The sequence below is a fragment of the Crotalus tigris genome, unplaced genomic scaffold, assembly GCF_016545835.1.
Source record: "Crotalus tigris isolate CLP2741 ecotype Arizona unplaced genomic scaffold, ASM1654583v1 scf7180000018343.506757, whole genome shotgun sequence".
Lineage (NCBI taxonomy): Eukaryota > Metazoa > Chordata > Lepidosauria > Squamata > Viperidae > Crotalus > Crotalus tigris.
Genome location: NW_024096954.1, coordinates 450343 through 506757, shown reverse-complemented (window position 1 = coordinate 506757; position 56415 = coordinate 450343). Strand labels below are relative to the sequence as shown.

General features: G+C 41.1%; 2 protein-coding genes across 2 annotated transcripts; one reads left to right on the top strand and one right to left on the bottom strand.

Moving 5' to 3' along the window:
• The first annotated feature begins 19548 nt into the window (after window positions 1-19548).
• Window positions 19549-23314, top strand: TREX2 (three prime repair exonuclease 2). The gene is made up of 2 exons (XM_039350661.1): window positions 19549-19697; window positions 22634-23314. The coding sequence occupies exon 2, from the start codon at window positions 22636-22638 to the stop codon at window positions 23305-23307; it is 672 nt and encodes a 223-aa protein (XP_039206595.1). The 5' UTR covers window positions 19549-19697; window positions 22634-22635; the 3' UTR covers window positions 23308-23314.
• A 5946-nt stretch (window positions 23315-29260) lies between these two features.
• Window positions 29261-55656, bottom strand: LOC120311310 (synaptophysin). The gene is made up of 7 exons (XM_039350660.1): window positions 55554-55656; window positions 50752-50817; window positions 42539-42663; window positions 41490-41685; window positions 39977-40168; window positions 36076-36376; window positions 29261-30900 (listed from the first exon to the last, which is right to left on the bottom strand). The coding sequence occupies exons 1-6, from the start codon at window positions 55569-55571 to the stop codon at window positions 36080-36082; spliced, it is 894 nt and encodes a 297-aa protein (XP_039206594.1). The 5' UTR covers window positions 55572-55656; the 3' UTR covers window positions 29261-30900; window positions 36076-36079.
• Window positions 55657-56415: the final 759 nt, after the last annotated feature.

Here is a 56415-nt window from a genome sequence, read left to right as displayed (position 1 = left end):
AAGAGCTAGTATTTTCAACCCCTTACAGTACTACAAACTGGCCATGTCTGTCAATAGTTGGGCAATGTTGGATTAAGCCAGGCAAGACAGTGGTGGGCGGATCTAATTCAGTGCTAGGCAGTTTACTAACATAGCATTACTAAAGCCTCTAGGAGGGACACATAATTTCCCAAAGTACATTTGCTGAGTGTGGGAAAAGAGGATTATGTTCTTCCGATTTCTCTTGATGAAAAAATAAAACCAAAGAAACCCATTTGGCGACTCCCTCTGAATCAGGATAAAGATATTATCCCATTACACATAACTTACTATGAATGCACCCTTAGGATTACTGTCAGCAACAAATATTTTATCATGTGTACTTATTTTAATCAGATTTTATTTAATGCCAGTCTGCATTTTTGTGCATCATTTTCTTCTATACTTATGTGTAGAGATTTATTTTATTTATTTGAATTTATTATTGCCCAAATTCAATACTTTCAAATTTTGGATAATTCTTAAGGCAACTAATAATTTCAATCTAGTACATAAACATACAGGCCTTGATAAATCTTTAAAAAGCAACAAGCTTTTTGCATTTTTGCAAGATTACAACTTTGACAAAAGAACTGGGGGGAAGGGTGTCAGGCAAAAAAATTGTAAGCCACTCCTTAAGTTTTTCACCATATTATTTGCCTGAGCATAATACAGAAAGATTTCTTTTCAGTAACAAAACAGGCCATTTAAACAAATTCCCCTCACCATCTTCATAACTTAATCAGTTCAGGAATCCAAATGGAATCCATGCATTCTAGATATGTATTACAAGGGATTGTGTCTGATTAGAATCCACATGTTGTACAATGTTATTCTGGACCTTTATCCAATTCAAATTCTCCTAAAACCCAACATAACAAAAAAAAAAGACAAAAAGCAAAACTTCAAGTTATTATTAGATTTGTCTGAAATTCTGTCTTCAAGATTCAGGATCTACCTCTATAAAGAAGATAAAATGTTTTTATTTAAATGGAAAAACATTCAGAGCTGGAGCCTGAATTAGTATCAGACACAGTTTGTAAATTTGTTTTGTCTCAGATGCCTGAGTGTGCCTTGGCTTTCCCTTGAATTCCTCCCCCCCACCCCCACCCCATATGAATTTGGCACATGTTTATTCCTTAACAATGAAACTTATTATTACAGTTGCATGCTTCCTATGCCTAAGATTAAGTAATGTTTAAAAAAAACAATTTAGGCAAGCAAATGATCACAGGGAAACATTGTGCTAATTAGGAGTTTCAGTATGTAATAACCAACAATAGAAATCCTGTATCCTTTTTAAATCCAGAGAACAGTTAAATAGGGAGGAGGGAGAGTTGACCAAGAGAGTCACTTTGGTCTAGTGCAGAGGTAGGCAACCTTGGCTCTTTTATGACTCGTGGACTTCAACTCTCAGAATTCCTGAGCCAGCTGGCTCAGGAATTCTGAGAGTTGAAGTCCACGAGTCATAAAAGAGCCACAGTTGCCTACCTCTGGTCTAGTGGTTAAGACACCAGTCTAGTCCCACTTTAAGTATGAAACCCAGCTGGATGACTTTGGGCCAGTTACTCTCTCTCAGCCAAACTCGTCTCACAAGGTTGCTGTTGTAGGGGAAAAAGAGCACTAGATATGCTCAGAGCTTTGAGTTATTTATAAAAGAGGGGTGGGTGGGTGAGGGCTTTACCAATCCGCGGCTTGCATGCCTGAATATTAAGCTGCACCCTGGATTATGCTATCTTTCCAACTATAAACGTCTGCATTCAACCAAAGTCTAGATTGCGTTGAATGGAGGAAAGCAGATTCACGGAGAAAGAAGGAAAGTCAGCCAGCGGGTAACTGAGCTCTGGAGTTAAGTTTAGAAAAGTAACCCCGCCCAAAGCATACTTCAGGGTCAGCTAAGGAACCCGAAAACCCATATATCCCATCAGCCACCACCTGCAGTCCTTTTGCAAGAAAAACAGTTCGGCCGCGCTCCAGGCCCTCCAACACCCCCATCCTCTGACAGGACAGCAAATGCCGAGGGCGCGAGGGCCGGGCGGGCGGGCGGGCGGAGGAACCGAAGCCTGACAGCTGCCAACTTTCAAACGCCTGGGCTGCTCCGGGCTCGGCTCGGGCTCGGCCTCGGCTCTGCCTTGCTCAGAGGGGCGGGAGAGACGTCTAAAAGGGCCAAACGGGCAGAAGGTCACCCTGTCGCCCGGCTCCTCTAGTCCCCTCGACTCTTCGTAGGGGGGCCTCACTCTCTACCAAACGAGAGACGTGCAGTCGCTGCCCGGGCAGGCTCGACGCGGGCGATGCCTTCCATGCCCGGATCCTATACGGCCCAGCCTCTTTTCATAACACGCTTCTCTCTACTCCTAGCAACGATATATCCAGTTGCCCAGGAAAAAAAAAAAAAAAAGACGGAGCCCACCCATCTCCACCCTCTCTAGTCCAACTTTAGGAAACTAGAAAGCGGGGGGGGGGGGGAGGGGCGAAGCTGGCTTTGCAACCGAAATAAAGGGTGGGGCCGCGCAGAAGTTCTCCTCACGGCCGGGCTGCGAGGGAAAGGGGTAGGCAAGCCTCCCCTCCGCAGGGAAGAGGGCAGGGTGGTGGCAAAGAGGGTAGCGGGGGCTCTTTCCTACCTGTTATTCCGGGCGCCCTGGGCTGGCCCCCGTAAGGGAAGTGAGTCAGACTGCGGGGCGGGAGGACCCGACAGGCTGTGGATCTCAGCGCCGCACACGGCCTCTTCCTCCTCCGTAGCTGCCGGGCGGGTTCGGGGCGGGCTTCCTTTTCTGGCTGGCTCTCCTTACCGGCCTTTGCGTTTCAGATCTTTTCACTTCTTGGCACTGGTAGCGCAAAAGAACGACGCGCGTTTGCCGCCTCCCAGGCTCAGGAAACAAGGAGGCAGACGTTTACAGGCGGGGCCGAATCCATCTGGTACTAATAATTAACACCGCCAGATATCAACATCTGCCTATCCCAGATCCTTGGGAAGGACTCCCTGAGTTGATGAAAACGCCAAATCCAGTCTACATACCGACTGTGACCAACCATAATAACAGAAGTAGAACGTCTGTGGTAAAAGAAAGCAAGGACAGCACCAATTGTAATAGAATATTCTTTTATTGGCCAAGTGTGATTGGACACACAAGTAATTTGTCTCCGGTGCATAAACTCTGAGTGTGCATACAAACAACAAAGTGATAATCATAAGAGACCAATAGGAGAAGGTAATCCGAAAGATGAGAAGGAATAGTAATACAGCCGTACTACATGGGTAAATATCCTTAGGCATAAGTCAGTGCTGTGGGAATTAGGTGTTTAGCAGAGGGATGGCATGGGGGGGGGACTATCTTTGTGTCTCGTTGTTTTGGCATGCAACGCCCTGCAGTGGCGTCCTGAGGGGAAACAGTTTGTTCAGGATGTGAGGGCTGTGTAGCTATTTCTCAGCTCTCTTTCTGGCTCGTGCAGTATACAGGTCCTCACTGGAAGGCATGCTTATTACAATTGTTTTTTCTGCAGTGCTAATTATCCGTTGGAGTCTGTACCAGTCCTGTTTGATTGCTGCACCAAATCAGACAGTTATAGAAGTACAAATGACAGACTCAAAAATTCCTCTGTAGAACTGTATCAACGGCTCCTGGGCCAGTCTGAACTTTCTGAGTTGACACAGGAAGAACATTCTTTTAATGATGGGTTCTAATATTAGATGTCCATTTCAATAGACAATAATAGGTGCCTTGGATGCAATTCCAAAACATCTGGAGCACCAGTTGTATGCCATCAGCATTGACAAAATCACCAACAGTCAATTGCAAAATGCAACTTTACTTGGAACACCTTACATCCTACTACAGTACTTTTGATATTATTAAACATCAACATCTGCATATCCCAGGTCCTTGGGAAGGACTCAATAGGTGGACAAATCAACTGTTAACATCTGGTTGACTGTGGCACCAACCATAATAACATAACTGACCTGACAATAACTGGATGTAGCCAAATAATACAGAGTGATTAAAGGAACAATTGAGGTATTTATTTGTGTGTGGTTTTTATTAATTGTGTTTTTATTATTGTTGTTAGCCACCCAGAATTACAGATAGACCTTACAACCATTTGTTTAGCAACTTTTCTAAGTTACCACACTGATAAAAAAAAGTTTTACATCTGGTTCTCTCATTTACAACCATCACAATATCCCCCCAGTCAAGTAAACAAAATTCAGGTCCTTGACAATTGGCATGTACTTAACAATGATTGTGGTGTCCTGCCATCATTGTAAATGCATGTCATGCGAATTGCCGTTTGCAATCTTCCTGTCTGGCTTCTGACAACCAAAGGCAATGGGGGAAGCCAGATTCATTTAATAACCACATGATTCACTTAACAACTGCAGTGATTTGATTAACCATGACAAAAAAAGGTTGTAAAATCAGACACAACTCACTCAACAATAACCTTGCTTAACAATGGAAATTTTGCTCCAAATTGTGATTGTAAGTTGAGGACTACCTGTATATGCCACAAGATGGGTGTCAATAGAAATCTTACACACAAACAAATGTTAACAGTATGATTCAGTGTCCATTTTCTGGAAATATGAAATTACAGACAAATGACAGTGAAAGCTTTCTGGGATTTTAAACTTACTATGGATGCTTAATACATAGCACACCAGACATTACTATGGCTGGACATGACCATATTGAGTTTATTGAGGATGGTTTTTCCAAGAGACGGTAACTTTGAAAACAGGGTTAGGGTTAGGGTTATAAAATACCAAGATTTGCAATTAGGATTGGTTCCAAATCTGAACAGAATTGGGGCAAATTGACCCTCTCCTTGCTCAAACGGCTCTGCCTGCTGAATATATTTGTGTAAAGTGGCACTGCTTCCAGAAGGTGGGTGGGTGGGGCTGAGACTACACTTTTTAGACTTCCTCATAACTGCAACTCAAGATCGGGAATTGTGCAAAAAATGTAAAATGACTGATGCTGCCAAAAGCGCTGAACTGGTATGTCAAGGAGAACTAGGTACTTGCTCTGAGACCGTCCTCTGTCCCGGTTTGCCTTTTGCTTTTGCCTTTAATCTCTTGGCCTCTTCCTCTTCTTTGAACATTATTTGTGAAATTGTTATTTAGGCGGTTGATGTCAGTTCAAGAAAAAATGCCACCAGATATATTCTAGCAATTTTCTGTTAATATTTAACATTCTTACTTCAGCTGGGGAAAAATAGTTAAGTCGTTGCCAAGTTTGCAATTTTTCAGCCATTTGACCATCCCATCAGTGTTCCAGTGAAGATGGATACCATACTTTGAGTGTGATGATTAAATGCAATGATTTTGAATATCTAAATGATTGCTGGTTCGGCCCAGTTATTTCTTTTACTCACTTTCCTCCTGCAAGATTAAATGGGGAGAGTATTCCCATTCCTCTTCTAATCCTAAATGGTGGCTTGCCATTGCCACCATTGAAGAGGGGCAAGGTTTAGGAAAGCTGATTTATTTATTAAAATGTATATGCGATCCATTTCACCATCCAAAATGATTCTGTTTTAATATAATGAGCCAACCTAGTCAATGGTTCAACAATGCTTCAATTAAATACTCTAACGGTTACAGTATTTACAAAAATATTGAGAAAATTTTTGAATCTCAGTTTACATTTTGTTTAATTCTGTTAAAGTAAGCATTACTTAAACCTATGTCTTCACTCTTACTTGCTCAAATTGGAGAGTGTTCAACGTTACAGTTCCCCCCAGTTTAATATAACATGCAAACATTTGGGAAAGCTTTTCTTAGATTGATAACATTCTTAATTACTTGATGAGAAATCATGAACTAAGGAGGGATTCAAAAGAATTTGGCCTCCACTGATGCAAGATTGCCAAATAACGCTGGAGATCCTGAGAGCTGTGCACTCCTTTGGGGTGCATCAGTATGTAAATCTGGCACCCATATAATTATACTCACTCAAACTCTGAAAGACCTGTTTGGAATTGCTACAACATCTCTACTTGATAGCATGTTCCTTTACATGTCTAGCAGCAAATAAGATCAAATGTTACCATCTACTTTGGAATAAGCTTCATTGGCCTCAGCAAGGTTAATTTTTTAATAAATGTATTTAGATTTGCACGATTGTTTTTGTTTTGACCTGTCCAGTTTATAATGCATTTTCTCAAGCCTTATAAGGAATAAGCTTGAAGAGGATAATTTTTTGGGGAGTGGGATAGAGCAAATTAAATGTATAATATGTAAAATACTGGGCTAAAATAAAGCTTATGGCATAATTAAATAAGTGGGAGATTTTCCTCATTGGTTTTGGGTGTGACTGAAATATTTCAGCTGCTCTCTGCTTGCATTGGGTTAGTAATAAGCAACTTGCCTAGCAAACATTGATTTAATCACACATGACACCTAATCAGTTCAATGAATCTTGCCCAACTTGATATGTTGGGACGGTATCTCCCAGAATGTCCAGGAAACATGGAGAAAGTTTATATTACTTTCTAAAGAAAAGTAAACCTGACAGAGTTACAAGATGACTTGGGAATACAAAAAAACCCTCTTTGCCCAGCTCAGGGCCATCAGTCTAGGGGACTGGAGGCTAAAATATATAAGGAATGGCTGCTGGAATTGGGTATGTCTAGTTTAATGAAGAGAAGGATGAAGGGGGACATGATAGCAGTGTTCCAATATCTCAGGGGCTGCCACAAAGAAGAGGGGGCCAAGCTATTCTCCAAAGCACCTGAAGGCAGGACAAGAAGCAACGGATGGAAACTAACCAAAGAGAGAAGCAACCTAGAACTAAGGAAAAATTTCCTGACAGTTAGAACAATTAATCAGTGGAACAACCTGCCTCCAGAAGCTGTGAATGCTCCAACACTGGATGTTTTTAAGAAGAGACTGGACAGCCATTTGTTCGAAATGGTTTAGGGTTTCCTGCCTGAGCAGGGGGTTGGACTAGATGACCTCCAAGGTCCCTTCCAACTTTATTATTATTATTATTATTGATCATCGCACAGTCAGCCAGATGTTCAGACTGGATTTGGCATTTTGTCTACCTATCGAGTCCTTACCCAGGACCTGGGATAGGCAGATGTGGATGTTTGATGGTATTACAGGTATCGTCGCAGGATGGAAGCCGTTCCTAATAAGGCCGCCTTTTGCAATTGACTAATAGCGAATTTGTCAATGCCAATTGTGTTCAAGTGGTGCTCCATTTGTTTTGGGACTGCACCCAATGAGCCTATGACTATTGGTACTACCCTTGCTTGCTTTTGCCACAGTCTTTCTTTTTCTATTTGTAGGTCTTTGTATTTTGTTATCTTCTCCAGTTCTTTCTCTTCTATTCTGCTATCTCCAGGCACTGCCACGTCCACTATCCAGACTTTTTTGTCTTTTTTATCGACAATTGTTAAGTCTGGGGTGTTATGTTGCAAGTGCTTGTCTGTTTGAATTCTGAAGTCCCAGAGCAGTTTAATTTTATCATTTTCTAGGACTTTCTCTATTTTATGATCCCACCAGTTTTTGTTTACAGGAAAATGATATTTTTTGCAGATCTTCCAATGCACCATTGTTGCTACTTTGTCATGCCGCTGCTTGTAGTCAGTCTGTGCAATCTTCTTGCAACAGCTTACCAGGTGGTCCACTGTTTATTCAGCTTCTTTGCATAGGCGACACTTACTGTCTGTTGCTGTCTTCTCAATTTTGACTTTATATGCATGTGTCCTTAAGGCTTGGTCTTGTGCAGCCAGAATTAGTCCCTCGGTCTCTTTCTTCAACTTTCCTGCTCTTAGCCATTGCCAGGTCTTGTTATTATATGCTTTCCCAGCTATTTTTTTTAATATACTGGCCATGTAGCGCTTTGTCTTCCCATGCCTCTATTCTGTTCTTCATTTGGTCTTTCTTGTAGGCCAGTTTGGTCTCTCCAGTAGTCAGTAAGCCTTCCTGATATACTAATTTCAGTGCATCTTCATCATTGTTCTTCAGATATTCTTCCAAAGCCATTTTTTCTTCTTCAACCATCTGATGTACTTGTAGCATTCCACACCCACCTATTTGCCTTGGTAGATAAAGTATATCAATGTCACTGCGTGGATGAAGGGCATGATTCATTGTCATTATTTTTCTGGTCTGCCTATCCATTGCTTTTAATTCTGCTTGAGTCCAGTCCACTATTCCAGCTGGGTACCTAATGACTGGGATTGCCCAGGTGTTGATTGCCTTTATGGTATTTCCTCCATTGAGTTTGGATTTTAAGATCTTCTTCACTCTCTTGATGTATTCACCTCTAATCTTTTTATTGACTTCAGTGTGCTTGATGTTGTCATCTTGAAGGATACCCAAGTATTTGTAGTACTCTTCCTCATCCAGACTCTTAATGTTATTTTCGTGGGGCATCTTGATTCCTTCAGTTTTCACTATTTTCCTTGTTTGATAGTAAGTGTGGCACATTTGTCCAAGCCAAACTCCATTACAATATCTTGGCTATATATACGGACAGTGTTGAGCAGCGATTCTATTTCAGATGATGTTTTTCCATACAGCTTCAGATCATCCATGTAAAAGAGGTGGGATAGTCTAGCAGATGTTTTTGATGTTTGATAGCCATGTCCTGAGTTATTCAGTATTGTTGACAGAGGAAACAGTGCAATAACAAATAGTAATGGTGACAATGAATCTCCTTGAAATATTCTCTCTTGATATTAACCTCTCCCAGTCTCTCACCATTGATCTGCAACTGTGTCTTCCATTGTGCCATCGATCTTTGCACAAATTTTCTGATGTTTCTACTGACTCCTGTTATGTCTAGGCACTTGATTATCCAGTCATGTGGCAGAGAGTCAAATGCCTTTTTGTAGTCAATCCATGCCACATTCAGGTTGGTCTTCCTTCTCTTGCAGTTTTCCAAGATCATTTTGTCTATTAGGAGTTGATCTTTTGTTCCTCTGCTATTGGGGCGGTTTCCTTTCTGCTCAGGTGGGAAGAGATTGTTTTCAACTAGATGCTGTTGCACTGCATCAGCTACTACACCAGTTAGTAATTTGAAAGTTGTTGGTAAACAGGTAATTGGCCTGTAGTTACCTGGTGTTGCCCCTTTTGCTGGATTTTTCATTATTAGGTAGGTTTTCCCAGGTGTTAGCCACTTTTCAATTTCTCCTCCTTGTAGTATATTGTTGAACTGTTTGGCAATGAGTGGGTGTATAACAGTTAGATGTTTCAACCAAACCCATGCAGTTCATCTTCACCTGGTGCTGACCAATTTTTGATTTTCTTTGCTCTTTTTTCTACCATTTTTGTTGTTATTACTAGTTCTTTCATTTCAACTTCTGTTTTATTTGCATCCACCTCTTTTAACCAAGCCACATCCTTGTTGTATTTCTTTGGGGTATCCCATATCTGCTTCCAGAATTGCACTGTTTCTTCCTTGTCAGGTACTGACTGATTCCTTGCAGTTTCTCCATTGATGGATTGGTAGAAACATTTCTGATTGGATTGAAATTGGAGGTTTTGCCTATAGTTTGCAATTCGAGCTTAATAATCTACTGTCTTTCTGGCTATAAGCTGTTATTTGTTGCTTTATTATTGACAGTGCTTCTGATCTTCTTGTTTCTTAAGTGGTATTTATGTTGATTTATAGGTATTCTGTGGTCTTTGTCTTCCAGCTCTTTTCTTTCATCTGTTCTAGCTTGGCTTGCATGTGATCTTTAACTTGACAGGATCCTTATTTTCTAGTCTACCTTCCATTTTTTTCTGGTGCACTTGTTTGTTTGTTTTTCTTCTGTGTTGATTTTACATCCCAGGATTTGTTATAACTGCAGTTGTGCTGTTACCTTAGTTGGTTTGTTTCTTTGCAGTGAATTGTGCTTCTTACTTGATATTGCAGTATTTGCATCTTTTAATGCTTGTGATAGCTTTCTTTGGAACAAGCTTCAATGCAGGTAGCCTTATTCTGTTGTGTTTGTGTTGTTCTAGATGCTCAGTTATTCTTTGTTTCAATTCTTTTAGTTCTTTAGTTAGAGGGTTTTGTTCTTCCTGAGGTAGAGGTGCCTGGTTTCCAAATGAAAACAGTTGTATATCTCTGCTAGATTCCTTCACTGCCAACTTCCCCTGGTTTGCCTCTACATTCTGAATTACTTCTGGTAAGGCTTTGATTTCTTTGCCCTGGGTAAACCTTTGCAGTTCGTCCAATTCTGTTTCTGTGAATATTTTATTTCGTGTTATAAATCGGCGTTGATCTGCTAGTCTCTGTTCTGTTATTTCGATTCTGGATGTTGTTCTTTCCAGAACTGGTGCATTCGTTTTAGATATCCTCTTCTTGTTGGAATTGATCTGTAGTAACAGATCATTATTTCTTTGTTTTCAATCACTGTGTATCTGTGACGGGTAAACATCTTTTCTTCCAGTAGTTCTGCAGCTGCTGGCCCTGGTTGCTCAGCCAACAGTCCTGAGTCCTGTAACCCATTTTTCACCAGATATCCAGGAACTCCAATATCTAGTGCAGACCTTGTTAACCCGGGCGACGTCCGAGCCGGTATGGCATTCTGTAATTTATGTCTCACCATATTTTTATGGGAGAGACACTCTTTGTCTGACTCCTCTGATGAGACCTGTCCAGTATGGCATAGCTCTCATCTTCCTCAGAGTACACAAGCCCCACAACCACGTAAAGGTAGTGCCTATTATTATTATTATTATTATTATTATTATTATTATTATTATTATGGATCATCGCACAGTCAGCCAGATGTTCAGACTGGATTTGGCATTTTGTCTACCTATCGAGTCCTTACCCAGGACCTGGGATAGGCAGATGTGGATGTTTGATGGTATTACAGATATCGTCGCAGGATGGAAGCAGTTCCTAATAAGGCCGCCTTTTGCAATTGACTAATAGCGAATTTGTCAATGCCAATGGTGTTCAAGTGGTGCTCCAGTTGTTTTGGGATTGCACCCAAGGAGCCTATGACTATTGGTACTACCCTTGCTTGCTTTTGCCACAGTCTTTCTATTTCTATTTGTAGGTCTTTGTATTTTGTTATCTTCTCCAGTTCTTTCTCTTCTATTCTGCTGTCTCCAGGCACTGCCACGTCCACTATCCAGACTTTTTTGTCTCTCTTATCGACAATTGTTAAGTCTGGGGTGTTATGTTGCAGGTGCTTGTCTGTTTGAATTCTGAAGTCCCAGAGCAGTTTAATTTTATCATTTTCTATGACTTTCTCTATTTTATGATCCCACCAGTTTTTGCTTACAGGCAAATGATATTTTTTGCAGATCTTCCAATGCACCATTGTTGCTACTTTGTCATGCCGCTGCTTGTAATCAGTCTGTGCAATCTTCTTGCAACAGCTTACCAAGTGGTCCACTGTTTCTTCAGCTTCTTTGCATAGGCGGCACTTACTGTCTGTTGCTGTCTTCTCAATTTTGACTTTGTATGCATTTGTCCTTAAGGCTTGGTCTTGTGCAGCCAGAATTAGTCCCTCGGTCTCTTTCTTCAATTTTCCTGCTCTTAGCCATTGCCAGGTTTTATTATTATCTGCTTTCCCAGCTATTTTTTTATGTATTGGCCATGTAGTGCTTTGTCTTCCCATGCCTCTATTCTGTTCTTCATTTGGTCTTTCTTGTAGGCCAGTTTGGTCTCTCCAGTAGTCAGTAAGCTTTCCTGATATACTAATTTCAGTACTACTACTACTACTACTACTACTACTTCTTCTTCTTCTTCTTCTTCTTCTTCTTCTTCTTCTTCTTCTTCTTCTTCTTCTTCTTCTTCTTCTTCTTCTTCTTCTTCTTCTTCTTCTTCTTCCTCCTCCTGCTCCTCCTCCTCCTCTTCTCTTCCTCCTCCTCCTCCTCCTTCTTCTTCCTCCTCTTCTTCCTCGTCTTCCTCCTCCTTCCTCTTCTTCTTCCTCCCCCTCCGCTTCTTCTTCTTCTTCTTCATCATCATATTATTATTACTATTACTATTATTATTATTATTATCGATCATCGCACAATCAGCCAGATGTTCAGACTGGATTTGGCATTTTGTCTACCTATCGAGTCCTTACCCAGGACCTGGGATAGGCAGATGTGGATGTTTGATGGTATTATTATTATGATCAATCATCGCACAGTCAGCCAGATGTTCAGACTGGATTTGGCATTTTGTCTACCTATCGAGTCCTTACCCAGGACCTGGGATAGGCAGATGTGGATGTTTGATGGTATTACAGATATCGTGCAGGATGGAAGCAGTTCCTAGTAAGGCCGCTTTTTGCAATTGACTAATAGCAAATTTGTCAATGCCAATGGTGTTCAAGTGGTGCTCCAGTTGTTTTGGGATTGCACCCAAGGAGCCTATGACTATTGGTACTACCCTTGCTTGCTTTTGCCACAGTCTTTCTATTTCTATTTGTAGGTCTTTGTATTTTGTTATCTTCTCCAGTTCTTTCTCTTCTATTCTGCTATCTCCAGGCACTGCCACGTCCACTATCCAGACTTTTTTGTCTTTCTTATTGACAATTGTTAAGTCTGGGGGTGTTAGTTGGCAGGTTGCTTGTCTGTGTGAATTCTGAAGTCCCAGAGCAGTTTAATTTTATCATTTTCTAGGGACTTTCTCTATTTTATGATCCCACAGTTTTTGCTTACAGGCAAATGATATTTTTTGCAGATCTTCCCAATGCACCATTGTTGCTACTTTGTCAGCCGCTGCTTGTAATCAGTCTGTGCAATCTTCTTGCAACAGCTTACCAAGTGGTCCCACTGTTTTCTTCAGCTTCTTTGCATAGGTGGCACTTACTGTCTGTTGCTGTCTTCTCAATTTTTGACTTGTATGCATTTGTCCTTAAGCTTGGTCTTGTGCAGCCAGAATTAGTCCCTTGGTCTCTTTCTTCAATTTTCCTGCTCTTAGCCATTGCCAGGTCTTGTTATTATCTGCTTTCCCAGCTATTTTTTTAATGTATTGGCCATGTAGTGCTTTGTCTTCCCATGCCTCTATTCTGTTCTTCATTTGGTCTTTCTTGTAGGCCAGTTTGGTCTCTCCAGTAGTTAGTAAGCCTTCCTGATATACTAATTTCAGTGCATCTTCATCATTGTTCTTCAGATATTCTTCCAAAGCCATTTTTTCTTCTTCAACCATCTGATGTACTTGTAGCATTCCACGCCCCACCTATTTGCCTTGGTAGATAAAGTCTATCAATGTCACTGCGTGGATGAAGGGCATGATTCATTGTCATTATTTTTCTGGTCTGCCTATCCATTGCTTTTAGTTCTGCTTGAGTCCAGTCCACTATTCCAGCTGTGTACCTAATGACTGGGATTGCCCAGGTGTTGATTGCCTTTATGGTATTTCCTCCATTGAGTTTGGACTTTAAGATCTTCTTCACTCTCTTGATGTATTCACCTCTAATCTTTTTCTTGACTTCAGTGTGCTTGATGTTGTCAGCTTGAAGGATACCCAAGTATTTGTAGTACTCTTCCTCATCCAGACTCTTAATGTTATTTTCGTGGGGCATCTTGATTCCTTCAGTTTTCACTATTTTTCCTTGTTTGATAGTAAGTGTGGCACATTTGTCCAAGCCAAACTCCATTACAATATCTTGGCTATATATATGGACAGTGTTGAGCAGCGATTCTATTTCAGATGATGTTTTTCCATACAGCTTCAGATCATCCATGTAAAGGAGATGGGATAGTCTGGTAGATGTTTTTGATGTTTGATAGCCATGTCCTGAGTTATTCAGTATTGTTGACAGAGGAAACAGTGCAATAACAAATAGTAATGGTGATAATGAATCTCCTTGAAATATTCCTCTCTTGATATTAACCTCTCCCAGTCTCTCACCATTGATCTGCAACTGTGTCTTCCATTGTGCCATTGATTTTTGCACAAATTTTCTGATGTTTCTACTGACTCCTGTTATTTCTAGGCACTTGATTATCCAATCATGTGGCAGAGAGTCAAATGCCTTTTTGTAGTCAATCCATGCCACATTCAGGTTGGTCTTCCTTCTCTTGAAGTTTTCCAAGATCATTTTGTCTATTAGGAGTTGATCTTTTGTTCCTCTGCTATTGGGGCGGTTTCCTTTCTGCTCAGGTGGAAAGAGATTGTTTTCAACTAGATGCTGTTGTACTGCATCAGCTACCACACCAGTTAGTAATTTGAAAGTTGTTGGTAAGCAGGTAATTGGCCTGTAGTTGCCTGGTGTTGCCCCTTTTGCTGGATTTTTCATTATTAGGTAGGTTTTCCCAGTTGTTAGCCACTTTTCAATTTCTCCTCCTTGTAGTATATTGTTGAACTGTTTGGCAATGAGTGGGTGTATAACAGTTAGATGTTTCAACCAAAACCCATGCAGTTCATCTTCACCTGGTGCTGACCAATTTTTGATTTTCTTTGCTCTTTTTTCTACCATTTTTGTTGTTATTACTAGTTCTTTCATTTCAACTTCTGTTTTATTTGCATCCACCTCTTTTAACCAAGCCGCATCCTTGTTGTATTTCTTTGGGTTATCCCATATCTGCTTCCAGAACTGCACTGTTTCTTCCTTGTCAGGTACTGACTGATTCTTGCAGTTTCTCCATTGATGGATTGGTAGAAACGTTTCTGATTGGATTGAAATTGGAGGTTCTGCCTATAGTTTGCAATTCGAGCTTCATATCTACTGATTTTCCTGGCTATAGCTGTTATTTGTTGCTTTATTATTTCCAGTGCTTCCTTGATCTTCCTTGTTTCTAAGTGGTATTTCTTGATTAGGTATTCTTTGGTCTTCTTGTTCTTCAGCTTCTTTTCTTTCATCTGTTCTAGCTTGCTTGCATGTGATCTTAACTTGCTGATCTTATTTTCTAGTCTAACCTTCCATTTTTGTGGTGCACTGTTTGTTTGTTTTTCTTTTTGTTGATTTTACATCCCAGGTATTCTGTTATAACTGCAGCTGTGCTGTACATTAGTTGGTTTGTTTCTTGCAGTGAATTGGTGCTTATACTTGATATTGCAGTATTTGCATCTTTTAATGCTTGTGCTAGCTGTTTCTTTGGAACAAGCTTCAATGCAGGCAGCCTTATTCTGTTGTTTTTGTGCTGTTCTAGATGCTCAGTTATTCTTTGTTTCAATTCTTTTATTTCTTTAGTTAGAGGGTTTTGTTCTTCCTGAGGAAGAGGTGCCTGGTTTCCAAATGAGAACAGTTGTATATCTCTACTGGATTCTTTCACTGCCAACTCCCCCTGGTTTGCCTCTACATTCTGAATTACTTCTTGTAAGGCTTTGATTTCTTTGCCCTGGGTAAACCTTTGCATTTCGTCCAATTCTGTTTCTGTAAATACTTTATTTCGTGTTATTATTATTATTATTATCGATCATCGCACAGTCAGCCAGATGTTCAGACTGGATTTGGCATTTTGTCTACCTATCGAGTCCTTACCCAGGACCTGGGATAGGCAGATGTGGATGTTTGATGGTATTACAGGTATCGTCGCAGGATGGAAGCAGTTCCTAATAAGGCCGCCTTTTGCAATTGACTAATAGCAAATTTGTCAATGCCAATGGTGTTCAAGTGGTGCTCCAGTTGTTTTGGGATTGCACCCAAGGAGCCTATTACTATTGGTACTACCCTTGCTTGCTTTTGCCACAGTCTTTCTATTTCTATTTGTAGGTCTTTGTATTTTGTTATCTTCTCCAGTTCTTTCTCTTCTATTCTGCTATCTCCAGGCACTGCCACGTCCACTATCCAGACTTTTTTGTCTTTCTTATCGACAATTGTTAAGTCTGGGGTGTTATGTTGCAGGTGCTTGTCTGTTTGAATTCTGAAGTCCCAGAGCAGTTTAATTTTATCATTTTCTATGACTTTCTCTATTTTATGATCCCACCAGTTTTTGCTTACAGGCAAATGATATTTTTTGCAGATCTTCCAATGCACCATTGTTGCTACTTTGTCATGCCGCTGCTTGTAATCAGTCTGTGCAATCTTCTTGCAACAGCTTACCAAGTGGTCCACTGTTTCTTCAGCTTCTTTGCATAGGCGGCACTTACTGTCTGTTGCTGTCTTCTCAATTTTGACTTTGTATGCATTTGTCCTTAAGGCTTGGTCTTGTGCAGCCAGAATTAGTCCCTCGGTCTCTTTCTTCAATTTTCCTGCTCTTAGCCATTGCCAGGTTTTATTATTATCTGCTTTCCCAGCTATTTTTTTCATGTATTGGCCATGTAGTGCTTTGTCTTCCCATGCCTCTATTCTGTTCTTCATTTGGTCTTTCTTGTAGGCCAGTTTGGTCTCTCCAGTAGTTAGTAAGCCTTCCTGATATACTAATTTCAGTGCATCTTCATCATTGTTCTTCAGATATTCTTCCAAAGCCATTTTTTCTTCTTCAACCATCTGATGTACTTGTAGCATTCCACGCCCACCTATTTGCCTTGGTAGATAAAGTCTATCAATGTCACTGCGTGGATGAAGGGCGTGATTCATTGTCATTATTTTTCTGGTCTGCCTATCCATTGCTTTTAGTTCTGCTTGAGTCCAGTCCACTATTCCAGCTGTGTACCTAATGACTGGGATTGCCCAGGTGTTGATTGCCTTTATGGTATTTCCTCCATTGAGTTTGGATTTTAAGATCTTCTTCACTCTCTTGATGTATTCACCTCTAATCTTTTTCTTGACTTCAGTGTGCTTGATGTTGTCAGCTTGAAGGATACCCAAGTATTTGTAGTATTCTTCCTCATCCAGACTCTTAATGTTATTTTCGTGGGGCATCTTGATTCCTTCAGTTTTCACTATTTTTCCTTGTTTGATAGTAAGTGTGGCACATTTGTCCAAGCCAAACTCCATTACAATATCTTGGCTATATATACGGACAGTGTTGAGCAGCGATTCTATTTCAGATGATGTTTTTCCATACAGCTTCAGATCATCCATGTAAAGGAGGTGGGATAGTCTAGCAGATGTTTTTGATGTTTGATAGCCATGTCCTGAGTTATTCAGTATTGTTGACAGAGGAAACAGTGCAATAACAAATAGTAATGGTGATAATGAATCTCCTTGAAATATTCCTCTCTTGATATTAACCTCTCCCAGCTTCTCACCATTGATCTGCAACTGTGTCTTCCATTGTGCCATCGATCTTTGCACAAATTTTCTGATGTTTCTACTGACTCCTGTTATTTCTAGGCACTTGATTATCCAGTCATGTGGCAGAGAGTCAAATGCCTTTTTGTAGTCAATCCATGCCACATTCAGGTTGGTCTTCCTTCTCTTGCAGTTTTCCAAGATCATTTTGTCTATTAGGAGTTGATCTTTTGTTCCTCTGCTATTGGGGCGGTTTCCTTTCTGCTCAGGTGGAAAGAGATTGTTTTCAACTAGATGCTGTTGTACTGCATCAGCTACCACACCAGTTAGTAATTTGAAAGTTGTTGGTAAGCAGGTAATTGGCCTGTAGTTACCTGGTGTTGCCCCTCTTGTTGGATTTTTCATTATTAGGTAGGTTTTCCCAGTTGTTAGCCACTTTTCAATTTCTCCTCCTTGTAGTATATTGTTGAATTGCTTGGCAATGAGTGGGTGTATAACAGTTAGATGTTTCAACCAAAACCCATGCAGTTCATCTTCACCTGGTGCTGACCAATTTTTGATTTTCTTTGCTCTTTTTTCTACCATTTTTGTTGTTATTACTAGTTCTTTCATTTCAACTTCTGTTTTATTTGCATCCACTTCTTTTAACCAAGCTGCATCCTTGTTGTATTTCTTTGGGTTATCCCATACCTGCTTCCAGAATTGCACTGTTTCTTCCTTGTCAGGTACTGACTGATTCCTTGCAGTTTCTCCATTGATGGATTGGTAGAAACGTTTCTGATTGGATTGAAATTGGAGGTTCTGCCTATAGTTTGCAATTCGAGCTTCATATCTACTGATTTTCCTGGCTATAGCTGTTATTTGTTGCTTTATTATTTCCAGTGCTTCCTTGATCTTCCTTGTTTCTAAGTGGTATTTCTTGATTAGGTATTCTTTGGTCTTCTTGTTCTTCAGCTTCTTTTCTTTCATCTGTTCTAGCTTGCTTGCATGTGATCTTAACTTGCTGATCTTATTTTCTAGTCTAACCTTCCATTTTTCTGGTGCACTGTTTGTTTGTTTTTCTTTTTTGTTGATTTTGCATCCCAGGTATTCTGTTATAACTGCAGCTGTGCTGTACATTAGTTGGTTTGTTTCTTGCAGTGAATTGGTGCTTATACTTGCTATTGCAGTATTTGCATCTTTTAATGCTTGTGCTAGCTGTTTCTTTGGAACAAGCTTCAATGCAGGCAGCCTTATTCTGTTGTTTTTGTGCTGTTCTAGATGCTCAGTTATTCTTTGTTTCAATTCTTTTATTTCTTTAGTTAGAGGGTTTTGTTCTTCCTGAGGAAGAGGTGCCTGGTTTCCAAATGAGAACAGTTGTATATCTCTACTGGATTCCTTCACTGCCAACTCCCCCTGGTTTGCCTCTACATTCTGAATTACTTCTTGTAAGGCTTTGATTTCTTTGCCCTGGGTAAACCTTTGCAGTTCGTCTAATTCTGTTTCTGTAAATACTTTATTTCGTGTTATAAATCGGCGTTGATCTGCTAGTCTCTGTTCTGTTATTTCTGATTCTGGATGTTGTTCTTTCCAGAATTGGTGCATTCGTTTTAGATATCCTCGTCTTGTTGGACTTGATCTGTAGTAACAGATCATTATTTCTTTGTTTTCCATCACTGTGTATCTGCGACGGGTAAACACCTTTTCTTCCAGTAGTTCTGCAGCTGCTGGCCCTGGTTGCTCAGCCAACAGTCCTGAGTCCTGTAACCCATTTTTCACCAGATATCCAGGAACTCCAATATCTAGTGCGGACCTTGTTAACCCGGGCGACGTCCGAGCCGGTATGGCATTCTGCAATTTACGTCTCACCATATTTTTTATGGGAGAGACACTCTTTGTCTGACTCCTCTGATGAGACCTGTCCAGTATGGTTGAACCTCTGGCATAGCTCTCATCTTCCTCAGAGTACACAAGCCCCACAACCACGTCAAGGTAGTGCCTCACTGGGGGATTATTATTATTATTATTATTATTATTATTATTATTATTATTATTATTATTATTATTATTATTATTATTATTATTATTATTATTATTATTATTATTTAATCTGCATCAGGTCATCCAGAAGTTTTAAGTAACCTGAGCGTAACGCTCTGTACGGCCACGCGGTGGCAGCAAAGACACAAAGAAACCTTTAGCTCCTGGCTGTCATTTGGTGATCGTCCCTGAATTTTATGGACCAGATACAGTAGGCAGCCCTAAACGTTTCTCCTCTCATGGCCTTCCTCTGCCGGCACCGGCTATGAATTCAGCCAGATATTGCGAGCGGAGCTTCGACACTATAGTATTAGTTCCATCCTCCATGAGCCGATTCTAGTTTTACAATGGGCCCTTGCTATTTGACGCCAGGAGAAAGGAGACGCCGAATCCCTCCAGACATTTTGGGCAGACAAAGAGCGCCCGAACTGTAAGAACTACCTTCCATTAACTACTGAGCAGAAAAGACTACATTTCCCATCAGACTCTGGGAAAAGACTGCCCTTCGCATCTCCTTCGCCCCTCCCACTGGCCAGGACTTGCCCGAGCATGCAAGCTTTCAGTTTCTCTGGAGAGCGAGCGAGCGAGCGAGCGAGCCGGGAGTTCAAGCGTCCGTGCTTCTGCGCCTGGGGAATTGCTGCGAGGTGAGATACATAATGCTTCTCTCCCGCTCATCTCCAGCATGTGAGGCGGGGAGACGTTTTCTCTTATTCAGGAGAAAAGAAAAAGACGCTTCCCCTTTTCATTTTGCCCCTTTCCATGGGTTTGAAAAACGAATGGCCAAAATACGGCAGTGGCACTGACTGGCGCTGTCTCAAGCCATCGTGCACCCTTCCCCAGTTATTAAAGGAGGAGAGCTGGGTCAGTCTGTGAGAGTAAAAATCAAGAGGAATCGGGTGGCGCCTTTTACAACTGACACGCTGTATTAAAAGCATCCTCTTTGGCGAACTGCAGCTCACTCCATCGGATGCATAGAGTGCTAAGGTGATGTGGGATTTAAATTGGAGGGAGGGAGAGGGGAAGAGACAGGTGGTTATGTAGCTGCAGGATGTATGCGAGAGAGGTTGCAAATATCTTACCCGTTAACAAGTCTAATGTGTTACTAACTCATTGTGTTGGTTGAGAACTTCTGAGGTTGCCTGGAAATTTTTTGAGGTGAGTTCAACAATTTCTCACGTGGTGGTGCTGTTAAAGTCCCGCTTTTGTAAACCAGCCACTATTAAATCTGCTGGGAAGGATCCTGGAAAGCCGAAATGCTCTGAGATAACACTGTTCTGGTTTTGAGTCCTGATGTCAAACTTGTGGTCCATTAATTCTTTTGCACAAAGTTTACCCTGTTTGGCCTATTTAAGAACCCAGGAGGGCATTGCTGACAGATGTCACGTTGGAGGGAATTCACAGTACTTCCCCGGCTAGTACCTCTGGCTGCTCAGGAAAAAAAAAACATTATTCCTAGCCAGCCACAGCATTGAGTTTATTGGCTGTGGGATAATGGAAGCTGTGGTCACCCTGACTGGGAGAGTAACAGGTTAATGGAAATAGCCTTTGTGGGTTGAAAACGCTTTTCTGGAACAGTCCTGCAAGCTGATGTTCTGGCTATAGTATTTGTAAGAGTACATGAACCTGAGGACTTCTCACTTATTGTTTGCCTCACCATTTAGAATCCAGATTTATCTTGATTTGAACAAGATTTATTTATCATCTGCCCTTCTATTCAAAGGAGTGCTCATAATTCCCCTTTGAGTCATTGACAATTGACAATGGCGTACTATAAGCTATTGATTGTGAAACTTACATTGGTCAACATAAATGACCAGTCTTCTGGTAGTGAGAACAATTAATCAGTGGAATAGCTCACCTCTGGAAGTTGTGGGTGCTCCATTACTGGAGGTTTCCAAGAACAGAATGGACAGCCATTTGTCCAGAATAATATAGGATCTCCTACTTGAGCAGGGAGTTGGACTAGAAGACTTCCAGCATCTCCTCCAGCTCTATTGTTCTGTGTTCTAAATTAGATTTATAAAATTGTGGTGATATGAGAGAGGGAGAGAATTTATTTCTCTGCACTGTAATTTTATAAATTTCTTGTTTCCTGAGCTTTAGCCACTCCACTTTTTATTTTTAACCCCAGCATTTTTGTTATTCAATATATAAAAATCCCAACCTAACCTTTTTCTTTGCATCTGTACATCCTATAATGCCTGTGAAGGGGGAATATTTGGACTCTGAGGTGCATCCTGTAACTTCAACACAGGAGAAGACAACTTGTAACCAGGCCTGCAAGTTATTACCACCTCTTTTTCATGACCTTAGAAGCCTCTTTGATCACAACCCGTGTTATGATTTCCTGTTATGGAAGACATCCAAAAACTATGATGTAAAGTTTGAAAACAAACAAACAAACCACAGAACTCTTGAAATCTCACCTCAGCTTTAGGAAACACAAAGTAGAGCACTGCCATTTGGTACAGTTCCCTTCTGTAATTTTTTTTTTTTAATAGAAGCAGCTTGGTCCTACCCATTGATGTGCAGAACCTTGGAAATAAAATTACTCAAAAAATTTATCAGAACTGCAAAATAAGCTACTTCATAACACTTGTGTCATGCAAAGCATGATGAAAGATTTATCATGAAGTGGCAGGATTCAGTTCCTTTATGAAATGTAGAGGAGGAAGAACATTTATCTGGCTATGTATGCAGTTTTAAAAACAACCTCAGGCTCCAGTCCAGAGAAGACATTCATGTGGGTATAGTGCTTGACGTCCTAGATTTGTGGTTATGGGGCTGAACCCAGTTTGAGGCTGACTTCAGGCATGAAAGCCCTCTGGGTGATTTGAGGCCAGTGGCACTCCCTCAGTCCAACCTACTTCACAGAATTGTTGTTATGGGGAAAAAATTGATAGGGGGAGTGCCGTGTGTCCATCACCGTGAGCCCTGGAGGAAAGGCAAGATGGAAATCTAACCAACCACAAAATTCTGGGCATCTTGTTTTAGAGCAGCGGTTCTCAACCTATGGGTCGCGACCCCATTTGGGGTCGATCGACCATTTTACGGGGGTTGCCAAACAATGCGATCCACCATTTCCCCCCCTCAGGGGGTGCCGCCGCGCATGCGCACCGCACATGGGGGTGCCGCTGCGCATGCGCACCACACTGCACATGCACGGCACGTTCGTGTGACAGGGTCGCCGTCACACAAACGTTGAGAAACGCTGTTTTAGAGCAAAGAATATTAAGACCATACTAGGCAACATGGACTATTTTGTCAAAATGCAATACAGATATGAGTTTCTCTTACCTTATAGGAAGACCATTAGTAACATTAAACTATGATTTTTCTCCTAAAGGGAAATCTCACTTGTACAATTGAGACTTTCTTCTTTGATGTGTGGATTATGGAGCATTATTCATTAATACAAAAAATTGGGTGTGTCTTTTCAGATGATGATGATAGTAGTCAGGGACACTTTATGGCACTCAGAAATACAACCTGGACAGGTTCTTGGTAGATGAAGCAATGCTTGATAAAACCAAATAATTGTTGCTAACAGTGATTCTAACACACTTTGCTTTTGTGCCAGCCATGACTGAACGTCAGGACTACCAAACATTTGTCTTTCTTGACATTGAGTCCACCGGCTTGCCCAGAGACCAACCTAGCATAGCGGAGCTGTGCCTCTTTGCTGTTCACCAATCTTCCCTACAGCCCTCTCTGCGGACAAAAGAACCACAGCTCCCTCGCATCATAGACAAGCTCACCCTCTGCATTGATCCCCGGAAACCCTTTACTCTGGGCGCAGAGAGTATAACAGGGCTGAGCAACCAAAAGCTGGAACAGAACTGCAAGCCTGAAATCAACCGTTCTTTGATGGAGATCCTGAAAGGATTTTTAGACCGGCAAGCTCAGCCCATTTGCTTAGTGGCCCACAATGGTCTCCGCTTTGACTTTCCCTTGCTGCGTAAAGAACTATGGCAAATAGGCACTGACTTACCTGCAAATACAGGATGCCTCGACACATTGAAGGCTTTGAAGGATGTGCTTGGAGAACCGCACCTGAGCTATAAGCTGGGAAATCTGTACCAGCACTTCTATAGAGAGGAACCATCCAGAGCCCACACAGCTGAAGGAGATGTGCTTACTCTTCTCCTCGTGTTTCTTGCGAAGGCCCTTGAGCTGAAGGCTTGGGCAGCCCATCAGGCCCAGATGTGGGAGGAGATTCAACCTATGGATTTTCCCTACTCAAACAGGGTCTGAGCTCTGGGAAAAAAGTTATCCTATCTCCGCCTGTCTTCCATTATATTGAACCATTAATTTTTAAATGATGTTTTGTTGATTAAACCGTAATTTGTAAGCTTGTTCTTGACAAACCAAGCTCTTTTTCTTTCCTGGATGCAGAGAACCACAGCAATGACCATGGAGAAGATATGCAGTGGCAATTAGCAAAACATGATTTAAGCCTGGAACAGGAAGAGAACACTAGGAAGAAACTCAATCTGGTTCTGCCTAAACTTTCTTTGGTATAAGAGGGAGGGAGACAGGGAGGTAGGGAAAATGCTGCTAGCTTTTAGGATTCTATTACTAACCCTATATCAATAAATTAGAATGCCAGTAAATCTTATGGGGTCTGATCTGGTCTTGAAGAGGGTGACACTTGGGATCGTGTGGCCACTGTCTGATCCTGGGAGAAGATGTAGCTGCTTTAATAAGTGGCCAACACATGCTGTTCCCAATGAAATTTTTACTCTCGAAGTGCCACACAATCCTACAAATTCCTTTTCATTTGCACATTTAAGGAGTTTGTCTAATTCTACTTAAAATTTTCATCATTACTTTTGAGTGTAATGTACATCAGGGAGGTCAAACTGCCAGCCCACGGGCCGGATGCGTCATCCAGAAGCTGCACCCACCCCATTGCTGGCAATGCAAAACTGTCCCAATATGTTGCGCAACGTCACATGACATCGCGAGTTTGACATGTCTGATGTACATGATTGCTATAAGGCTAAAACTTAAAAGATGCATGTTTTGGTTTCCCGACCAACTTTTCCTGTTTTAGAGGAAAAGGGTTCTCCTGAAGCTATGGACTTAAACCTACTTTGAGACAGCTCTGGATTTTGCAAGTATTTGGAAAAGGAATTTCAGGAATCCTTTTTATATACTCTGAAGGAAAACCATTATTGGTGGTAAGAAGAACAAGCTTTAGATAACAACTCTGCCACTAGAGTTGCATTATTCACTGAAGCTAAGTTAAATTGGGATAGTTGTTATAGAGAATTACATTTAAAATGTAGGTGTGTTGCCAACAGTCTTTCCACTAAAGAGCCTCAGATTTTGAGGATTTGGATTGTTTACATTTGTTCTGGGTACAAATGCCAACTTTTTTTCTCCTAATGTATCCTGAAGTAAGGTTTGTTATAAGTGCCTGTTCCTCAATCACTGCATGTCGTATATTAGTAAAGAAACCTTTACAAATATCTGGAAGACATCAGATTGGTACTGGATAGCAAAAGCCACCTTAGTTTACCATCTTGAACTGAACAGTTTATTTTTTGAATGGGATTGTGGTTTTAATAAGTTTGTGGGTGAGACCAAATTTGAATTTTATATTTATTTCAGCCACCATTGCCATCAGAAGGCCTTAATATTCTGCTTTTTACTCATGGTGTTTAGCATTGTGATGTATAAATATTGATGAATATGGAAGTAGCATTTCTAAATACTTTTGGCAATTAGAGAGATCCCAAGGAAGTGGTTTCCTAGCACACTACTTATTTAAACTCCCACATGCTTGCAATAACTTGTGAAAAAAAAAATCCTGTCAGCAATGTTATTTTAGGCAGTACTTCCTGTTGCTTATTTGTTTACTTCTTGATTATCAGTTACATTTGATGAACTGTTTTCTTATTCTCTCATTTTTCTCGTTTTTAAAGCCTCTTTTACTTGATACATGCACAGTTATGTAAAAAAGGTCAGAGTGAAAGGTACAATCAGTGAATCGGTTAATTTAAGACTGTCCCCTAATTAATTGGCCACAGTTTTTTTACAACTAAAATGTACTTTTTTTTTAAAAAAAAGAAAAGAACCTTTTCTCCCTCTTTCATGCTGGAAGATCCAGCTCCTTTGCCCACCTTCTCCACATGGGTGGGATATACCTCCTTGGATGCTGCTTAAGATATCAGTAGGAATGATTTTTCCAGCTGATTTTATTATAAACAAATATGTGATTTTTAAAAATTGATTAAATTAAAGCTCATACAATAAATTGGCCCCAAAATCATGCACAGTTGCCTTCTTTTTAACTGTGGGCCTATCATATATTGAATTATACACCATGGAGGGGAAAAAATTATTGGCTCTTCATCTGTGAAGCTTTCCTCAAATTATACAGTAAGACTCCAATTTGTTCTGACTTTTTAATAGAATTTGATTTAATATGTGGATGAATCTGGATGGATAACAATCTATGGGTTTTGAAATGAATTATCAATTTTCTAGTTAATTTAAGGGTTTGTTTGACTACGTATCTCAAACATTGGTAATTTTTTAGAATTATTGTGTAGTATGAAAATTGCATGTGGTACTTTAATGTTTTTAATGTACAAACTGCTGGAGAGAATATGTGAATGAAAAGTAAAAATATTTCAAGTAAACTTGTGTATGGAGTTTTCTTAATATAATACAGTCGTGCTTGCCAAACCTTTTTTCTTCATTCCCTAAAATCACTTGAGAAGTTCCTTTTTATCCAATAAAATACTTTAAGTTAACTTAAATATCCCTGTTGTCATTTGAATAATGAATCTGTGTGTGTTTACCTAAAGAAAAAACGGTTTTATGAAATTGATCTCTGAATGATCAACAAATATAGAGAAGCCACACTAGGAAGAAGGAAACAATTTAAAATGGGACCATGTTCCTGAAATGTACCTATTCTCACATGCTATTTTACCAGTTATAACAAGGCTTCCTTCTAATAAAATGTCCTCCAGGACAAGTGTACAACATGCGTTACATTTGGGGAATCCACCACATTGAGAATTATTTTCTCAACATCTTTTCTGCATGACACAAGGGAAGCTTTTGAGGATGTTTCTCTTGTGAACCAACAGGGTAGGGCTTGCCACTCATGATACGGACATACTAGTCAGGAACGGTATCTCGGCTGAGTGCCATTTTCCAGAACCAGAGCCGTGAACTTTTGTCTCTGAAATGCCAAAGCTTTAAAGATCTTGTTTACTCTGGGGATCTTTCACTGCTTTTCCTTATACATCAGTCCTTGACTTACAATCTCTAAGGTTGCTCTAAGTGTGACAAAACTATGCAACAAAAAGGAGAACATACAAAGTGTTGAAAGTCCTTTGGTCAGAAAGATGCAAAAAATGCCTTACAGGTAGTCCTTGACTTACAATCATTTGTTTAGTGACATTTTGAAGTTATATCAGCACTGAAAAAAGTGGCTTATAATCAGTCCTCACACTTAACTGTTCTTAACATGGTCACTTAATCAAAATTTGGGTGCTTGGCAAACAGCACGTATTTACAACGGTTGCAGGGTCCCAGAGGGGGGTGTCATGCAATCACCATTTGCCACCTTCCCAGCTGGCTTCTGACAAGCAAAGTCAGTGGGAGAAGCTGGATTCACCTATTGACCACATGATTCATTTAACAACTAATGAAAAAGGTCATAAGATTAGGTGTGACTAGATTAACAAATACTTCGCTTAACAAGGACTGGTTGTAAGTCAAGGACTACCTGTATTTCCTTGGGCTTGTTTATTTTTCTTATTTGATTGCTACCTTAATAATAGGTAGTCAGCCAGTTAATTACTGACAGCCTCTAAGTACACACAGGTAGTCTTCAAGTTACAACAGTTTGTTTAAAGTCCATACCTAAGTTGCAATGGCTCTGAAAAAAGTGACTTATGACCGTTTTTCACATTTACAACCATTGTAGCATTCCCATGGTTATGTGATCAAAATTCAGACACCTGGCAACTGACTCATATTTATGATGATTGCAAAATGTCTTGGAGTCATGTGATCACCTTTTGTGACCTGACAAACGAAATCAAGGAGAAAGCCAGATTCACTTAACAATTGTGTTACTAACTTAACATCTGCAGCAATTCACTTAGCAATTGTAACAAGAAAAGTCACAAAATGGGGCAAAACTCACTTAATGTCTGTCTTGCATAACAATAGAAATTTTGGGCTCAATTGTGGACATAAGTCGAGGACTATCTGTAGTTAGCCATTTTATATATCATAAGCAGAGATTCATTTAAAACGTGTGTGTAATGTGCCATAGGGCACCTGAATATATTTCCCATATAATATCCCATTTATTTTTCAGTGAGGTGATAGTTCTATGCTCGTTCCCCTCATTAATTTCTACAGATTAACTGTCAAGCGTCAGGGAAATCGGGAGATCCAGGCAGTTCAAATGGGTATAAAGATTTATTGTAAGCTTAAGATCTTTACAAGAATCTATACTACTAACTGTGTCAAAGCAATTGGGTGGTAGATAAGGAATTGAATGTAGGCTGGACTTAGATCTGTTGTGGGCGCGGACTGATGATGTGTTTGACCCTTCCCTTGGGTTCAGCCTAGTCATCAGGGGTGTCAAACTGCCGGTTGCATCATATGGAGGCTGTGCCCACCCCAGCTCCGGCAATGCAAAAAAAGCTGCGATATGTTGCGACACGTCACGTGACGTGGCGAGTTTGACATCCGTGGCCTACATTAACTTACCCTGAGCAAAACATCAGGTCTGACTGGTTGCACCATCTCTGGCCCTTTGCAATCATATTAAGTTCCTGTTCATCCCATAATTTTCCTTCCCAAATTAGTTAATATGCTAAGAAGCAAACTACTAAGCAAAGGAAAGGCCATGTTTATAAGGGGCTAAGAAAAATTCTGTGGCTCCAATCAATGGCAGATGACTCCTTTTTTTCTGAATTGATGTGAAGTGGTTAGAAAACACCGCATTCCTGGATTATGCATTTTTCTCAGAAAGATGCACGACTAAAATATGTAGATAGGCAGCATGATTAAAACATCAAATAAAGACACGTCAAACATTTTTAAATATATTTTATTTCTGTTTTTATTTGGTTTTTATCCTTTTCTATAATTTTGGGGGGAATAAGGGGCATTTCGGGGGAATAATGCATATTTTTCTGAAGTTTTGTTGCTGTTCTTGTTGGTTGGTGTGTTTTGTTTTTTTTTGTCATTTAAAGATGGAAGAAAAAATCACACAATATCGACCGGGGCAAAGAGCCGGACAAACCGAAACGCACAATTACGGCACAATCAGATACACAGACACTGAGTAATATATAGTCAGAGTGCCACTGGGGTTGGGGAGGGGGAGAATGAAGGGGTCTGGGCTGAAGGGGGAAACTTTGGCTGGTATGGAAAGTGGAGCAGTTGGAAGCCAGAGGTTTTAAAGGCAGAAAAGAGGAGAGAGGAGAATTAGGGGATGGTCTAGAGGGGGAAAAATGAGTAAGTGAGATCAATGTAAACATGGTGAATAAATTTGAGAAACAGTAACAGGGCTAAGGAAAAGGGAGAAGTCAGTGATAATGGGCTCAGATTAGCAGAATGAATTAGAGAATTTAAGAGCAAGTGGAAGAGAAAGAATCTGAATAGTATTATGCATGTTTATTTGGAAAAAAGCTCACAGGGCATCAACTTTGTTTATTATGCTACAAGCTACTACCTGATACCAAGCACTCCAGATCATATTGTACAAGGCTGTATCGATCAGAATTGATTTCACACGCAGCATGTTTGCAGTTGATTAGATCCTCCATTTGACCTACAGATTCCTGCCTTCAGGAATTTGTGTGAGAATGTGGTACATCTAGCAAGGGCGCAGTTCTCTGAAAACCACAGAGCTCAGAGATGGCTCATTGCTGTCTCACCCTTGGGCTTGTGTAATTTTGGACCACTGTGACGATTGCGGAGAGCATGGCAGCTGATGGATGTCCTGCATAGAGTGGGCTCTTGGGACATGCCACCATGCAGGTCTCATTGGCTTGTGAAGCCTGAGGACTGCTTGATACATCTATCATGAATGGAGGCTTCTAGGTGAACCACACTGGGGATAGCCCTGGTGATTGAAAAGGTTCAGCGGTTAACCATCCTGATTATAAGAATCGTATCTGGATGGATTAAATTACCATATCTCAAATACAGGTTTTAGGGGGGAGAGAGAAAGAGAAAGAAAGAGAGAGAGAAATCACAAGAGAGAAAGAAGAATGCAAATTAGGAAAAGCATGGGGAAAGGATGGATGGATGGATAGTGGAAGCCTCCCCCACAATCTCCCCATCCCTTAACTGTAGACCCCTGGTGCAACAGCTCACTAGGAACAAGTCCCCCACCCGTTTTGCTTTTCCCTCCCAACTGGGCTAAAGCCTTTTAAAGAGATGGTCAATACACATCCCTTCAAAACAATAATGGGCACCCCAATGCTGTGGATCTTTCTGAGGCTTCCCCATTTGGGTATCCCTCCTCCCCTGATGTAATGAGCTGTGAGAATATCCCTGAGGAAGGGGAAGAAGAGCTGCAGCCAAGGCAATGGTCGGATACGAGAAATATAGGCCCAAACTGGAATTTGGGAAAGCACCTCAGACTCTACTCTCCCTAGTTAATAAACAATAAAGGCAGGGTAGGGGGGGATGAAGGCACATTCAGAGTTGCAAGGTTCTATTACTGTAACCCTACAATAAAAGTAGCTTTAGTGTTCATGATTTCGGTATTTAAGTCTGGCCTACCTCAAAGAGCTAAGATCAGTCTTGCAACTCTGAATGTGCCTTCACTCCTCCCTTCCGCTATGCCAGGGGTTCTCAACCTTGGCAACTTTAAGACTTGTGGACTTCAACTTCCAGAATTCCTCAGCCAGATTTGCTGGCTGAGGAATTCTGGGAATTGAAGTCCACAAGTCTTAAAGTTGCCAAGGTTGAGAACCCCTGCGCTATGCCTTTTATCCTTGAGAGAACTAGGGAGGATCAAGTCTGAGAAGCTTCCTCAAATTCCATTCCTGCGTTGGACTCAGATTTCTCTTATCTAACTGCTGCCTTGGTTGTGGCTCTTCCTCAAGGTTATTTTCACCTGGAAGGAAAGCAGGGGATAATTTCCCCCAAATATAGTTGCCCTCTATCTGACCCCATAGATCAATGGGGTGAAATCAGGAATGGAGGGTATGTTAAAAAAAAAAACCAACTTTAAAGTGCTGCTAGAGGATTGAACCCACCAAACCTCTTAAACCCCAAACCTGCCTGGCATTTGCACACACAAAGGAACAACCCAATTGCCCTCCATTTCATCCCTTTCCGGCCCACCTTAGAGGCATGCAGAGGAGAGAGGGAGGAAAGCTTGGCATCAGATGAGGGTCAAAGGAAAACAGAAGTCCTGGGGTGCCTTCCACAATACAGAAAGCATGGGCTGGGGTTCAAAGTGAATGGCGAGAGAAAGGGTACTTCAGGAGGAGATCCGACAACCCATTTTGGCTGGAGAGTGTAGGGGATAGGCCTGGGGAGGCCAAGGATCAAGAAACTGTCCTGGGGAGGGCAATGATGTGGGAAAGTGTGTTATGCATGAGGCATTGGGGCAGTGGGAGAGGGAGCGGTCTACCTCTAGTTATAGTTTCTCATATATATATAATATATATGTATATATAAACAGCACAAACAACTACATTCATCCTGGGGGGTTGGGAGGGCTCCACCAGCCACCTCCCAGTATGAGCACCCACCAGCCCTCCCTTCCCCCGCACAAGGGACATGGGGAGCCAGGATGGGATGGCTGCTTCCGTCTCACAACGCCTTCTATTTGGGGGTAGGAACCTGTGGAGAGAAAGGGAAGAAAAAAAGAGCCAAATGAACACAGAAAGAGTGACATCATCCTGCAATCGATGGACATCCTGATATAGCAGAGAGAGGAAAGGCAGACGTCTTAGCCAGATCCTAGCAGAAATCAGCAGAAAGAGGCACCTCTCTCTAGTACAGTGGTTCTCAACCTTTTTAATGCCGCGACCCCCAACCGGTCGTAAGTCGAGGACTACTCAACCGGTCGTAAGTTGAGGACTACTTAACTGGTGCAGCACCGTTTGCAGAATGGGACTTCTGGTGGGCTCAGCAGGGCAGAGACAGCCTGGATAATTCCTATTGGCTTTTGACTCTATTCAAGAGAGTCTATTCTATTGGCTTTCAAAAGCCAATAGAATAAAAGGGAGTAACACAGGTAAGGAAAAGGGGGAAAAAATGGTGGGCTGCGTTGTTTGGCGACCCCCGTGAAATGGTCGTTCGACCCCAAATGGGGTCCCGACCCACAGGTTGAGAACCACTGCTCTAGTACAACAATGGCAGTCCGCCAGATATTATCCTCCATCTCCACTTCTGGCAATTCTCTTGGCTCAAGGAGACCATGAGCACTGGGTCTGCCATGGGGCCTGCCTGGCATTGCCTGTCAGCCCCACAAAGCATGCCAGAAGAGAAAATCAACTCCACCAAAAGACTAGAATTACTTTTATTGAGATGGGCTGTAATAACAAAACCTTGCAAGTCTCGATTATGCTGTTCCTCCTCCTCCTCCTCTTTCTTATAAATGCTTTGGAAAAGGTTTTAGAGTGGCCCAGGATTATCAACTCTGAAATTTATGGTTAAGAAAGTTACAGTGCTGGGATTTTTCCAGCCCAAGCTGCTTAGGTTGGTTGGCTGGATTGGGTTGTGAGAAGTCACGATAACATGGCTGTGATAATGCCTGTGCCAAATTGCTTGTCCAAGGACACAAATACATATCACAGGTTTCACAGTTGATTATCCTACTCTGAAACCCCCTTTTTATCTTTGCACTAAAATACAATAATTTTGCATTAAAGGTAGAATTTCCGGTCCGTATGTGGCTGATGAAATGTGCTGCCTGAGATGGATGCCTCAGTTGGCCAAAAGGGAAGGCTTTCTCTGGCTTGAGAACCAAGAAGACAAACTTGGTTTTCTTCCCAATGGTCTTAAAATTACCAGTGGGAGAGCAGGAAGCTTAATGCAATTTAGGTTTTATTATTAAAAAAGCTTGATACGCTGCCAATTTTATTTTTGTTATTGTAAATTATGTGTGCTTACTCTTTTGACTCTCAGGACCAAATTAGATATGATGCAGAAAGAGTTTCTCTTTAAAACACACACATACACACACACACACACACACACACACACACACACAGTGAGGAAGTGCCAAGCTGGAAGAAACACTCAATGGGATAATATCATTGGAAAGGGAATGTACAAATTCCTACATGCAGTTTTATCAATGATAATGGTTTTCTTTCTTTTCCATAAACTGTTGCTTGCCTTGCAGTTAGGTATGAAGTAAGAAGAAATTAGATGCTTTGTTAACTACAATTCTTCTGGGAATTTGCTAGCAGGGCAAAACAAACCAGATGCAGCATGAGTAACTGATCAGTTGGGCAATTTTGTTAGAATAGAATAGAGATGGAAGGGACCTTGGAGGTCTTCTAGTCCAGCCCCCTGCTCAAGCAGGAGAACCTATACCATTTCACAGACAAGTGACTATCCAACCTCTTAAAAATCTCCAGTGATGGGGCGCCCACTTTTAATTGGGGAAATTCTAGCATCCTGGTCTTGATATAGCTTAGGCTGGTAATGAGTTGCTATTCAGATGATATGAATTGCACACAATATAATTAAAAGGTTTTTACAGTATTGTGATATAGTTTTGTATAATTATATAGAGTGAACTTTTTCTTGTTTATATACTTACAGGTATTATAAAAATATGTGATGTTATCAGGGGTAAGCAATCAGTTGCCATCCACATGGTCCCAACCATTAGTCCCAGTGTCCTTACTCTGGCTATACTTTCTAGGGATATTGGGAGTTATGTCTGAGTAACATCCAGAGTGCCATAAATTGCCTATCACTGCTTAGAAGATAGATACAGATAAGTGCTTTCTTCATTCTACGAGCTGAGGAGAGCATAAATGTTTTTCTCTTGGAAAGAAAAAAGAGTTTAGCTACATTTTGTAAGATTGGGTACTGCAAAATGAAGTTTGCGGTTCAAGAGGAACTTGAAACATTTGGGTTAATGTATGTAGTAAGCAAACTAGCAAATTTCCTCTATGCAGTTCTCACACCCCAGATATTCATCTTATTCCCTTCTTTTCCACAACTTTCTGATGGGATTTTATTCCTAATTGCTGTCCTCACAGCACCAGCAACACAATCTCTCTTCTCCCAACCAGTAGACTCATTACTGTGTCTGAGAAGCTGTCATTCCCCCCTTATTTCACACAACAAAGAAGGAGGGGGGAAAAAGATAAAGAATAGTAAAATGATTGGTTTTTTTTCTTTGACTGATTTCTCACCTTTTTGCCTCATTTTTCACCCCTTATGTGGCTGTGCAGAGACTGAAAATTGAACCTGGCCAACTATGAAGTGGAGATAGTTTCATCTTTGTAAGATGAATTTAAGGTTAAAGCTAAACACCCTTGGGTTAGTGACCAGGTTAGCTAACACCTTTTCAGTTATCCCTGGGTACCATTAAATATGAAATGGGACAGGACTGCTGCAGTTGGACTGTGATTACTAAGCATAATTAACATATTACAAAGGCTGTGTTCATATAACATGCTAAACCAAATAAGCAGCATCTTAGGTAATCTGATTCATGCAACACCTTGTTTAATTTTAGATTATAACTCATGGTTTATGGTTTAGTTATGTTGTGGGAACACACCCACACTAATTTTCTTTTAGTGTAGGTAACACCTAAGGACAACTGCGGTGAGATGCTGTCATGGATTGAATTATTTCACTACTTGGGGGGGGGGCTTCTCTGGGCATGGATCTGTGGTAACAAGCCCAAACTCTAAATGCAGGGCTGTGAAAGCTAAAACATGGGACAAAACGATAGGGAAGAAGAAGTGCATGAAAAATGTAGAGGATAAGCCTCCGTCCATGATAATGTGGCTGAACACACTGTATGAACTATTAAAAATGTTCTGCATAGACATAACTCTCCTGAGGTTACAACCTTAGTCTGTGTGTATATGTACCGTATATGCCGACGTATAAGGCGACCCAGCGTATAAGACGACCCCCGTCTTTGGCGCTGAGTTGCATGCCTAGAATGTCGTCTTATACGCTGGGAACTACCAGTATTTCTGGCGTATAAGATGACTCGGCGTATAAGACGACCCCCGTCTTCAGCGCCGATTTTAACCCTTGCGAAAGTTGTCTTATACGCCGGCATATACGGTATGTGTCAGAATGATGCTAGTAATGAGTTATGATCAAACCCCTGGACCTTTTGTACAGAGGTGCTATACTGTATTAATGCAAGTACAAGAGGAAGAGCTTTGATCACAACACCACGCCTGCCATTTTGCAGATTTTGACCCTTCACACAGACCCTACTAATCACTATGCAGAACTATGCTGCATAATATTGAATCTTAGGATTGGTTTCCTGTCTCTCATTGGAGCCGCCTTTTGTACTTCATCGAAGAGATACGAATCTTGTTAGCATCCTCTCAGAATCACTATCTAGCATTCTGTCACCTCCAATTATTGGCTCCTTTCTCTGCAGATGTAAAGAAAACCCCCTGCTTTCTTTTATTTCTCTTTTTTTAAAAAAAATCTGCTTGTTTGCGAATACATTAACAAAAATCCAAGCCAATAAATGATTCCTACAGAGATGTTCCTTGCGATTTTTTTATTGGGATTGGACTCCTCCTCCTGTGTTACCTGGCTTACCTAATGCTGGTCTCTTATTTGCATGAGGCTTACAGTGTATAAGACAGGTTGACCCTCGCTATCAGTTTGTATACCACTGCTAATTCTAAGGCAGTTATGAAGACTTAACATATCACAATGAGTAATGGAGAGATTTTCCAATTATCACATACCTGTACAGATATTACTACTTGCTTCACATCAACTGAAGCTATAGATATCACTATACGAGCCACCATGTCCACTTAGCAAATACATATGTCTACAAAACTTACACATTTATTTGTAGGATACATGGCAGGGCATGCAGACAAGCTCAGATAAACAGTGCATGTTCTTTGCTACTACAGAGCACATATATACTGTAGCTTATATCATCCCTATAACAAAACTGTACCAAATAATGCTACATATAAATAGACTCTATACAGCGGTTCTCAACCTATGGGTCGCGACCCCATTTGGGGTCGATCAACCATTTTTCGGGGGTCGCCAAAGAAGGCGATCCGCCATTTTGTCCCCTCAGGGGGTGGCGCCGCACATGCGCGTTGCACACGTTGAGAACCGCTGCTCTATACTTCCAACATAATTGGTTTTAAACCAGTTTTTGTGTTTTTTTCCTTCTGAGAATTATTTGAGTTTAAAAAGTTCTGGGGATTTTATTTTATAGTCCTCTGTGAGGGTACTGGATTTGTGAGGACTTGGCCTCGTTGGGCAGGCATGTCACAAAACTGGGGTAATTAGGGCTGAAGCAAATCTAGAATAAAGAAAATATATATTCTAATTAGGTGTGATAATTGGGACTCAACTACTGTTATCATTATATTTACTGAAACTGGAACGTTTATAGGCAGCATTAACTATGGAAGAATTTACCTGCCAGTATACTTCTGACACTGCTCAATTAAAAAAAAAACATTCATGTATTTGCATACATCTAGATGTATGTCATGGTCCTGCCAGAGGACAAAAAAATGCAGATTGTGGTAGCATATGTAGAATCCAATCTTCTGAGAACTTCGGATAAAAGCCTGTCCTCAGGCATTGTCGATATCTGTGGAAATCTTATAAATTTGAACACGAGGGAAGAAAGCCAAATAAGATTTCCTTTGATCAAAGGGGTCAGGCTGCAGAGCCTTAGATCAGTCCTTGCTTCTCCACAGGGCTAGCAGAACCATAACCTATCATGCAAAGTCCTATCACATATAACATGGGATTGATCTGCAAGGACTACAGGATTCCATTTCTTCATATGTTTCCATGACTCACCCGCCTACATCTGGTTTGCAAAGGAAGTGGGCCCGCTTTGGACATAGCCACCTTGCTGGCCGTATTCTCCCTGTTGACCATAGCCTTGCTGGCTGTAGTCAGGCTGGTAGCCACTCTGCTGCCCATATGTGTCCTGTTGTCCATATCCTGGAGCTTGGTTGTAGCTATCTCCATAGGTATCAGGTGCTGGCTGCTTCTCCTGGGCAGGTGGGTGCTTCATGAAGGGGGCACTCCATCCAGTCTCTTTAAAGACAAACCATAGGTTTCCAACCCAAAGCACCAAGTTCAGGAAGCCAAAAACCTATTGGACAACATGAAGAAAAGTTGATGAAAGAGCTGGGGATCTACAGTCCTACCTGTTAAAAACACTGCATGGAGCATTCAAAAAGAACCACACTAATCTAGCAAGCATAGAATACCACTGAGGGATAATGGCTCCATTCTTCAATGGTCAGACATATCTCAAGGGCTAGGTACAGTTTGGATCTTACATTCAAAGAAAGATTCCCACAAAGTAGGATGAGTACCAGGATGAACAATGTGAACTAGATGAGGGAATAGAAGGAGAACTCATCAAATTTGCAGATGACACTAAACTGGCAGGAATAGCCAACACCCCAGAAGACAAGCTCAGGATCCAAAAAGATCTTGACAAACTTGAATAATGAGCCCTATCCAACAATGTGGAGGAAAGCAATGTAGAGAAAAGCAAAGTTTTACATTTAGGCAGGAAAAACCAAAGGTATAAGTACAGATTAGGTGAGACCTGGCTCAGAAACAGCAACTGTGAGAGGGACCTTGAAGTCCTAGTGAACAGTCACTTGAATATGAGCCAGCAGTGTGCAGCAGCAGCCAAAAAAGCTAATACAGTCCTGGGTTGTATAAACAGAGGCATATAATCAAGATCATGCGAAATATTAGTAGCGCTTTATAAAACCCTAGTAAGATCACACCTGGAATACTGAACCCAATTTTGGTCACCATACTACAAAAAAAATGTTGAGACTTTGGAAAAAGTTCAGAGAAGAGCAATTAAAATGATCAAAGGCCTGGGGACTAAAACATACGAAGAACGGCTGCAGGACTTGGGTTTGGCTAGTCTAAAGAAAAGAAAAAACAGGGGTGACATGATAGCAGTATTCCAGTATTTGAGGGGCTGCCTCAAAGAAGAGGGAGTCAAATTATTCTCCAAAGCACCAGAGGGCAGGACAGGAAACAATGGTTGGAAACTGATCAAAGAGAGAAGCAATTTGGAATTCCTAACAGTGAGGACAACAGCTTGCCCTCAATAATCGTGGGAACTCCATCCTTGGAGGTTTTAAAGAAGAGGCTAGACCAGGGGTAGGCAACCTTGGCTCTTTTATGACTCGTGGACTTCAATTCCCAGAATTCCTGAGCCAGCCGTGCTGAGGGGGAAAGGAGAGGTTTCCAAGCTGAGGAAACTCAGCTACTGGCTCAGGAATTCTGGGAGTTGAAGTCCACGAGTCATAAAAGAGCCAAGCTTGCCTACCCCTGGGCTAGACAGTCACTTGTCTGAAATGAGCAGGGGGCTGGACTGGAAGACCTCCAAGCTCCCTTCCAGCTCTATTCTATTCTAAACTATCCAAGGAATAGAAAACAGTACTGGAATAGATGGAATGAAGTGAGTACCGTATGTTTTTTTCTTGAGGAAAAATAACTGTGGGGAGCCATGCATCATACTGAAAATTGTCATGACTTGTCCTTTATTATCCCACAGATGGAAAATAATGACTTTCCATTACAGGAAGGCTATTTACTTGTTTGCTTGCTTCTTTATTTATTATGTATAGAAGCCCATCTCAAACCAGTGACTCTGAGCAGCAAACAATCATAAAAACAGTTAAAATGCAGTACAAAAGAAGAAGTTAAACACGAAAAGCAGCCAAGAAATATTATAATCAGTGTCAATATAACCAGGAAACAGGGGCCTTCATAGACTTGGAACCCCAGGCTCAGGCACGTAGCCTGAGGCACATAGGCCTTCTGAAAGGCCAACAGGGTCAGGCCCATCCTAATTTTAGGGAGGCTATTCCAGAGGGCAGGGGTTATAATAGGGTAGAGAAGGCATGTTTCTTGGTCCCCACCACCTGATAGTCCTTGGCTGATAGGACCAGGAGAAACAGTGCCTTAAAGCTAAGTCTCAATCTCTTTTAATTTTAATTTAATTTAAGAAGTTAAAAAAAAAACACTTAATGGTCTAAATGGCCCCGTCCAACTCTCTTATTCTCTGGAGCTGTTGTGCCCCCTTGCACACTGAGAACAGAGACTGCAGTAAAGCACTACAAAGGCAACTAGCAATTGTGCATCTAGCCAATTTTTCTTTCTTATAGTATTTTGGGGAAAGATGCAAGACTGAAGAACTGCAAAGGAAAGTCCTCATTCTGAATTAGCTTATATCTATATCTTTTTCAAAGTTTCTGCAACCACAGATCACTAAAAAAAAATATTAAAAAATGCTGGGATCATCCATTTAAACAACATCACCCTCTCTTCTTATCTAAGTGCAGGCGTAGGTCATGATTTTTAGTGGATAAGACAGTACTTAAACTGGCGCAATTACCATATCCCTTTCCCCAATCTCAAATAATGTCATTTCCCCTATAAAACAAAGAAACAAACAATGTTGTATAATACAAGCATCTGGACAGGGATAGTTCCAAACTTACAACTCGACTCACAAACAATAAATTACAAATTTTTCCATTACCCTAGTTTCTTCACCCCACCTCACATAAATTAGTATCAGGTCTTTTTCATTTTTTTCTGATCATATGGGTTAGGTTTCTTTTTAAAAGCTTATAGTCTTTTATGCAATGCTTACATTGCCCTGTAGTTTCTATGTAATATTACATAACAATTAGCACTTTTGTACAAAATGTCAATTTTAATGTTTTTTAAGTTTTTATAAAATTATGTTTTAAACTAATCTTCATTAATCTCATTGGAAAACCTCTGAGACGCTCCCTAGGACCTCAAAAGTTCTCTGGTTGCAACAACAAATTTAAAAATCTCACTTGATTGAGCTGTGCAGTTCTGCTTAGTCATTAGTGCTTAGTCACAGATAGCTATGCAAACAAAATGCAGCAGTTTTACAATCAAGATAGGGCAGCTATATAGGCAAAAACAAAACTGGCATTCTAAAAATCAGCTTGAGGAATAGTTCAAGAGAGGAGCCACTTATTCTGTCCTGTGGAACGAGTGTTTCCTTCTTAATGGCCGTCTGCATATGTGCGTATGAAGAAGGATAAAAGAAGTGATAAGAAAATACAAGAGGACTATAAACAGGAGATAATCTCACCTGGAGCCTCTCACAAAATTCAAAGGAAGAGGCAGGGTGGATTGCACAATTAAAATTTATCTAATAGCATTCCGAAACAAAAGGATTATGTCTGGCTATGAGTCAGACAACAGAACTGTGAGATTTATTTGATCACAAGTAGATCTGTTTTAGGCCAGCAAATGGTAATGTGACACTTGTGTAGCACAACAATTAAGGTTATTCCCTTGAAAATGGCTCATTGTAAGACACCTACCAGTAGTTACGCATATGTCTTGCTGCAGACATCACCCCAAGTTCAGACACACAGGAACCTTTACAAGCCAACAGCTAAAGATGCACAAAACACCAACATATCCACATAAACAACAAACTCATTCTGGTACAGAGTTCATGAACTGAAAGGCAGAAGTACAAATGAAGTCTTCGAAAATATAGAAAACAGACCCACATGGAAACAGACACAAACCAAAAACATACACTGCAAAGCTATAGTCAAATAAAGCTAAGAAACCCAACTATAAAATATATGTTCAGCCCCCAGGAATAGACCCTATATGAAAACCCTATCATATTCTTATGATAGTAAGCTGGAGGACCTACCACTGAGGTGTTGAGGCCAGAAGTGATGGGCTCATATTCTTCCTTGCATTTGACCTCTGGGTCCTCACACACGGACATGCCTTCTATCACATTATCAGGGTCAGTGGCCTCCTTGACATCTGAAAGCCCTTTGGCCCAAGCGCAAGAGCTCACCAACCACATGAACACAAAAATAGCTGTGACAATGAAATCCTGCAGCAAGAAGAAACAAGCCCAGTGAGATTACAGGAACGATTACCCAATGTGTGAAGAAGAATAAACTTCTGGAGATCTTGTCAGTGAATATCATAAGCCTCTCTTGAAATCCAGAACCTAGGTCCTGCCATGCCTTCCCAGCAACCCTAACCTTAATTCAGCATAGGCAGAAGATTTTTGCGATAATGGCGAAAATCTGTAGCTCTGTAGGATGAGAGTGAAGGTTCAGCAACTCAATGGCCATGTCAGGTCTGTCACTCAAGCTCAAGATTTTAAATTGGCTAACTGATTATTTAAATCTCACCTCACCTGGAAGATCATTAGACGGCCTTAGATAAGACACTGTTTTGAAATAATAGACCCCGGTGGTAAGTAAAAATTAGTTTCTCAAACCTTGGAGGAGCCTCCATCTGACACTAGTGCTTGCAATGGGTCAGCAATGGGATAAAAATATACAGGTAGTACTCAACTTACAGCAGTTGGTTTAATGACCATGGGAAGTTACAATGGCACAGAAAAAAATGACTTATGACCATTTTCCACACTTACAACTGTTGCAGCATCCCCCATGGGTCATGTGATTAAAATTCAAAATGTTTGGCAACTGATTCATATTTATGACAGTTGCAGTATCCTGGGATCATGTGATCATCTTTTGCAACCTACTGATGGGGAAGGCAGATTCACTTAACAACCATGTTACTAACTTAATAACTGCAGGGATTCATTTAACAACTGTAGCAAGAAAGGTCGTAAAATGGGGCAAATTCACTTAACAAATGTCTTGCTTAGCAATAGAAATTTTGGGCTCAATTTTGGTTGTAAGTCAAGGATTACCTGTAATATGCTAGACCAGGGGTCCTGGTTGAGGAATTCTGGAAGTTGAAGTCCACAAGTCTTAAAGCTGCCAAGGTTGAGGACCCCCGTGCTAGACTATAGTATTATGGCAGGATTCAAAATAAAGAATCCATCATTTAATATTTATTTTGTTCAACATACTTCTGCTATCATCAATTAACTTCCTGTTCCTAATGAACATCTAATATTTTGGTGCACAAAACAGGGCACTCAAAAGGCACTGTTTATTCAATCAGGTGGGGCATGGAGAACCTGAATGTAAAGTTATTATTTAATGGAGGCCAACATTTGACCCTTCCCAAAGAATTTGGAAGGTTTTCCAAATGCCTGTTTGTCATTCTAGATGTCCTCTTTTGAAGCAACTATTCCTGCTAAGGTTAATTCAAAGGGTGCTAGTATCAAGTATGACATGTGTGTTTAAATGGCTTGTGCAATCCTATCATCCTATAACTGTACTCACAACCATGGGACCTTTGTTGTTCTCCCTATATTTATCCTGCATGAAGATGTAGACAATAGTCGCAGCTAAAGAATAAAGGAAGGCGAAGACTGCAATGGTGACGAAGAATTCAGCAGAGGAAGAGTAGTCTCCAATCAAGAAAACCTTTTCTTGTTCACCTTTACAGGTAGGAGCATCAAAATACACCTGGTGAAGCCTGGAGAAGAGAGAAAAGAATCTGTAACAGGAATTCACAGAAGAAAGGCAGCCAGTATGGGTGAACATTGGTTACCCTGAATCAGAATCACGTTCTTCTTAAGAACTAGTTTCAAGAGAAATAAAAGCATGAGGATTACTGGCACTGGATTAGACCCTGATTATGAAAAAATGATTAGCCACATTCGTAATGGAATTTACTTCATGGCCGCAGTCGCTATTAGCCATGATGATGGATCTTCAAAGCTCAGGGTAAGTATAGTCCTCAATGCAACAAGTTAAGGATTAATAATTGTGGAGGTCCATTACCATATGCTCTGCTAATGGACTCCTTGGAATTCTCTGCATGACTATTAGAAAAGTACACACACACAGACACACACACACACACACAGACATGCATATGAACATGCCTCTTTCCACCACCCATCCACATGTATATTAAGAGTTCAAATATGTCTTCTGTCTGTTATTCAAAAAAGATAACATTCCCTTTGTATTGACCCCACTTCCAGTGTCCTATTGTTTTCTTGGCAGCAATAAGTAGTGGTTTGTCATTCCTTTCCTCTTGGATATTTGTTGGCTTTCCAGTCTTGCCTACAAACATTCATTGATGGTTTTCCACGTAGTAACCTAATTTGATCCTGATTGGTATTTTGTGAATCCCAAAGTTCTACCAGGTGTTGGACATAAACCATCAAAACAAGAAGTGTAGGCCACTGGTTGGTAGCTTTCTTATTTCTGGAATGTGCTGTGTTCTTGTCCATAAACAGCATCTTGGCTATATATTTTTGCCCACCAGCAGTTTCCTTACAGTTTCTTCACTGAACAGCCCCAACTAAGTCTTAACTCACCGGAAGGGGTAGGCGAATTCCACCTCTATATTGAGTTTGCTCTCATTCTTCTTGGGACAATTGACGCTGAGGCGGAATTGTCCACTGTAGCTGCCACACGTCGCAAATGCAAAAATGGAAAAGAACTGGAGAGAAAAAGGAAAGGAGAGCAAATTTGAATGATATTCACAGGAAATCTGGAAATCTACTCAGCAACAATCCCATGTCTTGTGCTACATATCAGAAGTGTGGCAGCAGGCAAGCAAAAAGGCTGGAGATAGTACAAAATGGTACAGATTTCAAGGTTATTTACATTTATATACATTCCTGGAAAAAAATTGCAATGGAAGTTATTTGCTACATTAGAGAACTGAAGTTTCCTGAAAATAACTTAATGGAAGGTTTTCAAAAATATAGTTGACTTTTTTTCATTGTGTTGACTTTTTATGAAATATTTTCTCTTTAAATATTAAATTTCAATTTTTAAACACCTCTTTTTATATAGAATACGTTAATTTTATAAGATGTCATTACTGTAGTGCTAATTATATCTGCAAGATTAAATATTTGTGGGGTTGAGTTCCCTGCCACCCAAATATTTTAAAGACATTTCCCACAAACATGCCAATTAATTTCTGGCCCAGCAGCATAGAAGAAATATTTCCCAGTGATGTAATTAAAATGCTGGAGGCTGGAAGTTGATGGCTTTTCATTGGTATCTTATCCTGGCTCCTTAGAGTGATGGGTTAAAATGAATTCATGTTTTATGAGCTTTTGTTAGTTAGATAATGATAGATAGATGATAGATAGATGGATGGACGGACGGACGGATAGACATGGCAGGGACATGGATTGGCTGCGGGCGTTTATCCTCCATGATTGGTCAACTGAACAGTCCATAAATACTGTAGCTCATGACATAGAAGGGCACTGGGGGGGGGAGGATAAAATGTCCTGAGATGTTTTGCTTGCAAGAATTTGGGTGGTGAAAATGGTGAAATTGCTCTTAGATACAATCATTTTTTTTTACTATTGTATATTTAAATATTTTAGTTATTTAGTATGATTTTTTTTAAAAAAACAATCAGCTGGGTTGACTAACTCAAATATCTGAAGGACAAACCATTATAATGAAAATTGTATGTAATATTTTTCCCAAACAAGCCTTTAAAAAATAGAAAGAAAAGAAACAGATTTAGCAATCTCCAAACAAGAGTGGAGGGTATTTAATCTTTTTTTCTATAATTCTTTTTTCAGTAGTCAGAATCCCCTCAAACTACTTTATCCCCGCAATAAGGATTAGCATCTAATTTGAATTTTCATTTTAAAAGGACCACATTTTGAACAATTATTTCAGTTTAGTTAAAAAAAAAAACAACACTGGAAAGTTACAGGCAGTTGCTCTACTACCAGCATATTGCAAACATCCATCAAATTTATACAATTAAAAAAAACTATAGATTCCAATGAAGGAGTCTGGGAATTTTAATTTGGTGAAGGCTATATAGTGTAGGTTTAATAATATATGAAAGGACTACAGTAGTTGTGGATTCATCCTAATAAGATGTAATTTTTTTCTTTGAAGATTTTTACATAATTTTAATCACTATATTTTATTATATATCATTGCTTTATTTTTGTCTGTTAAATGTGACGAATATTTAAAGCATTAAAAAATGTTAGTCTCCTATGAAGTAGAGGTCTCTTATCTTACTACTTCCACTCTAAACATGGGGATTCCCAGGTTGAGAGAGAAGAAATACATGTTAAGCTAGTTATAAGTTTTTACATGATTAGAAATGAATCATAATCCAAGGTTAGAGTTTGTAGAATTCAGAAGAATTTAATATCACCCCTTTTTTTTCATCCTTTGTTATACAGCTTCTGCTGCTAAACATATGAGAGTTTTTGGTGTACAGGAGTTGCCTAATATGGCACCACCCAGTTGTAAAAGGTACAAGCCAGTTGCAGATTTCCTACCTCAATGAGAACTAGGAACTTGAAAAGAAAATTAGTAGGCATTAAGCACCCATTTCTCTAAGCCAATTTGAAGTGCGTTTGAATTGAGGCATGTGAGACCGTACTCTCCTGAACCTTGTGCCACTTTTGTGGAAATATTTATGACCCCAATGCAGTTTCAAAAGATTCTACCTCTCTACAAAACACATCTTTTCTCATATGTGGCCCTTTCTCTCGGCTGATGCCAACGCATCTCCATTTCTAGCAAGGCAACTTCTCAATAATGAGCAGTGCCTGCACCCATATGAGTCACAGGGCTATTTCAGTCTTCCCCAGCAATAGGGCAGACGGAGGGAGGGGGGGGGGAGAAATGTAAATGCTATTGGGCTCACTTGAGCCAGCAGGGGGCACTCTAGGAACAAAACCAGCAAAGGAAGGGATCATCTTAGCCTTTGCTCAGGATGGGGTGGGGGGAGTGTTGGGGGCAGGAGGCATTTGGTTTACTGTCATCATGGATCAGCTGAGAAATTACTGTGTGGTCATAGATATTTTTAGAGCAAAATTTGCCATAGGAAGAGCTGGAGAATGAGGGTAGGAGAGAGCGGGCCTTATCCCTCTCTTAATCTCTTCCTCCCAGCATCTAATCAGGGAGGGACCAGATATTAACCCAGCCCTGACCCAGTTTGCTGTCTACCACCCAGGGGGTCACCATTCCCTGCCTGGGCTCAGCCCACAGAGCAGAAGAGCCAGCAGAGATCCCTGCTTTAAAGACCTGCTATACGTTGATTGCTACTGGGAGGCTTTTAAATTATGCCGCTATGAATTAGATTGTGAGGAGCTTAAATCCCTTTAATGAAATGGTGTCCAAAGGCAGAGGGCAAGGGCGAACTGCAATAAAAAGGAACAGCATGCTATTCAGGCTTCCAGCCAGCTGGCTGCGGTTGTTTCTCCTGGATTCTCCATTCCATTGTATGGCATTCGATGTCTATTGAATGGGCGCAATTCTCACTAATCTGACTTAAAATCACCCCCCCACCAGAATTTCCTTCCCTCAGATGGTTTTGTGCTGGGGATAACATGTTGCCCTTGGAATACCGATAGGGCAGAAGAGCCCTTGCGACACAATGAGTTTACTGGAGGTTTCATAGACAAATAAATACAAATGAGGACAAACTGGTTCACGATAATGCAGATAATATTCGTCTTTTTTTTTTGTCTGCAGGTGTGCATCCCTGGGTTTCTAAGCTATTTGTGTGGCTTGGTGTGAAGCTCCTGTATCGAGGTAGTTCAAGTTCACTAACTTGGGGATAATTTCAACTAAGCTGACAACCCAAATTTGGGGCACAAATGGAAGACTGTGCCATTTGAAAGTGGTAATGTCAACCTTTTTCTCTAATACGCCCCACTACAAACAACTGTGAGGCTGGCTAGGAAAAACAGCTTGGTAGTCACAGTCACGACCCACAACTCCTGAGTTTGTAAGTGCTGCGGAAAGCTTTACCCAGGAAAATGTGGGGTGCACCGGTGCAAAATAGCAAAGCAAGGAAACAAAATGGAGCCTTTTTGATCGGAGAACAAATCTGTTCCAAAGGCCGATCCCCTTCTCTGTGGAAAGCTCTGGAGATACAGAGAGAAATCTGCTGGGGTCTCCAGAGGCAGGACTTCAGAGCACTTCACAAATCACAGTGCAAATGTAGTTCCAGACTAGTCTTTGCAAAATACATAATAAAAAGTGGATTAAGAAATGCTGGTGAACCTGACAGATAAAGGGATTTAGGATTTATTTAAAGCCTCTGAGGCCAGGATATGCATCTAAGAGAGAACAACCAGAGGAAACCGGCTTTGAGGCCTTGGTATGCTGCAGGCTATGCTGGAAGAAGGGTTTAGTCCTGATCCATCCTTGTGTCTATTTACTCCACGTTCCATAAGATGTCCAGGGGGCAACAGTCTGCACAACGTATTTCTTTGAGGCCAACAAGTTATTACATTTAACTTTTATTTTTATTGTTATTTTTAAAAATCCATTACCTTTTTTTTTTCAAAATAGGAAGCCTGTATTTTGCAGAGCAAAGCATGCCTTAAGCATAAGCTGTATTTTCAATGTCAGAGGCATTCTTAGAAAATGGGATGGCGAGTAGGGCTGCAGGCAAGTTCTTTATTTGATTTTTAATAGATACAAGTGTTTGGATCTGGCCATATCTCCCATGGTAACCATTGTTCCCAAAATACCTGCATATCCAAATATATCCACTGGCCCCAAAGGCTGGAATCTATCCCAGGGGTGGGGAACAGTGGCCCTTTGGATCCACCATTCCTGACCTCTGCTCTACCCAGTAGGGAATATTTGACTTCCATAATTTCCCAGGAAATGATATCCCAAGGTCATTTGGGATCATATCTTTCAGCTTTCAAAATCCAAGATGGATTCAATCACAAGGGTCTTATATTGGTGATTATGTCCCATCCTATTATTCACTTAGATTCCTATTAAGCAAACAGCATTCAGATTTTCCTTCCAGTCTTCTCTTTCTCCTCTTTGTTTTAATCAGCATGTGTGAGCAGAAATGTTAACAACAGCAGGGATAAAGTGCCACTGTCTGTAGGTTTTTTTTTAAAATTTATTTTCATTAGGAGGAAAAACTCCAAGGCATAAAGTGGTTGCTTTCAGTTTTGGTATGGTGAAGAATCACTCAATAGCTTCCCTGTTCAAAATTTTGTTCATAAATTTTCCATTTTGTGTGTGTGAGTTATTGATGGTACCAAAAAAAATGTTCATAATGGGTATGTTCTTGCACAGGAATTGAAATAATTAGGTTAAGTTTAATGCCAAAATAATTGTACAAAGCAATTTTCATCAGCCTGGAGCTCTCCAGATATATTGGAACACAATGCCCATAAGTGCCAGGCACTATGAGAACTGTAGCCTAATTTATTGAGAAGGTAGTAGGGAGAAAGCTATTTAATGTACTTAGCTACTGGGGTTTCAGGGGAGAGGAAGGTGAAAAGTAAACCACCGATACCTGAGCTGCAAAGATCTACTCGGTCATTAGATGACAGCAATGAGACCATAAGAAGTTTAACTCTTGGCTGCCATCCAATGGTTAGCTGAGATAGTACAGCCCATGTATGATGGAGGGGAGATTCTAAAGCTCCTCATTTTGACTCTCCCCTTGCCCCTTTATCTAGAACACTCTTTTTTGTCCTTCCTTTCTCTTCAATCATCCAAACTCAAGATTTTTTTAAACTGGATATTGTTTTTTATTTTGTGTGTGTTTTGTTTAACTGAGTATTAAGTGTTATGCTACATTCTTGGAGGTCAACCTATACTTTATAAAAAAAATAACTGGACTGTCTTAATATTTCAGGTAAAGGCTGTAATTCTGAATTTCAGCTGGACTTACTTCAGTGTTAGTTTTCACTGATATTTTGATTTAATAACTTGTGATGATACCATACAGTAGCATAAAATAAAAAGATAAGTTCTTCTCCAAATCAAATTGACTCATTGTGACTGGAGGCAGCAATACAGAAGTGAATTGGTGCTGCTTACAGTGTTTTAATTTTTCACTCTAGCCTGCTGCCCTGGGCATTCCTCGAGCTTTCTAATTTGAATACTAACAAGGCCTAAACCCCATTTACCAGATTTCAGAGGCACAGAGAGATATAGAGAAGATATTTATTCTGGCACCAACCAATGTTCCTGTACTCATTCCAGTTCTTATTGTGTTCTAATATAGCTATCAACATAGCAATAAAACAGGAGGATTCCCTATAGAGTGTGCTCTCAGTTAATTAAGGGAAACATCAAAATTTTCCATCTCAAGCTCCAAAGCTCCCTGATTGCTCCTGATTTTTCTAAAGGCTGTTTTGATTTTAGATTTCATTGTGTGTGGTCTAAAATACTTGCTGCTTCTTACAACAGAATTGAGTGAAAGGAAAAATTGGTGTTGCCATCATTATGGCCAAAAAGATGTTTGAAACTACTGGCTTGTTTGCCTATTATTCTCTTATTCTGTTTTAATTATTATGGTCCAGAATCGTCACTTTAACTTCTAATGTACAGCATTACTTTTTCCAACTCCAGTTGACTCTCAGATTTATGCTATGTTGACATTTATTCATTTGTTATAGTTACATCTACTTTTCTGCAAGGTGGTATATATATGATCTTCTCCCATTTCTCTTCCTAACAACAACTCTGTGAGAGAAAGTGATCTGAAGTCAATCAAGGAGGTTCTTTGCCTGAAGTTAGACTAGATCTGAGTCTTTCCAATCCTACCATTTTAACTGCTATACAACCCTGGCTCTTATGATTACTGCTTAATATGCATTCATTCAGGTAACTGGATTTGTAACGAGGTCTAAAGTGATATAATAGAGCAGTGGTGGCGAACCTATGGCACGGGTGCCAGAGGCGGCACTTGGAGCCCTCTCTGTGGGCACACATGCCGTTGCCCCAGCCTTGCCTCCCCCGTGACCTCACCAGCAGGGCCCCTGGAGGAGAGTCACCCCTGAGAGTCACCCCCACGCAGAGCAGTGCAGCCAAAGACATGGCAGCCAGAATAGACAAGACTCTGCCCTCACGCCCCTTTGTGCACAGTTGGTGCTGCGGGGCGTGGGCAGAGGGCGTGGCTGCCATGGTGCTGCTGGGCAATCAGCGGTGGGCCCTGGAAGCGGTGAGTGGCCCTGCGGGCAGGCGGGGTGACAGCGAAGTGGGAGCGGGGCAGGGCCAGTTTTGGGGCACTTGGTCTCTAAAAGGTTCGTCATCACTGTAATAGAGTATCAGACTATGACTGGGAAACAATTGGAAAAGCTTCCTCAAGTGGTGTTCAATTCCTGATGTCTGCATAGTCATATCCACACTGTACAGTTTTCTTGGCAGCAAAATGGAAGTGGCTTGCATTGCTCTTTTTTAGATTTCTTTTCCAAGTAGTAACTAGTTTCAGCCTGGCCTCTTTTCCAAGTAGTAACTAGTTTCAGTCTGGCTTAACTGTGTATGAGAATTTATTTGGGAAGCAATGGTCAAATAGGTGGACAGGATAGGAAAGTTGCAGATTCAACCTTTTAGTCAGCAGCCATAGTTTCAAGCATTTTCTCTAGTTTCTGTAACAGGTGACATGATGGCACCTGAATAGCACATTTTAATACTGTATCATCATCTACAAAAACAATTAATTCAGCAAGAACTCAAGGTCAGTAAGTTCTTAACTGCTGTGTGATATTTATTTCCATGAGCGTTGTGTGAGAAACTCTCCGTGCAGGTTGGCCCATCTATTTTATCTTACTAACTTTCCCAATTATCTAATTGCCAGAATACATTTAAATTAGATAATAGATAATAGATAGAAGAGACAGACAAACAGACAAACAGACAGAGATAGAGATGATAGAGAGAGAGAGATAAATAGATAAACAGATAGATAGATAGATAGATAGATAGATAGATAGATAGATAGATAGATAGATAGATGTAGGTAGGTAGGTAGGTAGATAGGTAGATAGATAGATAGATAGATAGATAGATAGATAGATAGATAGATAGATAGATAGATAGATAGATAGATAGATAGGTTACTGCCTCAGAAAGTGCATACGGCCTCTCAGGTTGAATGTAGCTTGGACTTCTCTGTTCCTACAGAATATCCTTCTTGGCCAGTTTACTATCGGAGTAGGGGGGGGGAGTCTCTCTTTTGCACCATTCCTTCTGATTTGGCGTCACCATTAGCAAATCCCAGCAATACAGTATCATAACACTTTCTCCCTCTTTCCCTGTCCTCCATCCTGCTAGGTTGCTATGGTCACAGTGGTTGTAATGGGGAGAATTTCCAGCTGATTGGAAGAATAGCCTGCCTAGTTTGCTTCAGCAAACAGGCTGTGTCCCAATCCATTACTGTAAGGTCTAGGCTAGGAATGGTTGGCCACCCCAGTAATTCTGGAGATAGCACAGGGGGCAGTGAGACACTTCATCTACATGTGAGACCGTCCAATGGTAAACAGTAAAATCCTGCTGGGAATAGCACTCAGGAGCTTCTCTCTCGGCCCTAGTCCTGACTTAACATGCAGCTGGAGCTCAGCCAGGGCTCAGGAGCAGAATATAACTGGCCAGATGCCAAAGAAGACAAACCTTCTCCACCTTTAAAAGGTAGAGGCAACTTTGGGAGAAGGAACAAGCAAACACTGTCCTTTGGAGCACCTGTCTTAATTCTAAGCAGGATGAAGGCAGGAGTTAAACAGACTCCTCTTGAGTTGTAAGGGTGCTGGTATGGTGGACTCACCCATTCTAGCAACTTTAAAAAACCCAGGGGCTCCTTGAGGATCCGGAACTGTCCAACCGCCACAAGCTGTGAAAAGAGAAAGGAAATTTGGTTTAGAAATCTGTGGAATATATGCATCTAAGATGCTGCGTTAAGCAGAAACCTGTACTGGTCCAAGGTCACAGGCCTTTGACATCTTTCAGCTGAATAAGCCAAAGGTGAATCTGGAAACTAATGAGTACCAAGGATAGGTATGGCCATGAAGCTCCAGCCTTTGTCCTGTCTCCATTTGTCTCATTCAGAGAAGCGAAGTTTTTTCCCCCCTCCCACTGCTTAAATCGGTTGGGGTCCAGCAAACATGTTCAAGCAAAGCAAACAGGCTAAAGAACAGAAGCTGTAGTTGGAAGCTCTCTGCCAGACTTCTCAGAATCATTTATTCAGTTTGTTTTTTCTAACTGCTACAACAAAAGAGAATAGCCTTGGAATCACACAGGGAAATGGCACAGAGTGTCTTTCAAAAGTGTCCAGCTAAGTCAGGCTTCCCCAACCTGACATTTTCTGGATATGTTAGAATTTCTGGAATTCTGGCAGTTCCAGTTCCAACACATCCAGAGGATGCCAAGTGGAAGAAAGTTCTAATTGGATTTACTTTACCTCCCCTTGTAACCAATACTCAACCAATCCTATACAATGTGATTTACATAAGGTAAGTTAAATGGCATTTTTGTTTAATTGTCTGGGCTGCTCTTTTGCTCTTAAAAAATGTGTTGGCTCAAATATGTTTTCAACAAAAAAAAAAAAACAATTCCAAAACATAATGAGAGCTGATAAAACCATAGCAAGGAGGGATAGTGAAGAAAAGGAAAAATATTTCAACACTGTTCACAGCAACTATAACTTAGAAATTCCCCCCTAGAAAGAGGTCAAAGGTGATCTAACATAACTTTTCTTAGATACATCTGTTCCTATACTACAGGCAGCAAACTCGACAAAGGAAAAATGTATCAGACACCTTAAAAGGCTCATACATCTCTCATGTGTTGTGCACATGAATTCTGCAGTTTTCTGAAGGCTGAAATCTCCCATCTTTATATAAATATGTAGCATTTTTAAGAATCAAAGCTGCTTCGTATAGCTAATCATATAGATTAGCTCAGTAAAGTTAATACACTAGATGTTGTTATCCCCATGGTATCCTTGGTTTCATGATATATGCCAAAAATATGTCTTATGACTGGTATGATAGTCATTATATTCACTGGTGCACTCTGACACAGGGCTGCCCAAGGCGCATCAGCAACACAGATCCTTCCTTTGTACACATCTATGAGTAGGTACATCTGCCTGTACTGCAAACCACTCCACAGTTTTCCACCATTCTAGATGATCCCACATCCCTTTTGTCCCACATTTGTCCATCTTGCACTGATGTACAACTGAAAGCCCTGCTCTCTTATGACACACACATCTCTGGCTTGTATAGCCCCACAGAGGCAATGTGATACCACTGCCTATGCACACCATCCAATAGCTGAACTATCCTGCAGGCAATACAGCAAAATCTCTTATCTTGTTCCCAAGCAGCTTGCACTAATTCTGTTTCCCAGCATCTCCTGCCTTGCATGAAAACATGCCTCGAGATAATTCACTTATCGGCACTGAAAAAGCCAGGATGTTCAAAAGCGTTCGTAGCAGCAACAACATCCCCTCTCGGAGGAAGTTGACTGATTTGCATTTATAATTTGATCTGTTCTAGAAGAAATGGACAGCTCCACACCTAAAAAATATAAAATGTATAAAATATACAAACATTACCTTCAACTGAAAAAGAGAGAAAGTGTTAAAAACCAACAGAATCAAATATATTTTGTCCTGAAGCGCACAAAAGCTAAATAAATGACCATTTGTTGATCAAACACCCATTGGGATTGGATGGAAACATCATCACCAGAAGCCCTCTCATATTTTTAATCATGGTTTTTTTCCCTTCTTCCTGTAAGATCCAAGGGAAGAAACAAGGACTGAGTGAGTCTGCAGTCCTAAGCTTCCTTATAACCCAAGGAGACTTACTTTTGAATAATCTCACCTTACAACTGAGCAGGAAGAAATGTAATGTGACAAATCTTCTCTGGAATATTCCCAAGTCTACCCTTCTCTCTTCAAGAACCTTAGGGCTTTTCCTCATAACCCCGTAATTAGGAAACTAATGTGCCCTCCTAGCCTTTCCCATGCCACTGTCTTTCTCTCGCTTCCAGCTCACAGCAGAGACAACTTAAAGTCAACCCCAGCAGTTTGAAATTTAACATTGTGTTTTCCTTCTTGTCCCACCATAATTTTTGCCATGGACACAACCTAGCACATTTGACCAATAGGAAGCTGGTGATGTAGCAGGAATTGGGATGTGCCCAGTTCCTACCCACTTTGAACTGCTGCGAGCACCACTGCCACCATCCCCATCACTGAATGCAGCTCAGTAGTGCCATTTCAGTTTGGACTGTAGGAGACACCAGAGATGTCGCTGCTGCAGAGGCATTTGCTTGCCTAATTCTTGACCAGCACTTTCTGAGGTTCTTATCAGTCTCAGGCAGGCTCTTTATACGTACAGGTCTAATGCTCTTTTGAAATAGCCTGACTGACAGGTACAGATACAGGTACAGATACAAGAGTACCTGACCTAATATAGGCAGCCTGCCATTCAAAGGACCCCATCTACACTAATTCAGTTATGCTGAGAACAATTAGTAAGTGGCTGGGTTTCCTGCTAGCAGGTGGTCCCAGTGAGAACGGAAATGTAAGCCGGAGAATCCATCAATCGCTTTCCTTATCTTGTCCTGCATGAAAACAGTAAGGACATCCATGAGCCTTTTGAGTGAGACTGAACAGGGTTTGGCCATTGGGACAGCAAGCTATGGGATGTTTTTCCACTGGCTGGCAGACTACACTTTAATGTGGACATCCGGATGTTCTCTTAATGCTTCTTCTTATGCAAAGAACAACTGAAAATTCCATGTAAGAAAATCTATATTTCTCCCTTTCATCTTTCTGATCTGTTTAAAGAACTCTGCCCTCAAGACACTTCAGGTCTCCAGTGATACTTCATCCAAAAAGGAAAAAAAAATAATACAAAATTCATGTCAATCCTCAAAAAATACTCCCACTGCATTGAAATATGAATCCCACAGCCTGTGCAACAATGTTGCTTCACTGAAGCTCCTCCATCAGGACAGCAAATTAGAAGCCACCTTCATTCCCAAGGGAAAATCACTTCCTCTTGCAAATCGTCCCCTCCGCCTGGTGCATCTTGCTGCAGTTGCTCTAGGGAGCAGGAATTAGAAACTGCCCCTAAGCGACAAATCTTAGTTTGCCTGCTCTCCATATCCTCTGGTCTAGCATCTATAACTACCTCTCTCCAACCAAACCATTTTACCTACTGACATCTCTCTTCACTCAAAACGTGATCAAATAAAATCTCATCTCACTCTTCTTCTCCCTCCTCCTTTCTCTGGCTGGGGGTTATTCCGCAGCCATGCAGACACCCCTTCCATCCATCATCTGCTGCACCCCACAAAGGGAAGGGCTGCCCCTTTTGCCCTCCGTGTTCACTTACATTGCCTGCCTGGCCACCCTCCTTTTGATAGGAAGCACCATTATTTATTTATTCATTCATTCGTTAGAACTCCAAGGAGAAGAGAATTATGCATCTGAGTTCAGTATTATTCAGTTAAACTGGTTTTCTCTTCCCTGCCATCACCTTGCCCAATTTCTACATGCCCAGCTCCAACTCTGCCAATCCTCTTTCTCCAATTCCCAGTTATGATATTGCGACTAAGCCCATCCACCTCTTCAGTACTTGCAGACACTTTCTGCATGCACCGGATTGCCAACCAACCTCAGTGCAGTGATATTGATTGCCATCACGACCGCCCCCCCCCCGTCTGTTTACTGTTGTGGTGCTTTCTCTTTCCTCCCCCAAAGATCCCTCACTTCTCCCCTGCCCTTTGGCTCCCTAAATACAGCCTAGGAGCCTATTTTATATTGCGCAGCTTTATTGCATCACTCCAGCCATTTTGGCGGCTTTTCCTTCTCACCCACACTTCCTCCCCAGTCTGCTGCAGTGACAGCAGGCAGACCGCTGCAGTGCCTCTACATTACCTAGGTCTGTCAGCTACAATCTAGAGCTTCTGTATCAAGTTATAAGTGGAAAAGGTTGCAGGGAGGGGGGGGGGGATATGCATGATCTCCATCTCTCCCAACAGAAATCTCTATCATCCATCCATCCATCCATCCATCCATCCATCCATCCATCTATCTATCTATCTATCTATCTATTTATCTCTAATTACCTATATCCTCTTGAATCTGCTTTGGCACCTGCCTTCTCCGGAAACCTCATTTCTCATTTCCAGCTGCCTCACTGCAGCAATTTCACAGCCTCCTCTCCTCTCCCCTCCCTTCCACCCAGGATGGGCTCAATGCAGCTCCTGCAAATTGCTGCAGTGGGTAACGTGAACTCCCAGGCGGCTCTATTAGTCTGCATCCCCACTTTGGGAGATTGCTCACCTAACTAAACGTGCTCCCCCCTCCGACCCCATTCCTCTAACACGGAGGCTCTTGTCTCGCTGCACCGCACAGATGGTGCTGCACTCGGCGCATCTTCTTGCTATGTTTAGAATCAATCTCAATCCAGGCAGGATGGGATTAAAGCGGGGAAGCGGCCATTGGAAGGGTGGGAGCCAGCTTAGGTGATCAACATCTCAATGTGGGGGTGCAGGCTAAGAAGGCTATGGGGAGCTGTTCCCGGTGTTGAAATCCTCAGCGCTTACCTGATTGACGACTTCCATCTTTGCTTGGGGAAAGCGAGGGCGACGCAGCAGAGCGCAGGGGAGGTTGGGGCGGTGGGGGGGGGACTTTATCTGGAGCAGCCTTAGAGGGAGGGGCGGAGAGCGTGAGGGGGGAGAGTAATAGCGGTAGGGAGAGATTGGGAGCCGGGAGGGATGACGTCAAAGGTACTGGCAGGCGAAGCTAGGATGAGAGCCATGTTCTTCCTGGGCAAAGAGAGAACACTTTAGACTGGGAAATGGAGGTTAAGTGATGCCAAAGTTAAAAATGCTGCTTCCGCTCTAATTTTTGCCCATGTTTTGTTATTGTGATTCGTAATAAACAGAACACCCATTTGGTATATGTGGATTGCCATCAGTGTGTGTATATGTGTTTATGTGTCATACATAAACATCAGTGTTTCTCGCAATTTTAAGATGTGTGGACTTCCAATTCCCAGAATCCATACATTCAGCATGCTGGCTAGGGAATTCATGGAGTTGGTTCACACAACTGAAAGTTACTAATGTTGAGAGAGGCTGCTCTAATAGTAAAAGTAATGCTACGCCTCTAGCCCCAAAAGACAGGAATACCACTCAGGAATACCAGCTGATAGGCAGGGCAGCCGGGAAATTAACATGTACAGGTACAACTTCAGAAATAATTAATATGAATGCAATATATTTCACCACAACACAAAAGATGGTGATTGCAGTATCTTCTCTGGGTGCTGAATGGCCCACCTTAAGCCATTTTCTGGGAGGGCTTTAGATTTAAAATCAGACTTGGACTGGAAGCCCTTCAAGTAGATGGCCATCTTCTGTGTTCTGATATTCTTAGAACAAAGTCTTATTCTCTTATTCCTTT

Bases quoted from the DNA above. Each gene is read 5' to 3' on its own strand.
- TREX2 (XM_039350661.1), top strand. From the start codon at position 22,636: ATGACTGAACGTCAGGACTACCAAACATTTGTCTTTCTTGACATTGAG.
- LOC120311310 (XM_039350660.1), bottom strand. The intron at 40,169-41,489 runs GTGAGTACAGTT...TTCTTGCTGCAG, and splicing joins ACAACAAAGGTCCCATGGTT to GATTTCATTGTCACAGCTAT. The intron at 36,377-39,976 runs GTAGGTCCTCCA...GTTGTCCAATAG, and splicing joins CTGGCCTCAACACCTCAGTG to GTTTTTGGCTTCCTGAACTT.